General features: G+C 41.6%; 1 protein-coding gene across 2 annotated transcripts; it reads left to right on the top strand.

The window, feature by feature from the left end:
* The first annotated feature begins 25,688 nt into the window (after nt 1–25,688).
* On the top strand, nt 25,689–42,650 carry ZNF217 (zinc finger protein 217). Of its 2 annotated transcripts, none has more exons than XM_075571555.1 (6): nt 25,689–25,855; nt 34,532–36,237; nt 38,384–38,509; nt 38,691–40,184; nt 41,050–41,180; nt 42,133–42,650. In XM_075571555.1, exons 2-5 carry the CDS (start codon nt 34,833–34,835, stop codon nt 41,154–41,156), a joined length of 3,132 nt encoding a protein of 1,043 aa, XP_075427670.1. In that variant the 5' UTR covers nt 25,689–25,855; nt 34,532–34,832; the 3' UTR covers nt 41,157–41,180; nt 42,133–42,650. The 2 variants fall into 2 exon arrangements, with proteins under 2 accessions (XP_075427670.1, XP_075427671.1); XM_075571556.1 differs by lacking the exon at nt 25,689–25,855 and adding an exon at nt 33,740–33,887.
* Nucleotides 42,651–72,089: the final 29,439 nt, after the last annotated feature.

Here is a 72,089-nt window from a genome sequence, read left to right as displayed (position 1 = left end):
TTTGTATTTTAATTTTAAAGGGGAAAAAAAAAGAACTTTGAGTAATAAAGACGCACAAGACATAATGTTTTATATTGAAACGTCCCACTGTAAGTAATGATGGCTTGTGCTATTATTCATGTGCTTCCTTTTAGAATTTTTTTAAAACTAGTTAATGAGACAATTTGATGTAAGCTCTTCGGGGCAGGGAGTCCTTTTCCTAAGTGTCACTTTTATGACTGAAGCACTTCTTCCCATTATGTGTTATTTGTATTATTTGTTATTTAAATGATTGCCACGTGTATCACTGCTGTGACGCGCAATGTATATTAATGGTGCTATATAAATAAAGATATACATACATACTTGGTATTGTATGTCTTTATTTATATAGCGCCATTAATGTACATAGCGCTCCACAGCAGTAGACGTACGATCATATAAATAAAAAGATATAAATAACACAAAGAGAAGAAGCGCTTCAGACTTAAAAGTAACATTTAGGAAAAGGACTCCCTGCCCCGAAGAGCTTACTATATACATACATACATACATACATACATAGGAAAAAAATACCTTGGCACATAAACCTAAAAATCAGCAATGGTGATTATTGAGCAAATTAAGTCCGATATCTCTGAATTCTCGGTGACCTAATTTGCTCAATAATCACCATTGCTGATTTTTAGGTTTATGCACAAGGTATTTATTTTCACTGTATCTTACTTTAGGGAGCTAGAGACCCCCGTCCCCTCGGCTACAGAACAACACTAATATTTTGTTCACATATAAGATTTGATTACCAATACACCTTAATATTAATTATAAATTATAAATATTTCACATTAGAGTCTTAATTTCTTTTCCATACATACTTACAAATGTAGGATGGATGATACCTTTCCCCCCACCCTCGCCCCCAATTAAAATCCAGGCTTGCCTAACCACTTGACACCCTTGTTCAGGCATGTTACCAACAGTTACATGAACACTTCCCACCACCCCTCCCCCAAACTAAAACTAAGACAATGGGGCTGCCAAGGGAATCAAAATGGTGGAATGGATGAGATAAAGAGGAACACTGACTACTGAAACAATAAATACATGTAGCACATTCGGAGGAAAGTTTGCAGGCTTGTAGCCCCACGTGATCCTGTTCCTGCTCCACATTTGCAAGACATATTGCAATTGAAATATCTGGGTTGAATGTTTCAGTTTAACCACCTGTTTTTTTTCCCTGTCTGTTTTCTATGTGTACACATCTGGATTCCCCCCCCCCCTCTACTTTAGTATTGTTTAATGATACTAGTTTATTGCATGCCACTGATGGTGCACACAGCGCTGTGCAAAGAATTGCGCCGGGCACGATAAGTCCCTGTTCCAGAAGATGCTTACCATCTAGTTTTGGTGCCTGAGGCTCAGGGAAATTGCGTGACCTTGCCCAAGGTCACGCTGAGACCTTACACTAGGGTTTGTAACTGTGCACACCCACTTCAAAGGCTGTGATATCAGCACTTAGTGTTAAAGAGGCAATCCAAGTGGGCGATTTGTTTGCAAACATTTTTATTTTTAACAGCCCTGGGGACCCCCTGTTTCCCAGGATCCTTACCTCCATAGGGGGGCGCCGGTAGCTGCTCGGCTAGTACAGTTCACGTAATGGCGGAGTTTAAAAGCTCCCGCGCCCTGCAGGACAATAGGAAGCCGTGAGATCATCAGGTGAGGCTTCCTATTGGCCCATCATGATGCGGTAGCGTTAAAAAGAAGAGATACCGGCACCCCCATTCGGAGGTCTGTATAGAAGCAGGACCCCCCCCCCTCCTACCACCGCTGGAGCAGAAATGAATGGGGTTCAGCTCTTGAAACCCCCTTTCTTCAATCCTGTGTTTAAAAAAAATAATAATAATAATTTGCACACAAAAAAAAATCACCCTCTTGGGATTACTCCGGCTGTGCTCAAATGAAGTATCATATTCTATCCTAGTATGATATTAACATACAAATGATAAATGCCCCAAAATATACATGTTTGTTTAAACTTACAGTGATCTTCAATCCCTTCTGTGGGGCTTTCTGCACCAAAGGAGTTGGTATCCAAAGAATATCTCATTAGAAACCCTTCTGTGTAAATGCTGTTTTTATTTCCTTTTAATGGTTTTATAAACTTGTTGCACTCTTTTCCCCTGTTTCATTGGGAATGGACTATGAACGATTTCTTCTTAGGCGGCCCAATCACTGCAACATTTTGTACTTTAAACTGAAAATAAATAGTGATGGTTTAACATGACAGAGGTAAGCATTTACATAACGGGACAAAAACAAGCATTTAGGCCATAGAAAGGACTCTTTACAGAACAGGCTGCTGAAGTTCTTGTTTTGTATGATCAACAATCTAGACATTTAAAAACAGATGTGTTTGGAACAATGGGAACAAGAAAGCCTGCTTCTCTCTTCCCCGGATACAGAGACTTGATTCAGTTTGGCAAATGCAGAGCCGGTATTAAAGGCAGCGTGTTGGAAGGTGGCCAAAAAGTATGTTCGATCCATTCTGCGCGTTAAAGGGTACAGGTGTAAGATTAGTGGAGGAGGGAAGCAAACCAGGTTGATTTATAAACAGCCATGCTTGTACAGGGGTTTAACGTAATTTAAGCAGAACTGCCTTTTCGTGGGGACACTTTATAGTTTAATCGCAGTGTGTAATAACCTATGAAGAACTCCAAAAAAAAACAGATTAAGAAATTATTTTGTGTTTTATTGATGTACAATTTTGACTCAGGATGGTTTATTTGTACATTAAAGCGGCAATCCATTGATTGGATTGAAGCAGGGGGTCTCTGAACCCATAGTCATTTCAGCTTCGTGGACCCCCTGCTTCCGGAGATACAGACCTCCGTTGGGGTTACAGGTAGTCACTCTGTGCATGCAGGGCTCACATAATGGCGGAGTTTCAGTGCTCCTGCGGGCCAATAGGAATCCGTGACGTCATCAGGTTCGGCTAACTATTGGCCCGCGTGACGCGGGAGCTTTAAACTTTGCCGAAATACCAGCACCCCCTTTGTAGGTCTTTATCTCAGGAACCAGGGGGACCAATGAGTTGAAATTAACGGGCTTCCGCTCAGGAGACCCCCTGCTTCAACGCTATGTTAAAAACAGTAATTAAAAAAAAAAGCATGAATTGCTCCTTTAAGAAATGTGAGGAATGGGTTACTTGGAGTTTTCAGGATACACTGACAGCTTGACATGGTCCTTGTATGCAATCCTGGTTTGTCGTATATATCAGTATGTTCTTTTTCTCACCGATATGTATACCGCCCCAAAAATATATATATTTTTCCTTAGACCAGGAGTAGCCAACTCCAGTCCTCAAAAGCTACCAACAGGCCAGGTTTTCAGGATATCCCGGCTTCAGCATCAGAGACTCAATCAGTGGCTCAGTCTTCAACTGAGCCACCTGTGCAGAAGCAGGGGTATCTTGAAAATCGGACCTGTTGGTAGCTCTTGAGGATTGGAATTGGCCACCCCTGGCTTAGATTAAATGCAACAAATCATCCTTAAAATATACATCATTGCAAGGCCTGTCAATCTTATTCTTTATATTGCCCACACTCCCTGCCCTTCATACTAAAAAAAAAAAAACAGCCAACACCAGAGTCTTGTCCTAGAGGTTACGATTATTGTTTTTTGGACATGCCATTAGGGCCAAGCCGCAGGGAATAGAAATGACTCTGATGATTGAAAGGACAGCATCAACCAGCGCTTGTTTAGAAACTGGTATGGCTTAAACCCAGCCCCTAGTAGAGTTTAACATGCTACAGTGTTTCTCTGAGTTACGTGGTTGCCGATGCTGTGTTTTTAAAAGTAACTCTTGGGCTGCAGGATTTCCCCAATTCCATACAACAGGGGGGCTCAACTCCATTCCGCACGCCCCGTCCCCAAACAGGTTTTCAGGATATCTCAGCTACAGCACAGGTGGCTCAATCAGAGGCTCAGTCAAAGAGTCTTTGACTGAGCCTCTGATTGAGCCACTTGTGCTGAAGCAGGGACTGATTGAGCCACCCGTGCTGAAGCTGGGATATCCTGAAAACCTGACCGGTTGGGGGGGGCGGAGCTTGAGGACTGGTGTTGAGCACCTTTGCATTACAGTACCCTTTGGCTATGCTAGTTTTAACTGTGATCACTGTAGAAAAAAAAAACTTAACAAAGTTCCCCCAGGTCTTCTCATCTTTATCTATTTAATATTAATTTGATGGCAGCAAAAAAAAAAAAAAGATTGATTTATTTGTTTGTCATTAGTATTTTATGTAGTGTTAGTATTTCTTACTATGTTTTCTTACATTTCTTACTACTGATTTTTATGCGGTAGTAGGGTTTGCTGATCAAGGGCTTCGCACCAATTATATTCCTAGAAGCATATTAAATCCTAGAGGGCGTAGCCTCTCCGACCTTGAACACATACTTCAATCTGACTTTTTGAGACTTGAAAACTGGATTTCCCAAAACAAACTGTTTTTAAACACTGACAAGACTGTAACAGTGGTATTTGAGACCAAAGCTACATTTTAAAGCTTCCAATGACTGAGCTCCAGATCAGAACCAACGCCAAAACCACCCTAACACCTGTTACTAGTTTTAAATACTTGGGCATAAGGTTTGACTCCCATTTAACATTCGGGATGCACATTGATACCCTGACATCCAAAACCTATGCCACACTAGGTGTTCTTTACAGGAACAAATCCTCACTAATTCTGCTGATCAGAAAGCGTATCGCACAGCAGATGCTAATGCCAATTATCAACTATGGGGGCATCATAGTATACGGCTCGGCACCCCAAACCCACCTTAGCAAACATGATACCCTCTACAATTCTATATGCTGTTTTGTTCTCCAATGCAACTACAACACACATCACTGTGAAATGCTCAAAGAACAAGATTGGTCATAACTTGAGTCTAGGCACAAAGTTCACCTTTCCTGCCTTGCCTTCAAATACTTTCTGGGCAAGCTACCCGTCTATCTGAACGAGCTCCTCACCCCTACAACATGCAGCAATTATCATCTGAGATCTGACTCCAAAAGACTGTCCATGGTCCCAAGGTTCAGCAAATTATCCGGACTCTCCTCCTTCTCTTACCGTGCACCCCAAAACTGGAACAGTCTACCGGACACTCAACAGCTGCCACCAGTCTAAGTTCTTTCAAAACTAAAGCTGTCTCACATTTTAATCTGGTCTGTAACTGTTACATACGCCCATAATATATATTATCTCTAACTGTGCATGCAATGTCTATAATTATGTAATTGTATTATTCACTTATGTAATTGTATTATTTGTCTTAACTCTATGCCCAGGACATACATGAAAACAAGAGGTAACTCTCAATGTATTACTTTCTGGTAAAACATTTTATAAATAAACCAAGTACCTGGCGATTTGAAACAAAATCAACATCACGATGACGCTATCGAAATTTTCAGGCACCTAAATTATATATGCTCAAATATTGATTTGAAATGAGAAAGGGGGCTGGCATTTTCTAATTAGAGGAAATTGAGCATGTATAGAAACCACAATTAAAATCCCTCTGGATTTCATATTGTTAACGAAATATAAAAAAAAGGTTATTTCAACCTCAATAAAAATTGTTGCCAGACATTTGTCATGTGCTGAGATCTTGGTTTCAAGCCAGATCATTTACACTTTAAAAAAATAAAAAATAAATAACAACCCAAAAAACGTGTTTCAAGTTGGTTACACAAGGAAAGAGAGTGCAGCGGTTGAATATGTGTTGAAGAGACAGTGAAGGGAATTCTTGCTGGGGGGATGGGTCACATGTAATCCCACATGCATATTTACTGATCAAAGAGAATCTGCTGCACAAGTTTCCCCTTTGGTTATTTACAACAAAGAATCCTATTCTTTGTCTACTGCAAAACGTATCTTACCCTGATTTAGGCTGCTCTGTATACTGCATGGGTGTTGTTTTAGTATGCAGTTACAGCGTTACAGAAAGTGCACAAGGCATTTCCTGTTAAAAAAAATTAAATATATATATATATGCCATGTGCTTTCACTGTCTTTAACAGAGAGCAAAGGCCAAAAAGAAAGTCATCTGACATCTAAAGGTTTATTTTTTTAAGCCTATTACAAAAAGAAGATGTTGTAGAACTGTGATGTTATTTTATAGCTGTGTTTTTCAACCAGGGTTCCCTGGGCATCCCTAAAGGCTTCCGTGCAATTGTCAGATCATTTGAAAATTGCATCAAATACAGAAAATTGAATAATGCATATTATCGCAGATGCGCAATTAGAGAGGGTTGGGGTTCCTTACAATTAATCTGATCTCACCTGCGCTTTTAGAGAGAGTTGGGGTTCCTTACAATGCATCTGATCTCAGACACAATACTACAGAGGGTTGGGGTTCCTTACAATGCATCTGATGTCAGACGCGCTATTAGAGAGGGTTGGGGTTCCTAATAATGCATCTGATCTCAGACGCGCTATTAGAGAGGGTTGGGGTTCCTTACAATGCATCTGATCTCAGACGCGCTATTAGAGAGGATTGGGGTTCCTTACAATGCATCTGATCTCAGACACGCTACTAGAGAGGGTTGGCGGTTCCTCAGAATTTCTCTTCGGGTTCCTTAACCAAAAAAAGTTTGGAAACCACTGTTTTATAGTATTAATTAGCTGTTCGACACTTTTGTAACAAACTATATTTATTGAAATATTTCTAGCTTTTTTTTGTTGTAGTTGAAATATTCAAACATAAATTGCAGCTTTAGAACGGCTACGCAAAGACGCGTTTTCTATGAAACGCACAATAATTATAGCCAGATGATTCATTGTTACGTGAACCCAGTGGAGCGAGCCATTGTCCAGCGCAACGTTGAATGGCTCTCGCGCGCTTCAATTCACTAAGGTTCTTTTAGATACGAATAAAGCACATTTACCTCTATTTCATAGGTGCGTGCCAAGGGTATTTAATAACTAACACACGGGAGATTGCAGAGAATTGCCTTGCTCTGGGCCACACACACGTCCTGCCCCACTGAGGCCCTTACGATGTATATGTTGGGGTGACGTATATTTTGTGGTTCTTTGGACGATGCCGGTGTGTACAAATTGGAACTGGCCACGCTTCCTATGTTACAGTAGCAGAACTTTGCTTTGTGATGTTGCCACGTCCTTTGCTTTAGGTCACTGTGGGGGAGGGGTCCCGCACACAGCGAAGCTTAACTTGCCAAGTCTGGGATGACACCATGCCATAATATACTGATAAGAACCTAGGGTTGAAGACTGTTATCACGTACTGTAGAGGTTCTCAACTCCAGTCTTCAAGATCCCCCAACAGGGCAGGTTTTCAGGATATCCCAGCTTCAGCACAGGTGGCTCAGTCTTTAACTGAGCCACCTGTGCTGAAGCTGGGATATCTTTCCAGCCTGACCTGTTGGGGGATCTGGAGGACTGGAGTTGAGAACCTCTGACTTAGGCTGCGGCCCCGCTGGCGAATACCGTGCCGAGCGCGCTTGCCGCTTTTACTTATATAAATCTACATGTGTAAGTACACGCTCACGCGGGGCGTGCGCACTCGGGCACGCACGCTCACTCAAGCTTGGCGCTTGAGTAAAAAAAAAATGTAACTTTGAAGTGCGCTCAACATGCCCGCAACACCCCCACGCGCGCGCTTGCGAAATAGCCAGGACACTCGGCGCTCATGCTTGGAGAGCTGGTAATGTCACTGTTCTCAAGCATGAGCGCGGTCAGCGCCAGCGGGCCGCATCCTCAGTGTGTGTGTGTGTGTGTCTGTCTGTCTGTCTGTCTGTCTGTCTGTCTGTCTGTCTGCCTGTCTGTCTGTCTGTCTGTCTGTCTGTGTGCAGGCACTACAAAGATTGAAAAGAAATACCTTTTAATTTTCCTTCTTTTTTTTGTTCACCCTGATCACAGTATTGTGTCATTTACCCTTTATTTTTTGATTTTCATAAACGTTGGTATACGAACGATACATCTGTGGTCATTCCATGCTGGTTGCAGCATCTTCTGAGTTCCTTCCCCGTGTTGGAAACGATTAACTAGCAAACAACAAAAAAAACAGTCAATATTGTAAAAAAAAAAAAAAAAATGTATAAGGAGATTGTAGACTTTAGAAATTGTGAGACGCTGTGGAGATGCATTCATACTTTCACTTTATTGCAATATGCTTCCAAGATGATACCGACTGTGCCTTACCAAGATAAGGTATATTGTCTCTCCTTAAGCCAGTCCTCAAGAGTCCCAAATAGGTCAGGTTTTCAGGATATCCCTGCTTCAGCAGTGGCTCAATTGATGAACCTTCTTCAGCACAGGTGGCTCAGTCGAAGGCTGATCTACTATTTGAGCCACCTGTGCTGAAGCAGGGATATGCGGGAAACCTAACCTCTTGGGGGGACGTGGGGTTGAGGGCCGGAGTTTAGAACCCCTGCCTTAAGCTTTATTAAATTTGACATGTCCGAATCAAAATTTAAAAAAAACCTAGTCAACGGTAGCGTGACCCGGCGTAAGCATTGAACGCGCTAAACCCAGCGCGGCGCTCGTTTCATAGCAACGACAAAGGAAACGGCAGCTTGTTCTTGTTCTGTAATAACTTATGATAGCAGGCAAAGAAGAACACAGGATCTCTTGTGGGCGGCTGAACCTGAACGCCCTGTGCAGTAGTGAATGTATATATATATATATATATATATATATATATATATATATAACAACAATATCTCGTTTCTAGTTCTTCAATGTAAGGGCCTGCGTGCCATGATTCTCAATACAACAGTATTTGTTTCTTTTAAGTAATCGTTAATTTGACCTGTTATGCCTGGGCATGTCGGCTTGTATTTCTTTAGCCTTTATTGGGTAGGGGGTTGGGGGACGGGGGACGGGGGGGACAGGCAAAGTTTATGTTGTCCCAAAGTCTTTCCCGTGAGATGCAATGGGGAGGCTCTTTTTTGTAATAAAGCATATTATATTGCTTCCTGACGATGCAATCCAAGCAGCACTTCAAAAATATATATATTTTTTTTTATATTCATGCAGCCATTAATTACCTTTTTATTGAAAACTAATTACCTAAACTGCCGCTAAATGAGTTCTCCCGTGGTCAATCAACAAAGATCCTGCTTCTGCGGGGGGTCACTAAATGGCCGCTTTTCTGTTTCAATCAATCCTTCAGTCAGATTAACTCAGCAGCTACAATGTGTCCTTATGTTACCAAGGTAACATTATCTATTGTTACAGTTTGCAGAGCGAACTGCTGGGAACATCGGCAACACATCATCACAAACAAGAAAGTTTTGCAAAGAGCTTGCACTGCTGGGGAGGTGGGCTAAAACCTGCTATAGAAATCAACGGAGGCTCAGTATATTAAAACTCATTAAAAATGGCATTAAGATTTGTATTTAAAACAAAATACAGTACATATCATATAGTATTACAGAACTAATTGTCTTTAAAGAAAAAAAAAAACCTAAAGAAAATACATGTAAGATATTGTATGAACTGCTCCTTTAAGAGGAAGCCCCCAAATGAGTATCAAATATTTTAATATTGTCCTGGTTAACCATGGCTGTCTCAAGCTGTTAATTTGCCTATTCAAGTTCAAATAAATTCTATTGAAGGCTTTTTGTCTAGCCACTCTTTCTCCTAGCGTTCCCATTATAAATAAACAGCATCAAGTCTTGGACCTTGATGTGTGATTAACCAAGGTGTTAGTTGCAGTGAGCATTGACCACGTAACAATACCTTGTTGTGAATATTGTTGCATAACCGTCCCTAAAAAAAACATAAGCCTCTCATACAAGGTCTCAAGGCAGCTGGGATTCAACCAGATTAAGGACACATTTTTTTTATGTTGACATTTTTTAATAAAATATATAAAAGATTGTTCTTATTTTTTAGGACCTGTCCAGAACCAGCTGGTGGCAGATTGATGATAATAATGTTTTTTTTTTTTAAATGGTCTCCGTTTACCTATCCTCTTCCAGAGACATTTCCCTTTTTGAGGATTTTGCTACTAACTAACGTATTGTAAATACAGCAGCAGGCATAAGATTGTAGAGTTCCCTGTTAAAGTGGATACAGAGTGATACAGTGTGTGCTCATTTGCATGTCATTACCCAGAATCCCTGGCTGCAGTGGAAGCACTGTTTCCTAAGCGATAATGGGGAAAGACAGGGTTGCAGAACTGTCTGAGACATGCAAATGTACCACAAGTGAGATTTTTATTTACTGTGCACTGCGTGGAAGAAGATTTTTCTCACTTTTTTACCCGCCATAACTTTTTTAATGGCTGCTAGCTTTAAAAAAAAACTACCTTTTATTCTTCCGGTTTCACTTAGTTTGCCCAATATATTTTTTACATTTCAAGCCTTATTATTGGGGTTGGGGGGGAAAGGGGGTGTCCTGACAACACAGGGTCTGCGAAAATTAATGTACAATAATATTGGTAAGCATCATTCGAGATGGCCTGCTTACTTTCTCACTGATGTTTTGTCTATCCGTGCTCATAGAAATAATTACACAATCCTTTCCTTGCTTGTGACCGTGTATTGCATAAACGCATTTACGATTGCTTGATTAATTGGACGAAATTGTCAAACGTGATAAAAAAAAAAAATATCTGAAATTTTAGAAGAAAATAATAAAGTGTTAACATGACGTTAGAAGCATGAATGTTTTTCATTTATTTGATGTCCAGTTTATCTTGTGGTGTGTCACTTCTGCTTTGTACATATGCTAATCACACTGAGAGTCAGTTAACGGTAATTATTTTTTCCCTGCAAATATCTGAAGGCAGATACTGCTAAAAAATAAAATGGCAATTTGCTGCAGAACCACAACACAATCACCATCCATTAAACATATACAATCTTGGTATGTTTGAACACCTTCCAAGGCTTAGATGTATCAAATTATGAAGAATATAAACCAGTAAAAAAGCTCAAATTATTTGCAGAAGTAAATTACAAGCCTATTCATCTAGGAAGAGCATGGAATCAATATAGTATCAAAGATCCACAAGAGGAAGAAAAAAAGGGATTCCAGTGTCCCAATAATACAATATTTCATCATTCATACACGTTTCATTATCGCAGGGTAAATAAAATGGCTGGTAAAAGAGCACTAACACACTATTTTAAATAAGGTGTTAATTCAGTAACACTCAATCACCCACAAACTACTCCTCTGTATAATCAATATATAGAGAGATCTACAGTAGCTTAAGGGTTTTTGTGTATTAGCGCAAGGGTGCGCAAACTGCGGGGGGCAAGATTTTCTGGGGCGGGGCGACAGTTATAGAGGTCCTGCGCTCCCCCCAAGGCATTTAAATTAAACGCCAGGGGACCGCCCGAGGCCTTTATAACACACTTACCTTACCTTCCAGCGACACGCCATCATGGTAACCCGGCGTCAAATGGTGCCACAGGGTCACGTGACATCCCGTGGGGCTGAGCAAGGGAGTGGGGGTGCACCCCTGTATTAGCTACTGCAAATAGCCAAACATATAAATATATATATATGTGTATAATATAATCCCCCAACCACCATGTGCGTCAAAACTCTGGTCACTGGGTGTTTTTGTACTTTGTGGGATAAGGACTGGTGTCCTCCATTAACAGTACTGTGGAGACTAAGGGGGCTTATTCTGTAAGGGGTGGTCAGCGCAGAGAACGGGCTAACGCATGAAAAGTCCCATTGACTTTAGTGAGGTTTTTCATGCGAGAGCCCGTCGTACACGCTTAACACCCCTTGCAGAATAAGGTTCTCATTCCTCCGAGAGCGGGTCTTGCAATAATTCTTTATTATGTTGAAGAATAGTTGGTGGTTGTGTGATTGAAGTGTTCTAAAGACGCCTTCTGTAAAATTGTATATGTTACAATACCGGACATTAATTTTTACCCTGCAATAATGAATTTTGTATGATTTAATACCAATTGTAAATAATGCGTGCGATTATTGTAATTTCCTGTGTTTTTTTTATTTCTAATGGCTCTTTTTTTTTGTTTTAAATCAAATGATGTACTGGGAAACTATGTCAGTTGTGAAGTATTACTCAACAACATATATATTCTTAGTGGCATATGTGTTTGCATTCGTTAAGCAGTGTCCTTGTAACAAAAGTGATCTTTATTCAATTCAAATCCTCTCCGGTATCGTGGAACTTGGCTATTTATAATGTATTCTGATATGTTGAACAATTAATGTAGTGGACCATATTCTTTCTTGTGTTTAGGAAGGCTGTATGCATGTCTTGCCTAAGGTGCACTGTTTATTTTTGAAGTTGGTTTTAAATATGGAACCTGTACTGTTCTCACTGCTATCAGCACAACTGTGCTTACAACATTGTAGGAATTCGAGTTTAAAGGTTATCTGTTGACAAGCACAGTGTGTGCCCCCAAACATATATATTTATTGTGTTTTCTATGATTCATTTGCTTGTGCTTGTAATGTTTTGCTCAAAAGACTATGGAACATGTTCGAGAAAATAAAATGGAATCAATCTTTTCCAGTTCTCAGCCATAAAAAAAGCAATAATAAAATACAGTGTTTTAACCTGGCTAGATATGCAGTAGTATGTTACTTTAATTGTATTATTGGTGCTGTAAAACCTCAGATGACTTGAATTTAGATAAACCCAAGTACGGTATGTTAATAAAAGACTGTATATTCACACTGCTGTGGTTAAAATGAATTCAAAGAATACAAAAATATACATTAGTAGCCAAAAATGTATTTCATTATATTAAAAATAGTGAGAAATCATATAATTGAAATGAAACAATTTGACATGAAAATTCCCCTTAACACCTATTGTAGCATTTACACCTGTCAGCATTTACACCTATTGTCAGCATTTACTTATTGTAGCATTTACACTTATTGTAGCATTTACACCTATTGTCAGCATTTACACTTATTGTCGGTATTTACACTTATTGTCGGCATTTACACTTATTGTCAGCATTTACACCTATTGTCAGCATTTACACTTATTGTCGGTATTTACACTTATTGTCAGTATTTACACTTATTGTCGGTATTTACACTTATTGTCAGCATTTACACTTATTGTCGGTATTTACACTTATTGTCAGCATTTACACTTATTGTGAGCATTTACACTTATTGTCAGCATTTACACTTATTGTCAGCATTTACACGGTATTTACACTTATTGTCAGCATTTACACTTATTGTCGGTATTTACACTTATTGTCAGCATTTACACTTATTGTCGGTATTTACACTTATTGTCGGTATTTACACTTATTGTCGGTATTTACACTTATTGTCGGTATTTACACTTATTGTCAGCATTTACACTTATTGTCGGTATTTACACTTATTGTCGGTATTTACACTAATTGTCGGCATTTACACTTATTGTCGGTATTTACACTTATTGTCAGCATTTACACTTATTGTCAGCATTTACACTTATTGCCGGTATTTACACTTATTGTCGGTATTTACACTTATTGTCAGCATTTACACTTATTGTCAGCATTTACACTTATTGTCGGTATTTACACTTATTGTCGGCATTTACACTTATTGTCAGCATTTACACTTATTGTCGGTATTTACACTTATTGTCGGTATTTACACTTATTGTCGGCATTTACACTTATTGTCAGCATTTACACTTATTGTCAGCATTTACACTTATTGTCAGCATTTACACTTATTGTCAGCATTTACACTTATTGTCGGTATTTACACTTATTGTCGGTATTTACACTTATTGTCAGCATTTACACTTATTGTCGGTATTTACACTTATTGTCGGCATTTACACTTATTGTCGGTATTTACACTTATTGTCGGTATTTACACTTATTGTCGGTTTTTACACTTATTGTCGGTATTTACACTTATTGTCAGCATTTACACTTATTGTCAGCATTTACACTTATTGTCGGCATTTACACTTATTGTCGGTTTTTACACTTATTGTCAGCATTTACACTTATTGTCGGTATTTACACTTATTGTCGGTATTTACACTTATTGTCGGTATTTACACTTATTGTCAGCATTTACACTTATTGTCAGCATTTACACTTATTGTCAGCATTTACACTTATTGTCAGCATTTACACTTATTGTCGGTATTTACACTTATTGTCGGTATTTACACTTATTGTCAGCATTTACACTTATTGTCAGCATTTACACTTATTGTCGGTATTTACACTTATTGTCGGTATTTACACTTATTGTCAGCATTTACACTTATTGTCGGTATTTACACTTATTGTCAGCATTTACACTTATTGTCAGCATTTACACTTATTGTCAGCATTTACACTTATTGTCAGCATTTACACTTATTGTCAGCATTTACACTTATTGTCGGTATTTCCACTTATTGTCGGTATTTACACTTATTGTCGGTATTTACACTTATTGTCAGCATTTACACTTATTGTCTGTATTTACACTTATTGTCGGTATTTACACTTATTGTCGGTATTTACACTTATTGTCGGTATTTACACTTATTGTCAGCATTTACACTTATTGTCAGCATTTACACTTATTGTCGGTATTTACACTTATTGTCGGTATTTACACTTATTGTCGGTATTTACACTTATTGTCAGCATTTACACTTATTGTCAGCATTTACACTTATTGTCGGTATTTAAACTTATTGTCGGTATTCTGCATTAATGCTTATATGAGAGTTGGGGTGTGCACGATTGGTGCATTTGGGAAAACAAACATTACATTATTATACAATGGCGATAAAATACATTGCTAACTGAGCAATGCGTCTCGTTTCAGTTATTCCCCTTTTGCATGAGAGCAGTGTTTGTCCACATTGATTACTCCTAAGGGTGTGGCTGTGGTGTTGTGACCTGTTATCTTTAGTATCTTTTCTGTGTGTTAGAAGGGCTGCTGTGTAAGAAACAGGACATTTTCGTTTTTCACTTGTTTTTTTGACGTTGTTTGTTTTATGTATTTAAGTGCTAATAAATCCACAAAGAATCCAAGAGACCCGCAACCCAAACAGTTTGCACTGGTGCATATAACCGCATGTGTGCTTTTATTGAGAGACACGTCATGGATATCTGGAAGGACTTTTCACCCACCGCTGCTGAAGATGAATATTCTGCAGTGAATTGAAATAATGAGTGTTTGTAATCAGCTACACTGGATACAATTCTTCCTGATTACAATTTAAAAAAACACATTCTTTTGTTTATGGTGTAAATTAGTTTTCTGTTATGTTTTTTTAACATATATATTCCCCTCCCCCGGGTTACAGTTTTTATTTTAGGACTTTGTTTTTTTGGGGTTTTTTTTTTAAGCCATTCTAAACATTTTCTTCACGTTTTAATGTTTTCTGTTTTTAGGATTCAATGTTTATTGGAAAATTTGGAGATTTCCAAATAATAACATGCACATATAATAGGTGTGTCAATATGTCATACTGTATGTGTGTACACAAGAGAGGGAGAGTTTGTAGACCAGCGGTGGGCAACTTTAGTCCTGAAAAGCGACCAACAGGTCAGGTTTTCAGGATATCCCTGCTTCAGCACAGGTGGATCAATCAGTCCCAGCTTCAGCACAGGTGGCTCAATCAGTCTCAGCTTCAGCACAGGTGGCTCAATCAGTGGCTCAGTCAGAGCCATTGATGGAGCCACCTGTTCTGAAGCAGGGATATCCTGAACACCTGGCCTGTTGGTAGCCCTTGAGAAATGGAGTTGGTTACCCTTGACACAGAAAATACTCCTAATACCCTTCCCCCTTTAAGCTTAATGAAAACCACCTTCCTTTCCTAACCAACCAAGTAACACCCTACGGGGCTGTGTATAATGGGTCATTATCAGTGATTTTGTTTTATAACAGACACAGAGAATAATAGCAAGTTCTCTTTGCGCCAATGTAGAAAACCAACTTGTACGTGTTGTGCAGTGTGTGTCCAATTTTTTTTTTTTTTAACATAGAACAACAATCACGTGAACGGGTGGATTTATTGGCGGAGTTTGGATGTTGACTTGTGGTGAACATATGTAAATAACATGTAATATCCATTTTTTTTACATTTAACTCTTAAAGCTGCAGTCCAAGCTGCCGTTTTTATTTTTATTTATTTTTTTCCCCATTAATATGTGCATCAATACAATCCACACAATGATAAGTAATTAGCTAAGTTGCCGATCGATCCGTTCTCCTTTGATTCGGCTCGGGTGTTCACTAAATGACTATAGAGGAGTATTGACTCAGTATCTGTGACTTTGTTAATGTTTGCTATGGAAACAAAAAAAGGCTTGTTGCTTTATATTACATGAAAAATGTCATTCAGAGTTGTTTAAAAAAAATTGTATTTTCACATAGTAAAGAACTGATTTATTTAAAAAAAAAAAACATGTAGGATATTGCTTGGTCTGCAGCTTTAATGACATTTTTAATGAGTTTTAATAAACTGAGACTCCTTTGATTTCTATAGCATTTTTTAGCCCCCCCCCCCCCCCCCAGCAGTGCAAGATCTTTGCAACACTTTCCTGTTTGTGATCATTTGTTGCCGATGTTCCCGGCAGTTTGATCTGCAACCTGTAACAATAAATAATGTTACATTAGTAATAATATAAGGATAATAATTGTATAAGGATACACTGTAGCTGCTGAGCTACACTGACTGAAGGATTGATTGAAACGGAAAGGCGGCCATTATGTTAGGCACACAATTAGAATTTGTACAGATTGATAACAGGAGTACCAAACGATTGCCGGCTTAGGTAAGAATGTAGAATTAAACATTGTCACACGCTTTACATATATATATATAAAAATAAAACATGGAGGAATGTGGTATGGCTGCTTTAAACATTCACCATAAATGCGTCAAAATTGTACACCAAGTTTTTCTTTGCGTAGAAGCCAAATGCAGGTAGTTGCAAACAATTCTTTTTGCGTTTATATGTATGAATATGACACACTCTGTACAAAGAAAAAAAAACGCGCGCCACACGTAAGAACACGGATAGTGACGCAAACACATCCCGCTAATGATTGTATGTGAGAAATAGATTTTTCTCATTAGTGAGTTTGAAACAATGATAGCACCACTGAAAGACTATAAATTAGAATTCCTAATTAAACAACATCTGTATGAGCTAGTATTTATTACACGGGTAATTGGACACTGCATATAAATTATATTAATTATGAGAACCAAGGCCTTTCCTTATGATCCATAAATTAAGGGTTTAAGGGGTTAGTCCCTCCTAGGACCAAAGTGTACTAATGGCAGTGACTGGCCTGTGAAGCCTGTCCGGGCTTCCTGCCTCTCACCTGCCTCCCCTACAATCTATCCTAAACGCTGCTGCCAGAATCACTCTACTCTTTCAGAAATCTGTCTCACCGTCTCCCATGCTGAAATCCCTCTCCTGGCTTCCGATCAAATCCCGCATCTCACACTCTTCTCACAGTCTTCTCACTGACTGCCCCACACCTCTGGAGTGCCCTTCCCCTCAATACCCGACTAGCACCCTCTCTATCCACATTTAAGACCCACCTCAAAACACACCTGCTTAAGGAAGCATATGAGTAGCTCCATGGCTGATAATTAATACCTCATATATTAACCTTGGCCCCTTGCCGACGCACTTACCAGAATGCCCTCCTACTGTCTCTGTACGTTCTCCCTACCAACCAATTAGAGTGTAAGCTCTTCAGAGCAGGGACTGCTTTTCCTAAATGTTACTTTTATGTCTGAAGCGCTTCGCCCTTTTATGCGTTATTTGTATTATTTGTTATTTATATGATTGTCACGTATATTACTGCTGTGAAGCGCTATGTACATTAATGGCGCTATATAAATAAAGACATACATACATACATGCATGTATAGGACAAATGTTATAAATGCTTCCAAAATGTGGAATTATAGCACTTTAAATGTAACTAAAAAATGACATTACAATAAGCTTGCGGCCATTCTACTTCTAAGTGTTTCATGATGTGAACCTTTTGGAGAACTGGTTGAAGAGTCCTGCTGTATGTTATGAGTTCAATACCATCCACTAGTGCTGACACTTGGTGTTTCTAGCATTAGGACTAAAATCTTCTTCATGGATGAGCCTATGGAGACAAAGTGGCTGCAGGAATGTCTCTGAACTATTATGGTAAACTCTGCTATGGCACTCGAAAGTGTTACTGTATGTACAGGCGGGTCCCACTCACACGGCGGGTTCGGTTCCGAGCCCCCGCCAAAAAGCGGAAAACGCCGAAAAGCGGAACATAGCTTTTTTGTGTGTAGAGCGCACAAATGCTATGTTCTCCGGCGATATCCCGTCCCTCCATCTCTGTCCCAGAATGCAGCATTCTTCGCATGCGCGGAGTCGGGCGGCCCCTTCTGCGCATGCGCGGGGTCGGCGTTCCCTTCTGCGTATGAGCCGAAACATGCCCGAAGTCAGGAAACAGTACCGCCATATTGGCGGAACGCTGAGAAGCGGGCCCCACTATGTAGCTAAAGTATCATATTATTTGATGCATTTGCAGCAGTACCAAATGACTAATGGAGGCCATTTCTCCAGTGTTTCCCAAGTCAACTATTCATGAACTCCACTATTAATGGTGCATCTCGGCTACTGGAGCGTGTAAATAGAGACTCTGTAGAAAAAGAGAAACACTGCCTTAGAACTTTAACCCAAACTCTCTTGACCAGGCTCTACCAATGAATGCACCTGGACCACTTGCTACAGGTTCCATAAACCTCTCAACATAAAACTTGGTGGCTTATTCTGTATCCGCCGAAGTGGCTGTTTTTTTCAGCCACAATTCCCCATTAATGGGAATTTCGTCAGAAAACAACTCGATCAGACGGTTCGGCAGCTATTGGCTTTAGTGCCTTATTTAGTGTGGTCTGGTGAGCAATTGGCCAAAAACTGCCATGAACGACCGTTTTCACACCTTGGACCATATTGAATGAATCCCTGAATGGCGGGATTCCCGAAGGCCCGATAGAGGTCATCACACGGCGATTCCACATGAACTTTCATTGACTTGAATGGCATTTAGTGCAGACTCGCTATGTGATAACATACCCCATATCGGAGGTTTCGCAAATATCTCCTTTTAGCGTTTAAAGTAGACTGTGAGGGTCATTAATTTAACTGCGAAAGTGCTGACCAAGGCACTATTGCACACAAACTCACATTGACTTCAACAGGAGTGTCCAAGATAATAATTATTGCATTTTATTATTATTATCCAAATCTTAATGCCATTTTTAATGAGTTGCAACGCATCCTTTGATTTCTATAGCGGGTTTTAGCCCACCTCCCAAAGCACTGCATGATCTTTGCAACACTTTCCTGCTTGTGATGTTTTGTTGCCATTGTTCCCAGCAGTTTGAGCTGCAAACTGTAACAATAGAAAATGTCCCCTTAGTAATATAAGGATACATTGTTGCTGCCGAGTTACCCTGACTGAAACAGCCATTATGTTAGGCACACAATCAGGATTTTGACGGATTTATAACAGGAGCACCAAACCAGTTTAGGTAAGCATGTACAATTATACATGGTCACATGCTTTAAATATACCGATAAGAAAAAAAGACGACGAAAAAAAAGGGGGGGGTGGGGGAATGTAGTATTACTGCTTTAATATTCAACGCAACGACATTCTAACTTTCAGATGTTTGTCTTTTAACGTTCTGTTGCTAAATTTATGCACGTGTGGTTAAATACACAGAATCAAGTTATTTTGCCTGTTTTGCATGTTCTTCCAAAAGAGTTTCAGTGCTGAGTCATTCATTCCGCACCACAGATCACTTCACTTTGATGGAAAACCTTCAACGTAATGTACAACAAAGATATATATTTTGTATTCTGTGGGGATTGGAAGGAATAGAACTTTAAAAATCGACCGTTTAACTGACCGTTAAAATAAATAAAATAAAAGATACATGAGCTTTTTTTTTAACATACCATGCAGATCACTTCCTTATCACAATCTAAAATGCACAATGAATTATTTCTGTTGCACATAGATTGTGGAATTAAAAGTAAAGGAACAGCTAGTTCAGTTGGTCATCCCAAGCTACCGATGGCAGCGGACCTGGCGTATAATTATCTGTGCCCTCAGAAAGCATTATTTCTTTATTTGTTTTTGGTCTACTGTGGAAAAGGCCCCTTTTTCATTTAATAAAACCGGTTGCTCACATTTTTGTTTGTTGGGGAACTTCCTGTCTCAAAGCAGGGTATAGCTATAAAACATTAACCCAAACCCATGGATTCCTAAGAAGACGAGTCACGGGCAAATCAACAATATTCCTTTTGTAGATCTACTAGAAAACATGGACTCCGCCCATTCCAACACTGTATCTAGAATAACTTTAGGCCTTGGACATAGTGCGCGCTTGACGGACTGCCTGCTGCAGAGGCGATCCCTGGCATGTGGGATCTGGAAGAGGAGACGCGACGGGGAGGCCTGCCGGAAGACGTGGCCTGTGACGTCACGTGAGCGGTTCGCCCTGATTGGCTGAACCGCTCACGTGACCCGGCTGTCGTACGCTAAAATCAAATTATTTTGTCTCGTGGAAAATCGGCCGCGCCGTCGCTCGCGTGCAAGTGCGCTCTATGGCCGTGCTCATTGCCTGCCTGCCTTTTGTTTGTGGCGTGCACGCCATTGTACGCGTCGTCGCGCTGACATTGGACGCGCCCTACTTCTTCAGCTGAGAGTCTTGAATTTTCACTCTTTTTACAAATGCGTGCCCTCATTTTTTTTTTAACTGACTTTTTATTTGAATATCATTATCTTTTGGATCTTAGGCCAGAACAGGCCTCCTTTGTGTATTTTGTTTATTGAGACAAAGGCCTATAATACACATTACTCTCCAGTCACGAAAACACTTCCTATTCATTAATGTATTTTCAGCTAGGCAAGCAAGTGGTCTGGTCTTTAAAAAAGCATGAAAGGGAGAAATTCACATGGAAACGGGTGCAATGGGGTGTCCGATTCAGTAATCAAGATGCTGTTAGGCAATGTTTTTAACTAACGAATTAAGTCATACTAATCTTGTTAGCTTCCCTGCTATCGTCAGCTATGCTAGTGATGTCATTTTGACAGAGGAAGTGAATCACCAATTACAGAAAAGTGCAGAAGATGGGAAAAGAATCATGCAACATTAGAGGGGTTTTGTTTGTATCAGTGAACAGAAATAGAATCACTAGATGTGTTTCTCAACAAGGGTTTCCCCCGGGTATCCCCAAAGTTTTCCCTGCAGTTTTCAGGTGATTTGAAAGTTGTACCAAATACAGAAGAATTTACAATGCATCTGATCTCAGACACGCTATTAGAGAGGGTTGGGGTTCCTTACAATGCATCTGATCTCAGACGCGCTATTAGAGAGGGTTGGGGTTCCTTACAATGCAACTGATCTCAGACGCGCTATTAGAGAGGGTTGGGGTTCCTTACAATGCGTCTGATCACAGACGCGCTATTAGAGAGGGTTGGGGTTTCTTACAATGCATCTGATCTCAGACGCGCTATTAGAGAGGGTTGGGGTTTCTTACAATGCATCTGATCTCAGATGCGCTATTAGAGAGGGTTGGGGTTCCTTACAATGCGTCTGATCTCAGCCGCGCTATTAGAGAGGGTTGGGGTTCCTTACAATGCATCTGATCTCAGACGCGCTATTAGAGAGGGTTGGGGTTCCTTACAATGCATCTGATCACAGACGCGCTATTAGAGAGGGTTGGGGTTCCTTACAATGCAACTGATCTCAGACGCGCTATTAGAGAGGGTTGGGGTTCCTTACAATGCAACTGATCTCAGACGCGCTATTAGAGAGGGTTGCGCAGAATTTCACAATATAATTATAGGGTTCCTTAACCACAAAAAGGTTGAACAGCACTGCATAGATACACACCCATCAGAACTTTATCTACAAGGTTATAAATTGGCTGAACATTTTGTATTTTCCGGCTAACACGGCTGCTTTACTGTCCCAGGGAGATCACTTTAGAATAAAGTGGTAGAAGATTGACTTGAAAACATTGCCTAACAGCATCTTTGAGACTCCTGGACTTCTTATTTTGTCCCTGAACTTGTTTTCTTACATTGCTGAGTTTCCAGCATCTAAAGCTATGCCAGACGTGTTTAGAATGCGGTCTGGTTTTGTACGTTTCTAAGTCTAAATTGTACATATAAACTGATTTGACTACTGAATTGGATACCCCATTACACCAGTTTCCATGTATATTTGCCTTGTATTTCTGCCTTTTCATGCTTATTTACAAACCATATCACTTGCTTGTCTAGTTGAAAATACATCAATGTAAAGGAAGCATTTCTCTCACCGGAAAGTAATGTGTGTTATAATTCTACACTCTTTCCCAAGCTCGCAATCGTTTGGTGCTCCTGTTATAAATCTGTTAAAAAAAAAAAACAGATTGTGTGCCTAACGAAATGGCCGCCTTCTAACTTTGTGCTGCTGTCTATGAAATGCTGCAGCTGATATGTAACATTATATTACTAAGTGTAATACATTGTTACAGCTTTCAGAGTAATAGACAGCCTGCGGTTTGGAACACAGCAAGAGATCTGTTTGTGATACTTTGTTGCTAAAGGGCAGAGCTCAACAAAGTGTGTGTCAGAGCCTGTTTCAAAAGAGGAAGTGGATATGACATTCTAAATGGTTGCTGTAGCAACCAAAGAATGGTCAGTACATTAAAAAAACATCATTAAAAATGGCAGTAGGAGTTAAAAAAAAAATGCAGGCAGTATTATGTAAAACTACAGAACTGATTTACAGAATTAAAGAAAAATAGGATTTTTCACGTTTTGCAGCTTTAAAATGTGTGTGTGTTTACACTGATTTCTTATTTGTACAGTATCTGGTATTTTTTTAATTGGCAAGTACATTATATTCGCAGTGCATCTGAAAGATGTTTATTTACGTAGTGTGACGTGCTTACAGTACACACACAAATATAACTCGGCGTGTTTAAAAACTTCCAAATTGCAACAGAATGGGAAGATTTGGTTACATCTGTAGATTTCCACTTATAGTTTGTGCTTCACTGTTATAAGTGCTAGAGGAAAAAATGGTGAAAAAACCCATAAATGTCCCATGAAAAAGCTCCCTTTTCCTCTGGAACTACAATCTTTTAATTAGTCCTATGAGTAATAATATTCTCCCTCAACCATTTGGAGACTGATGTGCTGACCATCCCAAAGGTCGTAGTTCAGACCAATGTGTGAAGGCCATTGTGATTTGAGACTGGTTTCAATATAATCTGACCACACCATGTGAAGACATGTATTTATATATTATTGCATCACCTGCATTGTATACATGTATAAATCAATTGATGCAATTCATGTTTAATACAGTAGGTTCAACAAATAAATTACATTTTAAGAGTATGAGTGAAAATATTGTCTCCTGTCATTTTATGAGCGAGGTTTTACAATCTTATGTAGAAAATACATTTAATTAAGGGAACAGCAAAAAGCCCTTTTGTATATACCTAGCTATGAAGAACCAAATAATGGAAAATTTAGGGTATCTGACCCATAGTGTAACTGTTATTTGAAATATATCATTTTGATCACAGTAAGCAAGTCTCTTTTAAAATCTATTAAATAAGTGTAATACGATAAAAACTGTGGATTACCCTTCTTTTACCATATGAAATAGGGGACCTGACATGCAAAAATGTTGTCATTGCAAGCGATTGATTGGTTACATTACTGGATTTTAATTATCTATAATCTAATTGGTTGATCACCATAAAGCGTAAGACCATTAAGACGTCAGTACTGTAAATTAATAGTATATTTAAATAAGATGTGCTCCAATATAAGTGTGATGTGGTTATTTTTAACCACATCCTAATATTTAACATATTAATTATTATGGGTTAATCCCATATGGGGTCATTGACTACAGCACTAAAGCTGTATTATTCCACATGTTAAATCCGTCTCCTTGTTAGGATGTCAGCCAGATATTATTGTCCAAGCTCACACTTACAATTAATTGTATTTAAAGGGGATCAACTCCTTCAAATAAAAAATAAATACAAAAATCTCTCTCAGGTGAAGGAGTTAGCAAACTTGACAGACCTTACTCACAAGATCTATTCACTTTTACCAAACCGCACGCCCTAACTTATCATACGCCCACTACGAGATAAAGATATAGTGTATATTTATTTACAGTATTGAGTGTAACTGGAACCTGCACACTGAAAGGAGAAGATAATTTCATTTATGGCACCTTCTATCAAGATAAGAAGCCAAATAAATCTATATAATAACCATCTCTCCATTCTAGTATGTCGGCATCTTTTTCTTTTTGTTATATTTTTCTATCGGATCTTTGCTATATTTCTCTCGCCTGCACACTTTTCACCACCTTAAAAAAAAAAGAAAAAGTGTTCTAACTTTAATTTTATTTTGACATTTTTCTTTTTTGGGTGGAGGGATATTTCTGTACAGTGCATCCCCTTATTTTGAATGTCTGTCATCAATCAAGATTTATATATATATATATATATATATATATATATATATATATATATATATATATTTATATATATATACACAGTGGTTGACAAATCACCAAAAAATCTACTCGCCGAACAAAAAAATCTACTCGCCACCTAGTACCAAACGTGTGCTGCTTAGGCAAATAGGCGCTCGCCACGATGTTAAATCCACTCGCCCGGGGCGTGCAAATGTATAGGTTTGTCGAACACTGTATATAAATATACGTTGATTTTATTTATTTTTCATTTGGGGGGGGGGGGTGTATTTGTGTAAGATGAATTCTGCCTCACATCCCGTCTTTTTATATTTATTTAAATATATATATGTGCTCATTTGCATGTCATTTCCCAGAATCCCTTGCTGCAGTGGCAGTGCTGTGTGCTGGGTGATAATGGGGAAAGGCAGGGTTGCAGACCTGCCTAAGACATGCAGATGAGCATACAGTTGTGTGTGTGTATATATATATATATATATATATATATATATATATATATATATATGTATATGTATATGTATATGTATATGTATATGTATATGTATATGTATATGTATATGTATATATATATATATATATATATATATATATATATATATATATATATATATATATATATATCTCCAATAACGGTGGAGGTTTTCTGTCGCCTTTTTCACCCACCATAACTTAAAATGTAACACACACCTCCCATTCTACCCACCCCTCATGTCGATCTATTTGGCGTTAATAATATTAATATTCGACAACTATCTTTTAATCATTTTTGTGTGTGTCACGAATAAACACACAAATGCGTGTGGGCATACAAGAAAAAGTTGTTGGTCACGTGGCGGTATATACCCATTTCCCGCGCAGAAGAGCAAAAAAAAAAAAAAAAACACACCCCGTGCGCGAGACCAACGGTTTTTCCTCTCTATCCCCCCCCCCCCCCCCTCAGAACATGACTGGGAAATGTGTCACGCGCACGGTCTCGCGCCTTCACTCTCCCTATCTACAACTCTCACGGCACGCGCCGGAGCCTGAAAACGGTTTTTTTTCTGTAGGGCGCGCGCGGGTGGTGCACGCGCGGGAAGGAGGGAGGAGTTAGAGACAGAAAGGAGGCGGGAGGAGGAGAGAAGAAGGTGGCGGTGAGGGGTGGGTGATTGAGGGAGGGGAGGGTGATTGAGGGAGGAGAGGGGAGGGTGCAACAGCTGCGGAGTAACAAACATCTGAACTTGCTTGCTGCTAATGAGAGAGCGGCCCCCCGGCGGAGGGGATGAGGAGAGCGTTATATGAGGGGAAGATACCTCAGGATAATAATAACGATGGTGGCGGAGGAAGGAGAGGCGCTGAGGTGAGTGACCTGGGGTCTCCGGTAACTTTTAATTCCCAAGGCTTATTTCTTATACATGATGGTGATAATATCTGCGGTGTACCGGGTGGGGTGGGGGGGAGAGAGGACATGGTGAGTGTATAAGGGCAGCAGCAGGAGGAAAGGGAGATACAGAACAAACTTCTGTATCTAAATCCGCGACTTTTTATTGTATGAGGGATGGGAATAAGGGGGGGGGGGGGATCATTCCTTGCATCACCCCCAATGCAAGGAATAATTACAAGGAAAGGGAAAAAAAAATATATATATATATATATGTGTGTGTGTGTGTGTGTGTGTGTGTGTGTGTGTGTGTGTGTGTGTGTGTGTGTGTGTGTGTGTATATATATATATATATATATATATATATATATATATATATATATATATATATAAAAAAAAAAAAAAATCTCCAATGTGAAGAAAGGTCCCCACACCTCCATCAACCTATAGAAGAATAGGGAGGGGGGAGGGGTACTTGGGGAGACATTATATGAAATGCCCCCCCCCCCCCCCCCCCCCTTCCCGGCGAGTCTCTTTATTCCCTGAAGTGAGGCAGCAGGTATCCCAGATACTATCATTGGTAGTAATGGTTTATATTGATATATAAATCATTGTGTGTATATATATATATATATATATATATATATATATATATATATTTTCTCTCAAATGAGAGGATATGTTGCAGATACAACATTGTGGTGTTTGTAACTATTTCGGTGCCTTGTTAAGGAGGGGGGGAGGGGAGGTTGGGTCATTCTGCAAGTGGTTGCTTTCTGGTATTGGTGTGCATCTCCTGTAACACACAGTCCGTGTGTGCCCTGTAACACACAGTCTGGGTGTGAATAATAGAAAGCTGCCTGGCAAAGTTACCCCATTACCCTGCTTCTGTTCTGTATCCCAGCTCTTCCTGTTACATAGAGAGAATGTTTTACTCTATGTTGGTGTAGATGTATATATCCGATACCATGCATTCTGTATACAGTGTGTGTAATATATAATCACTAAAGGTACAACATGTCGACGTGTATTTCTTCATGTTGTGGGAACATGTGTGGGTGAGGAGATACCAGGCTGCTGAGCTGCCCATCAGGGGGGTAGTTATCTGTTAGTGGGGGAGGGAGGGGTTTAGTTTCCATGTTTTTTGTTGTTGTTCCTTGGGATACCTTAGAATTAAGGGTGTATATATGTATGGCTTTGTCACTGGGTGAGGGGCTTGTTCCTGTGAGAGACCAGCAGTTCCCCTCTTTATCAGACTCTCAGTGGCGTCTGTAATGAATCGCTGATTTACACCGGTTTGTTATGCAAGTGTGGCAGTCTGGGAGGGGGCACACTGTGTGGCAGAGGGGGCACACTATGTGGCAGCCTGGGAGGGGGCACACTGTGTAACTAGGTTTTTGTGGAACCCCAGCTTTGTGTGATTACAGATGGAATAGTTTATGGGACTACATGTGCCTGGTGAAGGTATACTGAAGGTTTGCTGATATCCAGTGTAAACACATTGGCAGATTTTTGTTTTTGTTATAAAAATGACCTTTAAGTATTTAGTTTCTCATCTACAAGGAAACCAAAAACAGCCAGCGAGAATAGTAATGGGAAGTGCAGACAGTAATGCGTGTAGTATGGGAAGTGGCTGGTCTCCTCTGTAAGGTGGAAGATTGCAGTGTTTTTGGTGGTGCAATTTATATCTATCTCTCTGAAATGTGGGATTCATCTAGGGAGAAACCTACCCAGCAACTTGAGCAGCCAGTAGTGACATGCTGACTAATGCTTCCAGGCTGCTGGGTAGTCAGTTGTTTTGTGTCTGCTAAGGTTTAAAGCTCAGTGACTCAGTAGCTCTCAGATCCTTCTGCATGGCATGTTTTTATTGCACTGCCGAGCATGTTACAGGAGCCTTTTATACAGTATTGCATTGGGTTTGGAGCCACCTGCTGAAAGTTTCAGTAAGCTTAAAGTGTGTTGTCTGTGTGTGTCTGGCAATATGTCTGCCAGGCTTGGTATCTCATACCTCGGCATGTGTAGCATAAACTCCTTTTCTTTTACATCAGTGTGTATGCTTAGTACTAGCTTCTTCAATCACACATTTAAAAAAAAAAATGGTGTTGCTTTTACCATTGCACGAAGTGAATGAGCAGCTATAACGCTTCCTTAATTCGTTTGGGTGATTGTCTGGTTTTCTAGCACTTTCTGTATTTGCAGTTTTTGAATTGTATTGTTTCTATTCTGAAGTGTACAATACTACTTGGAAACGATAGGTCTGGTTACATTTTCGTTTATTCAGTTATGTCTCTCTTTCTTTAAGTTGCTTTAGTGACTTGACGCGAGATTAAGCACAACAAAAGAAAAGTCAGGGAGAGTGCAACAGCTGCTGGCTGAGCAAGAAGGAAGCCATTTATCTCCCTCATAGTGTGTTTGTATTCAGTCTTATCTATTTCTCACTTGGGTGTGCACTTTAACTGTATTACATTTTTTAAAGACATGCTAAATTGTGTCCCAAACAGCCTGTCTTGGATACCTATTTCACGTGGACGTACTGCATATTTTACCCTATTTATATAGTGATGCTTAAACCATATATATATTTTTTTAATGAGCATTTTAAAAATCAATTCTTTGAGAAAGTAGCTTCTTGAAGCTCTTGGTTTCTGTATTTTACCATTTGTGCTTCAATTATTTTAGTAAAGAAGGCATACTTATGAACAGATACTTCCTTTGTTTTTGGCATTAGTAGTTAGATGGCATTGGTCAGGTATGGACTTTTATATTAAGGGTTTTTTTTATCACTGTATTCCATGCAACATTGCAAAAATAAAAACAAAAAACCTTGCATTGTTGAAGTGAATTTCTCACTAGGCTCAAATTGATGAGTTGGCTAAATACATTTGATATAGTGCACTGTATTGGGTGAATGTTTTAAATATTATTCCATACTTATTTTGTGTGCATTTTTAAGTAGATTCAAGGCATGTTATTTGCTACTTTATAAGTGCCCCTTTTGTATGGCACCATAAGTGGTTTTCTAGTTCTGTACAACAAGATCAAAATATATGATGCCTGTTCCCTGCTCTTACTTTCTTAGCAATATCAAATAAAAATTGTAACATTTGAGTTGGTGATATGCTAGCTTACTACCAGATCAGGTTGGACTTTCAAATGTATGGACAGCAAAATTCTTTATAACCGAGCACATGTGTAAACAAGTAAAATGACAATAATATGGATGCAAATTAATCAGTGGATTTTCCACTAGTATATAGTTTCTTTAGAATATCTTCTTATAGATATACTTATTTTTAGCTTTACATTTATATGTAAATTTGTTTAGCCAATAGTTATACTTTTAAAAGCTGTTAAACCATAATAAACTAGAATTTTACTGTACTTGCTAGTTATTTTGAATGTGCTAATTTGTTTCCCTAAAATAAACTGTTCAATTCTACAGTAATATTTTAGCTTTTAGTCAGGGCAACAAAAGGATGACTAAAGCTTGTAACCGGTTATGTGTTATGCAACAAGTGGCCAGTTTCAACTTTATATTTCAGAATAGTTTGAGGTACATTTGCACTCAGTTAAGGAACATCTGCATGTTTAAAGCTTTTTGTGTCAATGCCCTTAATTGTCAAGACTTTTCATGTCAGACCTTTTGTCTGTCAATTGATCAATCTTTTTACTTTAACCACCTTAATGATATGTTTGTGCCACAGTTGCCAAACAGCAGGGATCCCATTACCTTGTATTATAACCTTTAATTTAATTTTGGATACCTAATTGTTTTATCCAGAGGGTTTCCTTCTAGTATATCTCTGCATACTTTTCTCTTGAGGTAGACCCACTTAAAAAAAAAAAAAAAGAGAGAGAGAGAGGTGGCTACACTTTGAAAATATTATTGTGCTTTAAAAATAAAGGTTTTGCAAAACAATTAATCATTGATTTTTTTTTTTAATAAATGGGTTACATGCCCCTTGCATTTCAATTAAATCCTAATACATCTAAATATAATTTCCTATGGCTTCTAGCTTTTGATTTGAAAATGGTTCTTGCTTTGTGCTCAGGATGGTAGTAAGTAGAAGAGTATTGTTGTGATGATTGGCCTGCATTGTTTTTGTTAATGCAAGCATGTATGTTATAGAATTAGAAACTACTGACTATTTACATTTTTTCCTGCTCATGTTCTTTTGTTTGCTCACATTTTCTCTGTTGGTGGTGGCATACTTGATTTCCAACAAACATACTTTAGCTTAGTAATGCACTCCTTTACCTAAGTAGGCAAGATGCAATTTAACAGTTCATACATTATTTGAAAGATTCGGTCTTAAAGTTGATGTTTGCTTTTCTCACAGGAGCATTTAGTAAACTTCCTTTATTTTACATTGATAATGAACCTGTTCTAATGTTTGTATTAATGGTTTATTTGGGCACGTAAAAAAAAAACAGGTGTTTATGTTGAGGTTTTTTTGGTTCTTCAATTTCATATACTTCAACCTGAAGTTGGATTGAGGAAGTCGTGTATGTTTTGTAATTTTTTCACATTGAAGTGTGTAGTAAACTACATGTGTTAAACCTTCACTATTTCCATACCATTCACTTTATGTTTTGCTCTTTGGTTGCAACCTTTAATTTAAAGCAGTGTTGCTCTGCTACAAACACCGTATACAAAGTGGTGATTTTGACCTGTTGTTCTCTTTAATCAATTTGAGTAGAACCATAATTTATTTTAAATGCATTTTTGTTATGGTTATTTCAGCTGTACAGTACGTTTATACAAAGCACTACAATGGACATTTGAGCATTAAGATGTCGCGATTACATAGAAAATAATAGGGAGAAGTTAACCTCCTCACTAGCTTTTTTTTACTGACACTGACTGACGCACGCACACGCACACACTGACTCGCACACACACACTGACGCGCGCACACACACAGACACACACTGACTGACACACTGACTGACACACACTGACTGACACACACTGACTGACACACACTGACTGACACACACTGACTGACACACACTGACTGACACACACTGACTGACACACACTGACTGACACACACTGACTGACACACACTGACTGACACACACTGACTGACACACACTGACTGACACACACTGACTGACACACACTGACTGACACACACTGACTGACACACACTGACTGACACACACTGACTGACACACACTGACTGACACACACTGACTGACACACACTGACTGACACACACTGACTGACACACACTGACTGACACACACTGACTGACACACACTGACTGACACACACTGACTGACACACACTGACTGACACACACTGACTGACACACACTGACTGACACACACTGACTGACACACACTGACTGACACACACTGACTGACACACACTGACTGACACACACTGACTGACACACACTGACTGACAGACACACACACACACTGACGCGCACACATACACGCACACTGACTGACGCACACACACACACTGACGCACACACCACACGCACGCACACACCACACGCACGCACACACCACACGCACGCACACACCACACGCACGCACACACCACACGCACGCACACACCACACGCACGCACACACCACACGCACACACACACACACACGCACACACACACACACAATTCCCAGTTACTATAAATATAGAAGTGCAAATAGCTAAAACACGTGTACTAAGTCAAACTTCTTTGCGTTTTGGCACTGAAATTGTATTTTTTATTAAATATATCATTCTTACAAATACAATTTCTGTGACAAAAGTCAAAGAAGTTTCACTTACTATGCGCGTGCACTCAGCACACACAGCTTTTTTTAATGTGTATTTTATTTATTAAACAATGGGCCCAAAGCCTAACTTGGTGTGGCTGCTAAGCCCCCCTCACTGGTGACAGTATACCTCACCTAAGAAACTTTTTTACAAGTCAATTAAGATGAGACTTCTTTTTTTTTTGTGTGTGGCTAAAATTCTTTGCAGTTTTTTTTTGTAAAAATAACATTTCATCCTATTGTCGGTAGTATCTAATTGTGACCATACACATGTATTGTTGACAGACAATGCTGAGCAAACATTGCAACCTGTGTTGGTGTGCCTTAATTTTTGTCCGTAACTGTAACCTAAATGTACAATTGGAACAAACACAATTGCAAACATCCCTTCAGATCCCATATTGTACAATACATACCTACCAAGTGGGTTTAACCTATTACATATGGTTATTTGCTGTGACTGCACTTTATTAAAGATCAGCAAAAAATATTATTCTGGATATTTACTGGATTCTAGTTACAACTAATGTACTCTTCAGAAGTTATTGTATTGTATGTCTTTATTTATATAGCGCCATTAATGTACATAGCGCTTCACAGTAGTAATACATGTGGTAATCAAATAAATAACAGGTAATATAAATAACAGATCATGGGAAGAAGTGCTTCAGACATTAAAAATAACATTAAGGAAGAGGAGGAGCTTACAGTCCAATTGGTAGGTAGGGAGAACGTACAGAGACCGTAGGAGGAAGTTATAAAGTCTGTTTAATATCCTGAAGTGAGCATTGTAGAGATAATTAAATGATTGGTTGTTCTGTATACTGCCGTTTTTTGTAGTTGACATCTACAGAAAACTGGAATTAGTATTGGGAAAGCGACATAAGAACTTCTGTTATGGTAGCTCTATTGTATTGCAACCTTATCTCTAATGTTCTTTTGAAAGATAACATTAACAGACTTTGCATACATTGGAAGTATGGCAGGAACTCATTACTTTGACAAATTGTCTCATTTTGTGGAGTTGGGGTTATTTGGTTCCTTTAAAGCAAAATACTGCAGTAGAACAAACTAACTTAAATAGAGGACAGCATTCTTATTTATTTATTTCACAACTCTAAGCATTAGCCACTCCTGTATGAGTAGGAAAGAGAAAAATAGGTATTGTGTATTCCGTGACATTTGTAACTGTTAATCACATTTAAGCTTTAGCCTTGATGCTGGTAAGATATCTATCTTAAGATAGTAACTACAGTATTGTGAATTATGCACTGATATAGAAGGCATTTACTGTTGCAACTCCATGTTGCAACGTTTAGTGTGTGTGACCTGTTTTTGCAAATCTACTAGTTAAATATCAGTTATTTAGTCTGTTGTAGCATAAGTTGCCACAGTAGAGCAAATTGTAAAGAGTAGTTTTTATATATAGTAAGACGGTGGTTTTTACATGACATTTACAGATTTTTATTTTTTATTTTTTGTGTGGTCTTTATCCCAACTTCTTTGTAACAATTCTTGTCGTGTGAAGGAACATCAATAAAGCCAAATTTCACTAGACTGCAATATGATGAACATTGATAAGTGCAATTTGTAAAAAGTATTTTGAAAGATTACAACTGCTGCTTTAAGTACCCTATTTCCTCGATTCTAAGACGCACCTTTTTTCTGATTTTCACATGTCTGAAATCGGAGTGCGTCTTTGAATCAATGTATTCATTTTTTTTTTTTTTTTTTTAAGTGTCTACAGTACTAACCATCTCTTCACTTACCATGTTTCAGAAGAGGTCCCATGTCAGCAGAGAACGAAGCGGGTGGCAGGAGAGGTCCCACCTGTGCAGATGGTTGAAGATGGATAGCGGCGGCAGGACCGGTCCCGAGTCTGCAGGTGAATGAAGATAAGACGGCGGGCGTGCTGTGGCAGGAGATCATAATAGCAGGAGAGCTGAGCGGCTTGGAAGGTGCACACTAACACCAGAAGTTGACCGGTCTCTGACTTTCGGTTACAGTGTGCACCTCCCAAGATGTTCCCCAACGCAGCGCCTGCTCAGCTCTCCTGCTATTATGATCTCCTGCCACCGCACGCCTGCCCACTGTCTTCTCTTCATTCACCTGCAGACTTGGGACCTTTCCTGCCGCCGCACTCCCGCTGTCAGGCTTCAACCATCTGCAGACGTGGGACCTCCTACTTCCGCTGCCCGCTTCATCGTTCGCTGACATGGGACCTCTCCAGAAACATGGTAAGTGAAAAAGTAATTTTCCTCTATTTTTGTAAGGGCCAAATCGATGGTGCTTCTTACAATCGAGGAAATATGGTAGTTAATTTATACACCCTATTATACGACCAATTAGCCAGCGTCTCTAGAAAACTGTGATACGCTATTTTTTTTTTTTTAATCCTTTTATTAGAAACAGTCATATTCTTACACTTTTTCTTTAGTTTCACAGCACCATAGTAAAGTCTCTTTCTGACAATACTTGTGTAGTATTAAATAATATACTGCTATTGGGAATGTTTCGATAAGTAGGTTAGGAGTTTGGTAAATGCAATTACAATATTGTCTGGTATTTGGATTTACTGTCTACTGCTTTATTTCTTTTGAGTAGAGAGAATAATTGGGGAGATGGGGGAGTATTTTAACGTTGGTGTTATTGATATATATTTTCGTTTATTTTCTGACACCTCCGTTTTGGGGGTGGGGAGAGAGAATAAACCTTAACCCCTTCGCTGCTTCATTTTTATTGCATGTTCTATAAGAGGATGTTTGTGTAATTAGTAATTTTGTATTTTACGAATGAAGCTCCCAACTTTATGGGCTAGGTAACATAAACAGGCTTAAATAAGACCATGTACTAACAAAATTTTTTTTTTTTTATTCTCTAGGTGTGGATATCATACTTTCTCTATGAAAACATACAAATGATTTAAAGTCAAACGTTTGCATCAACAAAAGAGTCTTATGCCTTTCCTTACCATAAAGAAAAAAAAATACCAGTGTATGCCTAGCATTCAGAAAGTGAGACATAATGAAAATACACTTGTGAAAGAAGACTGCTTTTATAGTGAAACTTGAGGCCTATTGCAACATCTCTGCATGCATGTGGTTGCAATATCTTGTCCCCCAACTGTGACCATAAAGGTTTCTGTAAACGAAAATTGAACCTTTGCATAAGATTCTGCAAAAATGCCAACTCAACCCCTTTTGGCATTAATGGATGGTCCTGATGGTATAGGTAGTACTGTTGGCTCACAGATGGAGATCTCCGATTCCTCACTATCAATTAAAGGTACAAACACCATTTCACACACCACTTTGCAAGAAAAATGTTTAATGCAGGGAGAGGGAGACATGCCTGTTGACTGTATGTTTTGTGATAAAATTTTCAAGCATCATGAAGAACTTGGGAAACATGTTTTATCCCAACATAGACCAACACTCTGTGAGCCAGCCGTCCTCCGTGTTGAAGCAGAGTATCTGAGCCCTCTAGATAAGCGCAAAAAAAATGCAGTGACTTCAATAAAGGAGGACGTTGAAGATGAAGATTTCGACTGTGAAGTTTGTGGTCAGACATTTGATGAATCCATTGATCTTGACACCCACATGAAGAAGCATAAAGATTCTTTTACATACTGGTGTAATGTATGTGGGCGAAGATTTAAAGAACCTTGGTTTCTCAAAAATCATATGCGAACACATACTGGGAAATCGGGAGGGAAACACAAGCTGCAGCCGGGGTCTGAAATGCCTGGTACCATAAATGAGGTAGCACAAGAACTGGTCAAAAATGTAACCTCTCCATATAAAATGTGTATGGTTTGTGGCTTTCTGTTTTCCAATAAAGAAAGTTTAATGGAGCACAGTAAAATACATACGAAGGATTCAACTGCATCTGGTGATAATGTGAAGGTCATGGAAGTAGCAGAGCCCCCAAGAGAAAACTTTATGCATTTTTTAAACCTAAAACCCTGTCCACCAACAATTAAAAAAACTGAAATATCTGGCAAATGGATTGGAGAACTAGATCCATTCAACACTTATCAGGCATGGCAACTAGCTACAAAAGGCAAAGTTGCTGTTGGTTATGGTCAGGTAAAAGAATATTGGCATGAAGTAAGTACAGATAATGACGATTCTTGTTCTGACAAGGAAGAACTTGCGGAGATCTGGAATACAGAAAAAATCAGTCTCGTTTGCAACACAGACCAGATTGGGAAATCCAAATCTTCTTCTAAAAACGAGAATTGTGTAGAAATAAGTCTTTCACAGGACAAGGAAAATATTAAACACACCAGCCTTGAAGTGCCTTATTTAGATCTAGAACAAAACGTATCAAATGGTAAAGACAAGCCAACACTGTGTAATGACTGTGGAAAAACCTTCAAAACTTACCACCAGCTTGTCTTGCATTCGCGAGTGCATAAAAAAGACAGGGATGAGTCAGAATCTCCCACAATGAGTGGTAGTGAGGGGAGACAATCTACATCAGTCTCTCCTGATATAACCGCTCATTTGGAAGATCGTGGATTTACTGACAAAGCAGAAGACGGTTCTGAAGATGGGGGTGCTGGAGGGGATGCTGCTCAGACTGGTAAGAAATTAGTTGTACTTTTTTATTTATTTTTTTATTTTAAAAGCTCATTGCGATTGTTTCCCAGACGTGTGGAAAGATTTAAAAAAAAAAAAAAAAATGATTTGACTTCAAACTCTAGAATGTCTTTAATATGGGGAAAAAATAGTTTTTTAAAGCAATTTTTTTATTTTTATTTTCCAGCATTGTAGCTTCATAAAATTATCGCGTGTATAAATGGTTTTTTGTCTTGCCAGTTTTGGAAGTAAATTGGATTAGATGGTTTTCTGTCGGATTATTCACATTGAATTAGGTCCAATAATATGTATGTCGTGATTCAGATGAAAACGGAAGCAAAATATTTTACTATATTTGATGAATCTGAATTGACTGAAAACTGATACTGGAGTGTTCTATAAAACTTGGCAAATGTAGCCTTTTTGTTTCCTTTTTAAATCTCTTCAGATGTAATATTATATTGGGTCTACTACCCTCTAGTGGTGGAACATTTTCTTAAAATGCTGATTCCTGTTTTAGTTTCATGTGTTTTGTTTAACTCGCCCAATATAGATGGCAAAATACTGCAGTGCTGTTTTTGAGGTGTGATAATGTTTTATTTCCCTCTACAGCTTTAGGGCTTCAGTTATTTTCAGTTTGACATCTATAAGTTTAACTTGTTTCTCTTGTGCAATCTATTGTGATTCATTTGTTATTGCTCTTTATTGGACAGAATTTGGTTGGTGCCAACATTTATAAGCTTTTTCAAGTGGTTGCCATTTTTTGTTATGGAGGTTTCAACTCTTCCTGGTGACATTTAGATATGAGACTGCTTACTCTTCTAAATAGCTAGGGTTAGCCTGGTGATTTATAACTTCTGCTTTCATCAGAAGGGAAATTGTTGCAGGCCTTGAGGTAAGGGTTGACTGGATACAGGAAGCGTTGAGACCACATTTATTCTCTGGTGCTTCATTTGTAGTATTTGGACAAACAAATATTTCTGTAACTACAAAAGACAACAGCTATTCGGGTTTTTTCCTTTGCAGAATATTCTGAATGATGGTAACATTTTTATGGGATGTACAGTTAAGGGAATTAAAACTGGACAGTGATATAAAAATTAAATATATTCCTTTAAAAGCATTCTATTACCATTTTTTCTTGATTGTTTCTTCTCTCTTGTGCTGTGTTCAGCATGTGATATCTCCAAACTAATGTCATTCTATACTTATTAGGATGTTGAAAGAAATTAAGGTTGGTATTTGGCTTTTGCAAATTGTGTGTGCTTTTACGTAAGGAGAATACCGAGGCCAAAAACTCCTCTTCTGTGAGTAACCTAACTAATTCTCCAAATGAAAAGATACAAGATCTTGAATAATTGGGGACCGAAACTTCAATCTGGCTAATCGCCAATATTTTTTTTTAATGTATATTTATATAGGTTTATAAATCTATATATCCAAAAATAGAGAAAAGAACTTAAGCAGTGTACTCCGGTATACAAAATCAATTTATTATACAGTCCCTAAATTACATAAACCATATCCACCAATCCATCAGACACAAGTCTAATAAGACCATGAAATAAATAACACTCCGAAACACAGCCTTCCTCAGAGAATAACCTCTAAGAAAAATAATTACTATGACTAGCCTGTTGGGAAACTGTATACACATATAATCTGTATTCTCTATACATCCTAACAGAAGTGTATGCAGGCATAGCCCGGTTTAAGGACACTCGCTTTAAGTACACTCGCGAGTAAAGATATATCGCCCAATAGGCAAACGGTAGCTCGCCCATGTACCTGTCGGCACGTCCTGAACTGCAATACCGGCTCCCTACCTGTACCGGAGCTGTGCACAAGTGGGGAGACTATAGAGAATGTTACAAATGCGTTATTTACATCAGTTATGCACGTAATATGATGATTGCCGTACAGTACATGCATCGATAAGTGGGGAAAAAGGGTAGTGTTTCACTTTAAGTACATTTTCGCTTTACATACATGCTCCTGGGTCCATTGCGTACGTTAATGCGGTGGATGGTGGAAAGCAGATAATACCACAACCATAAAACCAAGTTACTTAGAACTGAAACAAAATAGTTCCAAGTAATCCAGAAAAGATTCTCATGCTTATTCCTTTTTTTTTTCTTCCCCTATCCTAGATAAAAATGATGATGGCCAAGAAAGAATGAAAGTAAAAGGCCTTACTTCCTCCCGAGAGTGTAGCTACTGTGGAAAGTCTTTTCGCTCAAATTATTACCTCAACATTCATCTCAGGACACACACAGGTAAACAGTTTTAACATGTATGGAAGAGTTAATCTCCACCAGTTAAGTGGGGGGGTTTTTTTTGTTTGTTTTTTTTTTTTAAACGGGCTAATTCCTTATTTTGATTAAATTGGGTTAGAAGAATATTGTAAGCTCTCCTAATTGTGATTTAAAAAAAAAAAAAAAAAAAATTATGTTGCAGGTGAAAAACCATACAAATGTGAATTTTGTGAATATGCAGCAGCCCAGAAAACTTCTTTGAGGTACCATTTGGAAAGACATCATAAGGATAAGCCGTGTGATTCCAATGCTCCAGTGAAAAATAGCAAACGTTTACTTGTTCAGAGGTCTGGCAATCGTTCACCAGCAATTAATGACCATGTTAAAGAAACCAAATCTTCCAAGAGACTTATGAACAATACCAAAGATGACGACTGTCCGCCAATAAAGCAGCAAAAAGGAGTTTCTTCCTTCCGTGACATATTGGGAAATACAAAGCATTCTTTATTAAACAAGGAAGCAAAAAAGATTAGACGTGAAAAAGATAAAAACATTCTTAATGAAATTGAAGAGCAAGTGATGACTCCATTCAAACCGTTGCTTAAAGAGGATGCTTATCTAGACTTTGAAGAAAATGTTGACCAAGGAACGAATACTTTTACAGACGTGAGCTGTGTGGATGAAGATGATGGCCTGATCCTCTGCAAACCAGAATCCAATGTGCACATTGAGGGGATGCCATTAAACTTGTCTTTAAAAGCTGCTATGGATTATTCGGCGACCCCAATTACCAGTGTCTTGTTTGCAACTAGTACCTGTCCCTTTTGTACTTATAAAACATTTTACCCAGAAGTGTTAATAATGCACCAGAAGTTGGTGCACAAATACAATCCTGATCTTTCTCAAAAAAATGGTTGCAGAATAAAAACTGGTGTGAGCACAGCTAAAACCAGGCGCACTGGCTGCCCCCCTTCTCTTCTTGGGAAGGATGTGACTCCAATGTTTTCAAACTGTATTAAATCCAAAGTTGCTACATCAACTCAGTCCAAAACACTTTACACTGAAAAGGCTAAGCAGGCGCCTGTTTTGCCAAACAAAAGTTTTCCTTCAGGATCAGACTCTAAAAGCTTAGACCAAGGTAATATAAAATTGCACAGAAGACAGAATGGTGCAGCACAAATGGGCAGCTATAGACACCTGCAACCAGATTTGCAAGGCATGTCTCATTTGCTTGATAGAATGCCAAAACCTGAACAAAAAGTAAAATCTCTAAATGGACCATCTACCAGCAGCAACTTCAGTACTCATGGCAACATCGAGTATCCATATCAAAGCTTGCCGCCTTGGCCCAGTGAGCATTCATTTAATAGAACTGTGAACAATATGAATCTAGATTTTGGGGAACAATCTTCTCAGAGCATTATGCACAACATGATGAGTTTGGATACAGCCAATTACTTGGCAAGGGCTGATGTGGCAAGAATTCATCTTCCACGTAGGAATGCTAGCATGCTTCCCCAGGAAATTTCTCCCTCAAAATCTGGAACCTCTCTTTTGCCTAATAACGGGCTTAATCCACATGAAGTAGATCCTCGTTGGAATGTACTGATTAAGTCATACGAACATCATGCTGCTGAACCACTTTACAAAGTCTATGGCTCTAGCAGCAATCGGGGATACAGTTCTAGTATGGAAGGTAAAGTACCACCTTTTTTAACGCATTGGTTTAATAAGCTTTGTTGCCTAGTCACTTAACTGATTTGCGTCAGTGGAAGATTTTGTGGAATAGTGCCCTGATCGACACTATTGCAGTTTAATGAATAGACCTTTTAGAAATACAAATTGAGTGCTGTTTTACATTATTGCGAGCAGACTGATTTAACCTTTCTAGTGAGTGCCTGGTGGGACTAGAGTGCTGCCAGCACTTGGGGTCCACAACCAGACACCGAGGGTGGCGGAAATGGAAGTAGAAGGGGCTCTGTCAGGTCAGCCCGTGGAAAATGAGCAAATGCCTATAATGTACCTAGTTTACTCTAAGGGTTAAGTGAAAATACAAAATAAATTGCATTGTGGAAAATTATCTAAATGTTTTCTAAGACAGCCCTTCAACTGACAGATGCGTGTCACAGAACTTTTAAGTATTTACCCCCCCTCCCCCCTTAAATAAAATGGCATGTAGCTTGAGGTTAATCACTTTTACCAGGGGTTCACAAGGATCATAATTTAAAATTGCATAAACTCCTATCTTGGTTAATTCTAGATAACCTCATAGCTGGCCGAGGAAGATGAAAGTAGTGGCTTTAATCAGGATAAATTTGTTCTGTCCATTCTGGGGACTAGGAGTGCTGCTCCTCACATTCTGTGTACAAGTTTATCTTCAAATCCATAATAACAAATATGGCTTTTGTCATGTAAGTAATTGGTACTATACTGGAAAAGATGCCGTACTGATGGTAATTTCTAATGAGAATGAAGTATGTTAAAACATTTATTCATCCCACCCTATCATTACTGGGAGTATTTTTTATTTTTTTTTAAACTATTTCTACTTTTGCTTACAGTGAGAAGGCCTTCTTCATATCGACATTTATCAAATGGCCTCTTGTCAAAGCGAGGTTATGAAAGTCTTGTGGGCAATGTAAATTATGGGCCAAATGACAGAGCTTGAATATTTCCAAACATGCACAAAAGGGTAAGTTGCAAAAATGGAGATGGATTTCTGTTTTCATCTTGATTTGCATGTATTCCTATTCTCTGAATTTTGACACAAATTATCTTTATTTATTTTTTTACCAATCAAATCAGACTTGGGATATTTCTTTTTGTAAAGAATCTTTTAATAATATAACCAGCTGGGTTTTTTTTGGGGGGGTTTTTTTTTTTTTTTCCTCGAGCCAATCAGTGAAAAATTTATTTTGAAATTGTTTTTTTGTGCTGGTTTTGACACACAACTAGAATTGTGGCCTTGGATTCACCAATAGAAAGTTGCTGTCATCTCCTGATGACACTACAACTTTCTATTTGCAGCCAGAGCACGGCCATTTTGTCTTGCCTCATGGAAAGACTTGATCGTGAAACGGATAGACTGGTTCTGGTGTAAGCAACAAAAAAAAAACTAAAAATGCAAATAGTGTAAGCTGGGTCACCTGTTTGTTTTTTATATATTAATTACATTTTTTTTTTTAATATATAAATCAATTGCTTAATTCAGGAGATATGGTCTGGTGAAATATTAAGTGCCCACCAGTATAAAATGGGGTACTCCCCAGAGCTCATTGCAGCCTGAGCTTACTAACTTAACCTCGGACCTAGATACTGTATTAAGAAAATAATGATTTTTTTTAACTGTAAAATAAAAGCAAATTTTTTTTTATTTAAAAAAAAAAAAGGAAGATTATGTACTTATTAGTGAGTAAGGTATGAGTTAAATTCATACATGCTTGGGGGGTGGAAGGGGGGAGAAAAAAAGTAAGGTTGCAGCTTTTAAAAAGTTTAATTCCAAGGAACTAGTTTGCAGTTCATTTAATTCTTTTTCTGTGACTATGCATTTAAGTGTGTGGTGTGTGTATTTTGTTAACATTCAGGACCTATCAGCCAATGTAACTCCGTTTTTTTTTTGTTTTTTTTTAACTCTCTTATTCCAGATCTTGTAGAGGATACTGAAGCATACTGTTGGAAATCACTGGCTGTGCGTTATATCGGTCTAGAAATGTACTCCTGAAAGCTACTGAAACTGTGATTGTACTTGCAGAGAACACTAAACATTTTATTTTTGTTTTGAAATTTGTACCAGATAACAAATATATACTGTAGTCTAAACTGTTGATGTAAAATGCGTTATGTATATATCTATTTTGGCAGTAATTTTTTTTTTTTTAACAATAATTGACCAAATCTTTGAGACAATATAATTTTTGTATACTTGAGTACCCTAGGCATTTTCTGAAAGTGTGTGTGTGTGTGTGTGTGTGTGTGTGTATGTATATATATTTACCTCAGGTATATTCTGTAAATTTTGATGGTTGACCCCTGCTGGTTCTTAGTTTTGTAACTGGTTGAAAAATCTGACTTTAATGAACCATTAACGCCACTTTAGTTTTCTGTGAAAAGATGCTGCTTTTGCAATGTCAAAACTGTCTTTATTAAATATTATGCCACGTCTCGGTCATTGTTCTGTTTATTAATGTAAATGGGACCAAATGTGGTTATGCAGAAGTCTTTAATGCACATACTGCAAATCCAAAAATGCTTTGAACTGTGTTCAACTAAAGATAAAGCTGCTATGCTTGGGTTTGAGGAAAAACCATCAACTTGTAAAAATGCTTTTGCTGATTTATTTTTATTTTTAATTTTTTTATTTTATTTTGACGTCTAAGACTCCCCCCCCCTCCACCTTTCAAAACATAAAAATAAGGAGAACAGATCATATTGTAATCTATTACTTACGTGAGTGATTTAGTATTCCTGTTTTGAATTTTTTTCCCCTCTCCTCAGGCCATGCCAGTTGCACCTTCTTTTCCCAAGTGACCTATCAAAATGTAGAACTTATAACCTTGTTTTACTACCAGCTCGATGACTTTTAAGATCCTTTATTTAAATATTTGTTAGGATATTGCTTTTCATTCATCCTTTTCCTTCATCTATGGGACTCCGGTATCTCATCTGCAAATGTTAACACACTATATAGAAGTTAAGATTAGCAATATTACAGGAGACGATGAGGCATTACACCTTTTTTGTATTAACCGAAGAGTTCCAGATTAGTTCAGTTGTTACAACACCAGCTAATGGCATACAAGTTGCTATTTGCTAGTGTACACACCCAGAGCTCTTTTCTTCAATGCACAGCACTGAGCTGGTGGTTAAACTGGAATAGTGTTTATCGTTCCCCAATCGTACTAAAACTCCCATTGAAGTCAATCAGCATTTCTGTGCAATCGTGCCTCAATCTGCTCCATTACAGTTTAATGAATAACCCCTTGTGTGCTTTTTTTTTTTTTCTTCAGAAATGGTTGAAAGTTTGCTCTTATCTGTAGAAGAAAGTGTAAATTGTTGCAAATCCTAAACCTTGTTGTTTTTCTATTATGCAACCTTAACATTTAAAATGTACATCCAAGTTTCGCTGTTTAAAATGGTTTTAAATGTTGGTACACTAACGTGCTGTTTGAGGAAATTGTACATCATTTAGTTTTTTTTTTCTCTCCCTGTATGTAAGTTGAGCCATATGTACAGATTCAATTTTGTTTTTTGTTTTTTTTGCGCTTTTATATTCTGTTTTTGCTTTATTTCCATTTTTTGGGAAGGTCATTAGATTGGTGTAATTTTTAACGAAGACTTAAAGGACTGCTGAAACTTTAATTTATGCATTCTGGAGGGAAGTGTTAACTTCAGCAGCATCTATAGTGCTGCAATCTGTTACTATAATTACCTAGTACAATATCCACACAATGTTTAAAATATTATTTAAAAAGCTAATTTCATTCTGTTCATTATTGGGATACTACTGTTCATATTTTTCCCCCTTTTCTGTTAATATATAGATTCATATGTACCTTTTTACATGTCCTTAATTTGGCTTTTTGTATTTATTTCATTCCGTATTGTTCATTGCAGTTGTTTAACACTCGTTCTAATGCAACCAATACATTCTGCATTTAATTTATGTTTTTTCTTATGGTGTGTATTGTATATTGATCTGTAAATATAGATTTGGTGTTTTGCAGTTCCTTGTAATTCTCTTCCCAATTTATTTTTTTAAGTAATGTATGCCATGGTAGACAACGTCTTTTTAACACCATTTATATTTAAGGGATCCGTCACCAAGCAAAACAAAGGCAGTGAAATAAAATGAGGTTTATTTGATAAGACCTCAAACGCGCAGATACAGAGACTATACACACTTACTTTGGGTCTGGGGTAAAACTGGGCTTTCCTCGGTGCAAGGCGCCTGCTTCAGCAAAGGCTTACCTTGTTCATTCCACGTCCCTGGAATAAGCCTGGAACAGTAACCTTACTCCTCAGAACCAGTCTTCAGCTTTGGCTAGAAATTCTCTGGCACAGCAATGCTCCTGGGAGCTTTGGACACTTCATTGGACCAGTCCCAATATTACCTATAAATCTGAAAAGACACAGACTGACCCACACTGAGTGCGGTAGCTCTCTTTATAAACTACTGTCTCCATGTTTTAACATGTACTCGTAGCGTGGGAATATTTCCCACTAGCCAATCAGAGCAGGGCTCACCTGGCTGATGTCAGGGAAAGGGGCATGGTTATCTGTGGGGGAAGGCTCCGCAGAGTCTGAGAGAACGAAAATGGCTGTTGGGGGGGGGGGGCCTTATCCTCTGCCCCTTCTTGCTACCAAATGGCCTGACACCTCTGACCTTTGAGGCCTGATGGCTAGGCAGACATCCTGGCTCCTATGCAAATGCTTAGGCTGACTGCATGGATTTTTATACATACCGAATAACACCCTATAAACCATACTTTAATAAAGTGTGAACATTGGGGAACCTTATATACATCTGGGATATTAGTTGGGGATATCTGGGATTGAAAACTAGGAGTCTGGGGGACACGGTGCAGCCCCAATGTAATTCACCCCACGTACCCACAAATACTGCCTATATGCCAGGGAGAATTGGATAACCATCAGTAGCTGGGCCCCCCAACTCCTGCAAACAAAAGGAATACATTTTTGCCCAAATATCCCACCTAAAACTTACTCTCCCAAAATCTGGAGTTTCTACGACAGAGAACCCCAAAAGCCCCTAAACAGGTCCAGGTTTTTCTATACAGGGGACTTCCATAGCCCACGAACCCACTATAGGTTCTGGGAAACCTTGGCCCTAAGTTGGGTATCCCCCTTTACCTAGCGATTCCCTCAGCTACAGGGATACCTGTTCCCTGTGCCTTATTCACCTTTCTGAGCTATGCTGAAGCAGGGTACTCTAGTGGTGAGTCGCGGTTACTTTAAGGAGAGGTATTGCCAGGACAATGCTTATATGTATCTGAGAATCAGGCATGATTCCCAGGTACATTTTATAGGGGATCCGACAACCTCGGACCCCAGTCTACTAGGCACATTCTGACAATTCCTCTGCAAAAAAAAAAACCCCTTGAAACCCATCTTTAGCAATCCCTGCTTTATTGCATGCCCGGAAAGGTACAAAAAACAAAAAATGTATTACAGGCAACACATGGTAAAGCTACAATGTTACCGGGCCCAAGAGCTAACTCTCTTGGACCATTATACATGGATCAGGGGTAACCAAAACCGAGCCTAACCTTTGTGAGCCAGGTTACCCCTTACCGTCACAATATATATTTACATTCTTTGCATATATTTTCTGTACATTTCCCATCTATTCCTTCTTTTACAGCTTTAAAGATTCATAATGTAGTCCAGTAAAAAATGTTAAAGCAATGCAACTCTCCCCCGTCCCCCCCAGTGAAATGATTAAACAGAACACAATCGATTCCAACCTCCATAGACATCACACAAACGCCAGTCTGCCATTGATGAAGGTTGTGTTTTATCCGCTCCTTTGAAGCCATCAAACATATTAATGTCCAATACATCCTAATACTTATAATATACCGAATATATTTCTACATATCATTTGGATTCATGTTTTTATGTTGTGGACAATTTATTTGCAGAATATCAAATAACGCCAACGTCTCTTCCTGCAGTATGTTTCAGGAAACATAAGGATTTAAGTACCCATCTGCCTAAAAGAACGCAGTCTAATAATGCTGTATTGTGGTGTGGCTGTATCTTAAAAAACAAGTGCCTAGAAGTTTGAGATCACGTCGCAATACGGACATGTGTATTGTTGTGGTTCACTTCAATTGTGTTAGCATACCTTGCAGTTTAAACATCAATTGTGGTCTTCTAATTACCGTCCTAATGAGATTCACACAACACTGCATTGTAACAGAGGTAATGCACAACAATGTATCAATTACAGCAAGTCTGAAGGATAAGTTGTTGGAAAAATCTTCACCATCAAATCATTTTTTTTGCTGCTTGCATTTCAGTTCAACCACTTACAGTACTGTTTGCTCCATTTGTCTCCTAGCTTTCACATTTCCCCCTAGTTGAACACATGGAACTCCCAGCTGCAGATGCTAGGTCACTGCATTTAGGCTCGTGGTTGGGGACTAGGAGGTGACATTATCTTTAATGATGGCTGCACAGTGGTGGAATGTTTCAGATTCATCATCTGAAGTGTCGCCACTTTTTTAAAAATCCAATCTCTCTGTTTCTCCTCCCCAATAAAGTATTTATTAATTAAAAAGAAAAAAAATATATATATAATTTTGAACAGCGATTTCCCTGAAGTTGAATCATGGGTCTTTGACCTCTTCCCTCCCAAACCACCCCCCCCCCCCCCAAATCTTTTTGCAGATATTTGTATTTCATTTTTCTCTGTACTTGCAAGAAAAGTACACACTCTGGGATCTCGCTAGATTTCCCTCTGTCAGTAAAAGTCAAAGCAGTAGCTGTCCCCTACTTGGTGAGTTTTATGTGGGAGTTATGGGATTGCTGTGAAATGGAACATGTTCAGAACAGACTTTACGGCTTTGATGGTTTATTACTTTTGTTAGGATAATTTGTAACGTTAGCATAAGTTATGTCCACAAGATGGCAGTGTAAGACCGAGCAAGGCAAGGAACCAAGATAAAAAAAACAAAACAAGATGCCTGTTGATCCAATGATCTTATCTTCTAGGTGGAGAGACTTAACTTGACCCATTGTAGTGGAATTTGCTGCAATTTATTCTACAGAGAAATATGAACTTTAAGAAGTGGACTAGGTTTAACATAGTGAAGTTGGATTTTGTTGGTAACCTGAGTTGTAGGTGTGCTGTAACAAATATATATATATATCTTATACTATATTAGTGAAAGCACTGTATGCCTGCCCTGTGCCTTATTCACCTTTCTGAGCTATGCTGAAGCAGGGTACTCTAGTGGTGAGTCGCGGTTACTTTAAGGAGAGGTATTGCCAGGACAATGCTTATATGTATCTGAGAATCAGGCATGATTCCCAGGTACATTTTATAGGGGATCCGACAACCTCGGACCCCAGTCTACTAGGCACATTCTGACAATTCCTCTGCAAAAAAAAAAACCCCTTGAAACCCATCTTTAGCAATCCCTGCTTTATTGCATGCCCGGAAAGGTACAAAAAACAAAAAATGTATTACAGGCAACACATGGTAAAGCTACAATGTTACCGGGCCCAAGAGCTAACTCTCTTGGACCATTATACATGGATCAGGGGTAACCAAAACCGAGCCTAACCTTTGTGAGCCAGGTTACCCCTTACCGTCACAATATATATTTACATTCTTTGCATATATTTTCTGTACATTTCCCATCTATTCCTTCTTTTACAGCTTTAAAGATTCATAATGTAGTCCAGTAAAAAATGTTAAAGCAATGCAACTCTCCCCCGTCCCCCCCAGTGAAATGATTAAACAGAACACAATCGATTCCAACCTCCATAGACATCACACAAACGCCAGTCTGCCATTGATGAAGGTTGTGTTTTATCCGCTCCTTTGAAGCCATCAAACATATTAATGTCCAATACATCCTAATACTTATAATATACCGAATATATTTCTACATATCATTTGGATTCATGTTTTTATGTTGTGGACAATTTATTTGCAGAATATCAAATAACGCCAACGTCTCTTCCTGCAGTATGTTTCAGGAAACATAAGGATTTAAGTACCCATCTGCCTAAAAGAACGCAGTCTAATAATGCTGTATTGTGGTGTGGCTGTATCTTAAAAAACAAGTGCCTAGAAGTTTGAGATCACGTCGCAATACGGACATGTGTATTGTTGTGGTTCACTTCAATTGTGTTAGCATACCTTGCAGTTTAAACATCAATTGTGGTCTTCTAATTACCGTCCTAATGAGATTCACACAACACTGCATTGTAACAGAGGTAATGCACAACAATGTATCAATTACAGCAAGTCTGAAGGATAAGTTGTTGGAAAAATCTTCACCATCAAATCATTTTTTTTGCTGCTTGCATTTCAGTTCAACCACTTACAGTACTGTTTGCTCCATTTGTCTCCTAGCTTTCACATTTCCCCCTAGTTGAACACATGGAACTCCCAGCTGCAGATGCTAGGTCACTGCATTTAGGCTCGTGGTTGGGGACTAGGAGGTGACATTATCTTTAATGATGGCTGCACAGTGGTGGAATGTTTCAGATTCATCATCTGAAGTGTCGCCACTTTTTTAAAAATCCAATCTCTCTGTTTCTCCTCCCCAATAAAGTATTTATTAATTAAAAAGAAAAAAAATATATATATAATTTTGAACAGCGATTTCCCTGAAGTTGAATCATGGGTCTTTGACCTCTTCCCTCCCAAACCACCCCCCCCCCCCCCAAATCTTTTTGCAGATATTTGTATTTCATTTTTCTCTGTACTTGCAAGAAAAGTACACACTCTGGGATCTCGCTAGATTTCCCTCTGTCAGTAAAAGTCAAAGCAGTAGCTGTCCCCTACTTGGTGAGTTTTATGTGGGAGTTATGGGATTGCTGTGAAATGGAACATGTTCAGAACAGACTTTACGGCTTTGATGGTTTATTACTTTTGTTAGGATAATTTGTAACGTTAGCATAAGTTATGTCCACAAGATGGCAGTGTAAGACCGAGCAAGGCAAGGAACCAAGATAAAAAAAACAAAACAAGATGCCTGTTGATCCAATGATCTTATCTTCTAGGTGGAGAGACTTAACTTGACCCATTGTAGTGGAATTTGCTGCAATTTATTCTACAGAGAAATATGAACTTTAAGAAGTGGACTAGGTTTAACATAGTGAAGTTGGATTTTGTTGGTAACCTGAGTTGTAGGTGTGCTGTAACAAATATATATATATATCTTATACTATATTAGTGAAAGCACTGTATGCCTGCCTGCCTGCCTGCATGCATGCATGGCAGCCTGCCTGCCTGCTGGATGTCCGGTGTCCCTAGGGGAAATCTCATTGGTCCCTTGGGCCGCCCCCGCACACCTCTCATTGGCCTGAGGCGGAGTGACGGCCCAAAGGACACACAGGGACACAAACACACACACACAGGGACACAAACACACACAGGGACACACACAGGGACACACACACACACACGGACACACGGACACACGGACACACACACACACAGGGACACACACACACACACACACAGTAGGGGGGGGGGTGTACATTAGCAGCATTGTATAACCGGGGGGGGGGCTCACATACCCGCCTCCGCCTCTTCCGCCCCGAAATCAGCCTCCACACCCGCGCGCACGTCCTCCTCTCCCCGTGTCTCCCGCGCTTTCAAACACCCCCCCCCCCCCCCCCCCGGCGCCGCTACAGTGAGCGGAGGAGCGAGTGCCCGGGACACAGCGGGGGAGCGGCCACAACAAGCTGCCTCCCGCCTCAGTTCCACATGGGAGCGGCCGGACGGGTGAGTGAGCGGCCTTCACCCACCCCTCACCCCCCTTCAAATCACCTCCCCTCTACCCCCCCCCCCCCGGCGCCGCTACAGTCAGCGGAGCGAGCGAGCGCCCGGGACACAGCGGGGGAGCGGCCACAACAAGCTGCCTCCCGCCTCAGATCCACGTGGGAGCGGCCGGACGGGTGAGGGAGCTGCCGGACGGGTGAGTGAGCGGCCGGACGGGTGAGGGAGCGGCCTTCACCTCCCCTCACCCCCCTTCACCTCCCCTCACCCCCCTTCACCTCACCTCACCCCCCTTCACCTCACCTCCCCTCACCCACCCCTCACTCCACTTCCCTTCCACCTCCCTCCACCCCCCCTTCACCTCCCCTCCACCCCCCCTTCACCTCCCCTTCACCCCCCCCCCACCTCCCCTTCACCCCCCACCTCCCCTTCACCCCCCACCTCCCCTTCACCCCCCCCACCCCCCCTTCACCTCTCCTCCACCTCCCCTCCACTCCCCCCCTCACCTCCCCTTCACCCCCCCCCTTCACCTCCCCTCCACCCCCCCCCCTTCACCTCCCCTCCACCCCCACCTTCACCCCCCCTTCACCTTCCCTTCACTCCCCCCTTACAACCTCCCACCACCTCCACCCCCCTTCCCACCTCCCCCACCCCCCTTCCCACCTCCCCCACCCCCCCCTTCCCACCACCTCCCACCCCCTCCCCTTCCCCCCCACCTCCCCTTCCCCCCCCACCCCCCTCCTTCCCACCACCTCCCCCCCACCCCCCCCCCCCCTTCCCTGAGGCGGAGTCACGGGCCAAAGGACACACAGGGACACAGACACACACACACACACACACGTAGACACACACACACACACGTAGACACACACACACAGACGTAGACACACACACACGTATACACACACACACACGTATACACAAACACACACGTAGACACAAACACACACACGTAGACACACACACACACATAGACACACACGTACACACACACACACACGTACACACACACACACGTACACACACGCACGTAGACACACACACACGTACACGTAGACACACACACATGTACACGTAGACACACACACACATGTACACGTAGACACGTACACACACACACACACACGTACACGTACACGTACACACACACACACATGTACACGTAGACACGTACACACACACACACATGTACACGTATACTCACACACATGTACACGTACACACACACATGGAGACATACACACACATGGAGACATACACACACACACATGGAGACATACACACACACACATGTACACATACACACACACGTATACACTCACACACGTATACACACAGGTATACATACACATAATGTATACACACACACACATGTATACACACACATGTATACACACACATGTATACACACACACACATGTATACACACACACACATGTATACACACACACACATGTATACACACACACACATGTATACACACACACGTGTATACACACACACACGTGTATACACACACACACGTGTATACACACACACACGTGTATACACACACACACGTGTATACACACACACACGTGTATACACACACACACACACGTGTATACACACACACACACGTGTATACACACACACACACATGTGTACACACACACACATGTGTATACACACATGTATATACACACACATGTATATACACACACATGTATATACACACACATGTATATACACACACATGTATACACACATACACATGTATACACACACACACACATGTATACACACACACACACACACACTTATACACACACACACATACAATGTATACACACAAACATGTATACACACACACACAAACATGTATACACGTGTATACACACACATGTGTATACACACACACGTATACACACACACAATATATACATACACACAATGTATACACACACATGTGTATACACACACGTGTATACACACACACACATGTGTATACACACACACACACGTGTATACACACACGTGTATACACACACACACACACACACACACTTATACACACACACACATACAATGTATACACACAAACATGTATACACACACACAAACATGTATACACGTGTATACACACACGTGTATACACACACACACGTATACACACACACAATATATACATACACACAATGTATACACACACACGTGTATACACACACACGTGTATACACACACACGTGTATACACACACACGTGTATACACACACACGTGTATACACACACACGTGTATACACACACACGTGTATACACACACACACACGTGTATACACACACACACACGTGTATACACACACACACACACACACACGTATACACACACACACACACACACACGTATACACACACACACACACACACATATACACACACACACACACGTGTATACACACACACACACACACACGTGTATACACACACACACACACGTGTATACACACACATACGTGTATACACACACACACGTACACATACACACACACACACATGTATACACACACACACATACAATGTATACACACACACACATACAATGTATACACACACACACACATACAATGTATACACACACACACATACAATGTATACACACACACACATACAATGTATACACACACACACATACAATGTATACACACACACACCCCAGCACCACCACATCAGCACACCGGTATGCCCCCCCAGCACACTGGCATTCTCGCCTCCCCACCATTCCCAGCCCCCATCAACACCATCAGCACCCACACATCGCCACCTTTGCACCTCCCCCATCGGCACACCCACATCCGCACCCCCACATCAGCACCAAACCCTCCCAAATCAGCACACCAATACAATCACCATCAGTACAGCCACAGCAGCACTACCACCGCACATGGGCCGCGTGGACCACTCCCCACCCAAATGCCACACCCACACCACAAACATCCCGGGCAACGCCGGGGCTCTCAGCTAGTATATATATATATATATCTCAGAAGCTTTTTTTAGAACACACATGCAATGTCTCAGGATTATAAATTCTTATAGCTTCTTGTAGCTTGAAAGAAATAGAAGCAAACGGTTCACCGAGCATCTGAATGCTAAGAATATATTATTTCAACAAAACAATTATGTACATGATACAAAATGAAACCAACAATCTAATAAGTGTATTAAACTTACAATACTGTAAAGAATAGGGTGAATGCAGCACGGGGAACATGGGATAAATGTCTGACAGGCTGCCAATGTTAATTATTGATATTTATTACAAATGGTTTTTAAAGTTGATTCTTAATTAGTAAGCATTTCATTTTTGTTCATATAGTTCTTGGACAAGTTGATCATATAGATATATCAACAATCGCTACATTATAATGGTTCTTTATAAAGACAAAAAGGCCTAGTGCTAAATCTAACTTGGCAATATTGTAGTTAAATACTTATCTGTATATCTTCTCATTTAGTTCAATTCTTTGGACAAAGTATTTTAAGCCTACAATCACTTCGTGGTATGGGGGGGGGGGGGTCCCTAACATTTCCCCCTAAAATCCGTTTTGCAGTGTAAAATCCGCAAATGGATTAATCAAAAACCGCCATTGGTTATAATCTGTGCACGGATCTGTAGAGTCTTTGCGGATTTTGTTCTTAAAAAGCCACCAATTGATTGCTGAATCCGCAAAGCGTACAGATACAGCCAGTTGTATCTCCAACCTGCCCTGCATGTGCTGGGGAACCTCAGACCAAACGTGGAGCGTTCACAACCAATACAGAACAAGGTAATGTCCCACCAGGATTAACACAGCGGGGTTCCCTGTTTCTGAATGGGACTCCCGCTTTTTTTTATTCCTTCCGGGCTGCATCAGTTTGGAATGTGAGAGTAGATAGATGTGCGCAGAGACTGATTCTAACAGGTGATCGTGCTGCTTTTATTTTAACATGGGATTGAAGCAAAGGATCGCCGGAGCTGAACAGCATTTATTTTGGCCCCGGGGATCCCCTGCTTCCAAAGTTACAGGCTACTCACCCCACCACCGGCATGGGGTGCGGGTATTGACGCAAAGTTTAAAGGTCCTAGTCACGTGACGCGGGGGGATTAAACCTGCAGGGAGATTTTGGCACCCCATACGGGGGCCTGTATCTCGCAGAGCAGGGGGTCCCCAGGACTGAAATTAATGTGGTTCAGCTCCGGACACCACCTGCTTCAATATTATGTTAATAAAATTAAAATAAAAGCAGCTTCATTACCTTATCAAAGACAAGGAAGAACCAGGGGAGCGTTGATACCTTAAAAAGAAATAAAATACATAGTGCAATACTAGCAATATGAATCAAATGGAGCTCCCAAAAGAGCACCTCTACTTTTAAAATATAACAGACTAGAGGGCCACGGATGGAGGCTATATGGAGGAGGTGTAATCTCAAAGAAGAGAGACACACACGGAGCCCAGGTAAAATCTCACAATTTATCCAAACACAATAAAAAGTGGAGGCTTACAAGATCCCAATGGGATAACAGCATAGGACGTTGGTGATCGCAATATCACATAACAGCGTCTCTGCTTCAAACCGCCAAGGTGCATCACAGCCTGGAGCCGACACGTCACTTCCGGTCTTGGAGCCGATACGTCACTTCCGGTGTCGCCGCCGGTTGGAAAATGACTTCGGGATTCCAGGCAATCTCTCCCTCTCAATCGTAGGGTCACGCTCTACGCGTTTCGCCGTTCTGAATGACGGCTTCGTCAGGAGTTGCAGTGACCTGTTACGGGTGTCCTTATAAGAGACAACATAAGATCAAATTTCAAAGTCCTCATGTATAAACACACATGACAATGGACCATATTCTTAAAAAGCTCTTGGCCATATCTATGAAACCAGTATGTAAACAATAATATTCTATCAGACACAGGCCGGATCACAAAAATGGATTCAAGTCAAAGTAAAAATACCCAAAAACATGAAAAGTAACAAATGCATAGTCCCATAAAAAATCATATAGACATTAATATGCAAACAATTATAGAAAAACATATATAAAAGTCATTAAAGAAAAACACCTAACTCAAAATCCACGTTCAGGCCTTGAGGCACTAAGGTTTTTAAAGAAAAAATCCAAAAACTCTCTTTTTCAGTGCGACATTCCTGTCCCCACCTCTCCAGTGGGGCAGTACGTGTTCCAGCACTGTGAACCTAAGGCCTGAAGTGTCACCCTGATGTTTTGAAATGAAATGGTATGATAAAAAGTGCGTTATGACACCTCTTCTCACATTACCAATGTGTTCCAGAACACATACAATAGTACCTGGTTTATTAGGGTAAAAGGGTGGGTGAAGGGGGTAGTTGACCCAGGGTGGGTGCTTAGGCCTACAGGGAGGGGTTAACCCTTTCATTACCTTAGTGGTTACTACCACTAAGGTAATGAAGGGTTAACTCCTCCCACTATCCACCCAAGAGGCCTGTCCACCCACCTCGGGGCAACTACCTCCTTCACCCGCCCCTTCTACCCACAATAATCCCCCCCCCCCCAACACATACAGTACAGATTAAAAATAAAACATTACCCAGCCAGCATATAGTACATAAAGGTTGTCCTTACCCCTGAGAGGATGAAGGCCGCTTTCATACTCCTCTTCATCCTCCGCGTCTTCATTGGGCACCGACAATAAAATAAACTACGTGCATGTAACCCCTTAATCATTTTAGCGGTTATTAAACATAATGGTAATAAATGGGTTTTATACCCCCAACCCCCCTCCCCCTTTCCTGTTACCCACCCAGGAGGCCTAACCACCCTCCCCGGGGCAACTAGCCCCATCCCCTCTACCCCGATCACCAGACACAAATGGGCAAAAGCACTAGTAGCCAAATGCGGCCACTATCGCTTTTGCCCATTTGTTTAAAAAAATCACAATAAAATTAAATTGACATTACAGTACTGTACAACACAACACACAGCCAAGAAACCCATTGATTGTCATTGTGGTAAAACTATGCCCACAATGGGGCCAAGGATTACCACAATGGCAATGGATGGGCCATAAAAATAAAAACATCCAAAAAATAAAATAACAATAGCATGTTCTTGTATAGCGCTGCTAGTTTTACGTAGTGCTTTACAGAGACATTTTGCAGGCACATGTCCCTGCCCCGTAGAGCTTACAATCTATGTTTTTGGTGCCTGAGGCACAGGGAGATAAAGTGACCTGCCCACGGTCACAAGGAGCTGACACCAGGAATTGAACCAGGTTCGCCTGCTTCAAACTCAGTACCAGAGTCAGTGTCGTTACTCACTGAGCCGCTCCTTAATGCGGTTCAGCTTTGGAGAAACCCTTTTTCAATAATGTTAAAAGCGGCAAGATCGCCTGTTAGAGGTGCGCATCTCTCCCAGACTGATGCAGACCGGTAGGACTAACACAGCGGGAGTCCCATTCAGAAGCAAGGACCCCCCGCTTTGTTAATCCTGATAAACCAGCTGACTCCATCTGTATTGGCCTTAATAATTAAAAAAATCCGGGAAAATGCGAGTGATCCGCTGAAATCAACAGACCAAAGTAACCGGACGTTCCGCTGCAGATCCAAATCCGGCCAAAAAATTCACCCTTCTCTAGTCACAATCCTAGCAGCACTCTTTGACGCAATATATAATCTGGTGGATTTGGGTTCTGATCTTATAGGGGCTGTGTGCGTTTATTTACCATTCATTCAGTCACTTTGTCACCAGCTGTTGCATCAGCTCTGTCACTTTCAACCAAATGTTTAGCTTGGTGAATACTTGGAGATTCATCTGCATACATTTTGTACAACGTTTTTGATTGGGTAAAAGGGGCTATTTTACCTATGACAGCAACCGCTAAACGTGGAACCCCTGATGAAGTACGCAAGTGGGAAACGTGTAGAGGTGGCGTAACGCCCCTATACCTACCAGAGGGATCGTAAGCCGGGTTGATTTTGTGACAGTTCTACAATAGCCGGCGGTGATAGTGTTCTGGACTGCACTTACCCCGACGGCCATCTACCCCATGTTCCCTATGCTGCGTTCACCCCATTCTTTACATTATAATGTAAGTTTAATACATTTAAACTATTGATTGTTGTTTTGATTGTTTTTATTGTGTATCCTGTTCATTATTGTTTTATTGTTGAAATAATATATTCTTAACAGACTGATCCTCAGTGCGCTGTTTGTGTCCGGCACATGTATGTGTCCGGTATTATCTCCCTGGTCATAGTGACCTGACGCACCTTTCACCATTGAGTCCAGTATTTTTGAAGAAGACACCTGGGAACCCTACACACGCTAAGGTGCAGTTTGGGGCCATAATACGCGTGCAGTCCTCACACGTGCTCAGGAACCCGCTATACTGCCTAGGAGCCTCCATTATGGGTTTTTTTGTTTTTTAGAGGCGAACCTCTTTGAGACGCCTCACACACACCCTGTTGGGAATCACTTGGATAGATGTATGCCTTCATAGACATGTTTTTTCAATCTGGTAAAATAATTGAAAATAAATGTTTTCAATTAGGTTGGGATAATGTACTGTTTTCTGTAAAAGCGTGCTAATAGAAAATAGTGTATATTATTCCAGGCTTTCCTTTGAATGTTGCCTTGCAGATAACATCAAGGAGTTACACCTAAGGCCATTTTAGGGCAAGGCAGCAATTAGTGTGATGCTTAGCTGCTAAATGAAGTGATTTGCACTATTTGGAGATTAAGAATGATAAATTGGAGGGAGGTTCTGGATTATGAACTTGTCTCCTGTGAGGACACAACCGCTAAATGTGTGTTTATCACACAAGTTCTGCCATTAACACCTTCACTGCCATGACATGCCTTCAACATGAGGTACGTTGTTCATAAAACCATGTATGAAGCCATTTAGGCATTTTTACTATATTTTCCCATTATATCTGTTTCTGTAAACCTAGCTGTCCAAATTTGTAAATAAAAAATGCATTTGAAAAAGGAAAGGCATTCGTATTACAATTATATACCTATTTAAGTATAAAATAGCAATGAAAGACAATATTGAGCCGTTACATAGTTACCCAGTTACATAGTTACATAGTAGGTGAGGTTGAAAAAAGATGTACGTCCATCAAGTTCAACCTATGCTAAATTTAGACGGCAGATACTTTATCCTATATTTATATTTACAGTATATTGATCCAGAGGAAGGGAAGCAAAAAACCCAGTGACGTATCATCCAATGATATCTCATAAGGGGAAAAATAAATTCCTTCCTGACTATTGTCAATCAGATTACTCCCTGGATCAACATCCTTTCCATTCTTAATTATTTGGTATATCCCTGTATACCTTTCCTTTCTAAAAATATGTCCAACCTTTTTTTTTTTGAAGATATCTATTGTATCTGCCATCACAGTCTCCATGGTAATGAATTCCACATTTTAACTGCCCTTACTCTAAGGCTGCGCTTATTGTCCCGACGACGTGAGATTTGTGAAAACATTAGGCCATACTTAGCAACTATAGAATTCCCCAGCAAGTGGTGCTGCTGCTTCAAATTTACTGGTTTGCAATAAAATGGTAAGATTCATAACAAATCGTATGTCACATTTATCCGATACAATATAACAGGGCCTGAACTTTTATGCTAGTATAAAAGAGTAGGATGCCTGGTTTATGTGAACATTAAAAGAAAGTTTTCACTAACAGTTTATTTTACATAATACGTTTGTTACAGCAGCAATACGGGTTTCATTTTTTTATTACAGGATTGAAGCAGGGGGTCTCTGGGGCTGAACTGTGTTAATTTCAGCTCTGGGGACACCGTGCTTCCTGAGATACCTAGCTCCGTAGGGGGTGCCGGTATCTTTTCTTTTTTAAATGTCCCTGTCATGTTGGCCAATAGAAAGCCGCACCGGGATATTTAAATGCCGCCATTATGTTAGGCACGCAGTTTCTCTGACTGCCGAGATACCGATGGTACCCACTACGCAGGTGTCTCTGGAAACAGGGGGTCCCTGGAGCTGAAATAAACAGAGCTCAGGTCCGGAGACCCCCTGCTTCAAACCTGTAATTAAAAATAAAAATGGAACACGTATTGTTGCTTTAAGCCAGCAAAGCAAATATAGGGTTAAAATAATTGTTGCTGTTTGCAAACCTTTTCAAGATTTTAAGTGTGCAATGCATTACGTACCAAATTCACACATACTGTACCTGTTTTAGCGTGCGCAAAATAATTCAGGGAAAGTAAATTAGTGCAACTCGTTTTGGCCCATCAGTGAATTAAGGCCTTTGTGTCAGTAAGCCTAAAATTATTTGTAGAATTTGTCCAGAAGTTTTCTAAACTTATGGCATAAGTGATTTTAAGTTTGTAGTATTAACTACATCTTTACTGCTTGATGTATCACAGTAATTATCAAACCAAATCGTTGCAGCTTAGATGGAACACATGATTTGTACCATGTCGCGTTTCGTAACCTTGTCTGGTTCACAACTTTCTCAACCTTTTAATGTGTGTGATAGCAATCCTGTATTATCCTGTATTACAACATCATAAATAACACAGGTGTGAACTGGTCCTCCTTCCAGAGGAGAAACAAACTTTTTTCTTAGGTAATAGTTAGAACTTAAGTTGTTTGGCAGAAGGTAAAATAAACCCCAGGTTGAAAACAGCAACACCTGTTTGAGACCCTGTCAACACGCGAGAAGAAGAACTTATAGGCATACCCCGCATTAACGTACGCAATGGGACCGGAGCAAGTATGTAAAGTGAAAATGTACTTAAAGTGAAGCACTACCTTTTCCCCACTTATCGATGCATGTACTGTACTGCAATCATCATATACGTGCATAACTGATGTAAATAACACATGTGTAACAAGCTCTATAGTCTCCCCGCTTGCGCACAGCTTCGGTACAGGTAGGGAGACAGTATTGCTGTTCAGGACATGCTGACAGGCGCATGCGCGAGCTGCCGTTTGCCTATTGAGCAAGATGTACTTACTCGCGAGTGTACTTAAAGTAAAAGTCCTTAAACCGGGATATGCCTGTATTAAAGTATGAGACACTATTGAGAGGAGAGACACAGTTCAAACATCTAATCTGCTACTTAGAGAGAGGAAAGACATGATTGGAAATCCATATGTAACCGTTTTACTTTTAGCTCTAAAACTTTCAACTATCGCGGAGGCTGAGACTCTGTTACTTACAGGGCCACACTTGGTCTGTGGTCAGATGGCAAGAATAACACAAACACAGCTTGGGTAATTCATGTAGTTTACTATACACTTATTAAAGTCATCCACCTTGTGATCCTCAGTAGAGGATCACTACACACTGTACACACTTTCAACACAATCCCCAAATTGCGCTTCCGCGGGTGTGAGTCAGTGTCAGTGGTGTAGTAGCCACCCAATCATGGGTATGTTGGCTTATGATGGTGCCGGCACACTGTGGGAGCACGTGTTGTACTGAACCTGTTGCAGACCTGGTCTTCAAAAAGGTGCTTTGGTATCACTGTGTCTTAAGGGTCCCCTCTAGCAGGCACGTGATCTCTTGTCCACTTGGAAACGGTAGCTCTCAACGCCTGTCACCACGTGCAGATGGGCACTCTCAGCAGAACTCGAACGAACCTTGTAGCATTCAGGTCCGAGCTGATCTGTCCTAACATGGCCCCTTCTTAAAGGCTCCTCTCCCTCGTAGTCCTTCCTCTTCCACAGCCATTATTTCTGGCTGCTCTCATGTCCATTACAGTCACATTGGAGAGAAACCTGCCAGGGGGCAGTGCGACAGTGTGTGAGCTCATACACAGGGGGATACACATAAGACATTTTCTTCTTATACAGCTGATGACAATATACTGTATGCAGGACTGTACATTAAATTTTCCAGACACAAGAAGAGCCAATACCGAGGTGTATACCACAGTTCATCCACTTCAAATGCAGTATTGTAACCGTTACACTACTGGTGTCCCCCACTTTTCGAGCCCTAATGCCTTTCAATCCCCTCAAAACTGTTAGACACAAACCACTGCTGTAAAAAAAAGGTCTTTTATTTTGGATTTCCCAGTGGGTTATTGGGGAGAGGAGGAAGATCCGTACAGTCAAAAATACAAAGCAACTTTGTTACATTTTCTACAAGGAGAAGTACAGCAAATAAAAATATCACTTGCTTGTCTCAGACATGTCTGCACCCCTGCCTTACCCTATTATCGCTGAGCAAACAGTGTTCCACTGCAGCTAGGGATTCTGGGTAATGACATGCAAATGAGCATTGTATCACTCTTTACTTATCTTTTTTTTTAAACAAAGCTTATGCCTACCACATTACACAGCTTTTCCCCACAGCCTGGGTTGAAGAAGTGCACAGCCAGTAAACCTAGTCACAGACAGCTGTTTCGACCTTCAGTGCGAGGTTGGATGCTGGCTATGCTTGGACAACTCATTCTGTGGATATGCTAGTATATAGAGGTAGATACGCTTGCTCTACAGTATGTACATGTTTAATGGTTGCTCTTAATATGTAAAATGCTGATTTAGATGATACAGTATAAATTGTATCATTTGTGTTCCATTTCACTTCTGATGGGATTTATCCTTTTTAATCAGAAACAGAAATACATCCAGAATGTGTCAATTCACATTAAGTGGTCTTGTATTTATTGAACCAATTTTGGACCGAAACTAGAACAACCAAAGCCGTTTTCATCTTGGTGTCAATGTATAAATGCACTTTGCTCTAGTATTTTCTCAGTGGTACTACTGTAGTTACTCAACACATTTATTAAAGTGAGACCTATTGAATTCTGCAATATAGTTGTTTGTTAATTATTTATTCAGGTTGCAAATTTCAGATATTCACAAACTTTGGCGGCTATGCCATCAAGAGATATATCGCAAAATAAGATTACATACATCTACCACAATATGATGCCATTAACTTAAATAGAAACCGGTCCGAAAAAGAAAAATCCCTCATAATAACGTAATTAACAAGTGTGTGCAGTTTCATTTCACACATCTGTCATTGTTCTACTCCCCCCTCCATATAGATGTATGATATATGATGCCCTAAGTTTCAAGAAGACTGTCTCAAATAGAGAGGTTTTCACCTAATAATCAGGTTGTTGCAGCTACGGGACTTGGCATGATGCAATCATTGTCTATATTGCCATCTCTCAGCCTCCTAAAACCCATAACTCATCCTGGAAATACTCAAAGGGTCTTAATTTTATCAATGAATATCAGATCGGTAAATTTCACAATACCTGCTGCTTCCAGTTACCAAGGCTTTGGTTTTGCATTTGTGGTGGGGAAGCTAGGTTCTCGTCATTGGGGGAAAGCGGCGAGGGGCATGTGGTTCTTGCCACTTATTTCGTCCCATGATTTGGGGTGGTCATATACAGTAGATATTTGGGCCTACGATTTTTCCTTAGTAAAGCTGCTGCACCTGTTACTAATGCCATGAAGAAGGCTTTCTCAATTACCACCCATTGCTTCCTCTGGCAGCAGTAACACCACTTGAATAGGGAGTTGACCCGAGTGGATAGACAACCCAGCCCACCCTGTGCTTTGTGTCTGTACAGTGTACTCAAGTTGGCTCTAGGTTGTTTTATGTTCCCAGATGAATCTGCTGATCCTGCGCTGGAGCGAGAGGAGGACACCTTAATGGGGACCGTTTGACAGACATGTAACACGGGGTAGGACATTCATTTTGACCCTGTTGATTCTCCCTATTCAGGATATAATTTGATTATTCCAAAACCTTACGTCCTTTATGTATGGCGTTTTCCAGAGGGTGCAGTTTGCTTGGAACATTTTATTAACTACAGTGGGAGATGGATGCCCAGGTATTTAATGGACCTCACCTTCCATTCTAAAGGGAAGCTGTCTTTCAGATGACTAACCATTGGCTCGGGTAGGCTAATATTGTGATGTGAGCAAATTAAATTTGCCTGTAGTTTTTATCAACTCTAAAAGTGTCGCTTTATCAGCTGTGCATTTATGTTTTATCTCTAGTTCCTGGATTTGCTTGCTTAGATCCAGCATTTATTTCTCTTATTATCTTTTTAAGGGATGTCTGCTTGATCAGAACCGCCTCAGGCCTGTCCCTATGTTATGTGCCACTCTTAGGCAAGCACTAATAAGGATGCACCCCCCACAAAAAAAAAATCCACCAATTTTTTTTCCTCGGTAGGAAGCAGCTGGTCTCCGGAGCTGAACCGTGTTCATTTCGTCCCCGGGAATCCCCTCCTTCCCAAAATACTTATCTCCTTAGAGGGCAACGGTATCATGACTCCAACCTCAAGGGCCACCAACAGGTCAGGTTTTCAGGATATCCCTGCTTCAGCACAGGTGGCGCAATCACTGTCTCAGTCTTTGACTGAGCCACAGATTGAGTCACTTGTGCTGAAGCAGGGATATCCTGAAAACCTGCCCGGTTGGTGACCTTTCAGGATTGGAGTTGGCTACCTCTGGTGCAGTCCTTGCCAGAGGGGTTCATAACTCTCCATGTGTCTCTTAATGTCATTTGTTTCAGGGCTGTATTTACACATCTGAGTTGCCTGTTGCTAAATGTAGTATGTCCCCTCGAAGTGCCCCTCCCTGAAGTTAGCGCCATATGAAAAAGGCCGTCCAAGTCGCACTTTAAAATAAAAAAAAAACAACTTTTTTTTGTTTTTGTTTTAATATATGCAGCTTTTAATTACCTTTATGGAAAACGAATCACAGAAGCTGCCGATCAATTAGTTCTCTCGTTATCGTTCCCGAAAGATCCTGCTTCCCAGGGTTCACTAAATGGCTGCATGTCAGCTTCAATCCTCCAGTCAGTTTAACTCAGCAGCTACAATGTATTCTTATATTTTACTAAGGTAACATTATCCATTGTTACCGTTTGCAGCTCACGTTTATCTTCTCTAGCACATTTTCCATAAAGTGCACCTGCCCAGTGTCTGGCGCATGAATGTTGGTCACGGTCATGTTTTGTTCCCACTCATGTTTTCTTCCCACTCATGTTTTCTTCCCACTCCATTTTTCTAGATCCTAAAGGAGTCCAAGTAAGCTTCGTTGTGATGTATTTCTAACATTTTGGGTTCCTAGCCCTTTTTTTTTTTAATGCCTCCTGTATAAACATAACCTCACCCTCGAGTTTCTTTAAATTCCACCGGGGCTTTCTTAGCGGAAGCGTTTAACCCCTTTAAGTTCAATGATACTATTGTAAGCGGCATGTTTAATGCAGATAATGGGACACTCACACGCTGATGTATCATATGAGTCCCTAGCCCCTGGAGTCAGGAATTCACTGCTCTTATACAATACTCTCTCATATGTATGTAAGGTTGCTTTTGAACTTGCAACAAAAACAACATAAAGACATTTCAAACAATTGCACATATTAAAACAATAAATATATATATTGAGGTTTGTGGTGCGATCCTCCATGTCTGTGAGATAGTGATTATCCTTGTAGAATGGTTTGCACCTGTTGCTTAACAAATAGCAACATGTTGTGGTCCCATTTGGCCACACTCAGTAGCACTCCCTTTGAAACATCTTCTATTATATATTAGTGAAAGCACTGTATGCCTGTCTGCATCTTCCTGTGTCCCTAGGGGAAATCTCATTGGTCCCTTGGCCCGCCCGCCCCCGCACATCTCTCATTGGCCTGAGGCGGAGTGACGACACACACACACACACACACCTCCCGCTCTCTTACCTGCTGGTCCCGGAGGCTCATCTCCCGCTCCCTTATCCTCCGGCCCCAACACACCTCACCTGCAGCCTTCACCTCTCTGTCCTCTCCCCCCCATCACACTCACCTCCCTCCCCCATCACACTCACCTCCCTCACCCCACCGGCACTCCACTCACCTCCCTCCACTCACCTCCCCCCCCTCCCCGGTGTGCTCCACTCACCTCCCCCCCTCCCCGGTGTGCTCCACTCACCTCCCCCCCTCCCCGGTGTGCTCCACTCACCTCCCCCCCTCCCCGGTGTGCTCCACTCACCTCCCCCGTGCTCCACTCACCTCCCCCGTGCGCTCCACTCACCTCCCCCCTCCCTGGTGTGCTCCACTCACCCCCCCCCTCCCTGGTGTGCTCCACTCACCTCCCCCCTCCCCGGTGTGCTCCACTCACCTCCCCCCCTCCCCGGTGTGCTTCACTCACCTCCCCCCTCCCTGGTGTGCTCCACTCACCTCTCCCCCTCCCTGGTGTGCTCCACTCACCTCCCCCGTGCTCCACTCACCTCCCCCGTGCTCCACTCACCTCCCCCCCCCTCCCCGGTGTGCTCCACTCACCTCCCCCCCTTCCCCGGTGTGCTCCACTCACCTCCCCCCCCCTCCCCGGTGTGCTCCACTCACCTCCCCCCTTCCCCGGTGTGCTCCACTCACCTCCCCCCCTCCCCGGTGTGCTCCACTCACCTCCCCCGTGCTCCACTTACCTCCCTCCCCGGCGCGGGGACAGGCTGTGGGCTGAGCAGCCTGAGCTGCCACGCGGCACCTAAGATGGCGGTGGCCGGAAGGACTCCCTTCCTCCCTCGCGGAGTAACTAAGATGGCGGTGGCCGGAAGGAGAGGTGACGTGTGTGTGTGTGTGTCACTGTGTGTCACTGTGTGTGTGTGTCACTGTGTGTGTGTGTGTGTGTGTGTTTCACTGTGTGTGTGTGACACTGTGTGTGTGGGACACTGTGTGTGTGTGTGTGTGTCACTGTGTGTGTGTCAGACACTGTAGGGTGGGGACCGGAGCTACGCATGGGGGGGGGGCCGGAGCGGAGAGAGAGGGGGAGCGGAGAAACATACAGGGGGAGTGGAGAGGAGGGACCCACAAATTTTAAGCAACCCACCCCCCTCCTGTCCACTGCCCCCCCTCCTGTCCACTGTCCCCCCCTCCTGTCCACTGTCCCCCCCTCCTGTCCACTGTCACCCCCCCTCCTGTCCACTATCACCCCCCCTCCTGTCCACTGTCACCCCCCCTCCTGTCCACTGTCACCCCCCCTCCTGTCCACTGTCACCTGCCCTCCTGTCCACTGTCATCCCCCCCTCCTGTCCACTGTCACCCCCCCTCCTGTCCACTGTCACCCCCCTCCTGTCCACTGTCACCCCCCCTCCTGTCCACTGTCCCTTCCCCCTCCTGTCCACTGTCCCGTCCCCCTCCTGTCCACTGTCCCGTCCCCCTCCTGTCCACTGTCCCGTCCCCCTCCTGTCCACTGTCCCGTCCCCCTCCTGTCCACTGTCACCCCCCCTCCTGTCCACTGTCACCCCCCCTCCTGTAAACTGTCAACCCCCCTCCTGTCCACTGTCACCCCCCCTCCTGTCCACTGTCCCTTCCCCCTCCTGTCCACTGTCCCGTCCCCCTCCTGTCCACTGTCCCGTCCCCCTCCTGTCCACTGTCCCATCCCCCTCCTGTCCACTGTCCCGTCCCCCTCCTGTCCACTGTCACCCCCCCTCCTGTCCACTGTCACCCCCCCTCCTGTAAACTGTCAACCCCCCTCCTGTCCACTGTCACCCCCCCCTCCTGACCACTGTCACCCCCCCTCCTGTCCACTGTCCCGTCCCCCTCCTGTCCACTGTCCCGTCCCCCTCCTGTCCACTGTCCCGTCACCCTCCTGTCCACTGTCCCGTCACCCTCCTGTCCACTGCCCCCCCCATCCACTGCCCCCCCCGTCCACTGTCCCCCCCGTCCACTGTCCCCCCGTCCACTGTCCCCCCCGTCCACTGTCCCCCCGTCCACTGTCCCCCCTGTCCACTGTCCCCCCCATCCACTGTCCCCCCCTGTCCACTGTCCCCCCCGTCCACTGTCCCCCCCTCCTGTCCACTGTCCCCCCCCTCCTCCTGTCCACTGTCCCCCCCCTCCCCTCCCCCTTTTCCCCCCCTCTCCCTCCCCCTTTCCCCCCCCCCTTTTCCCCCCTCTCCCCCCCCTTTCCCCCCCCTCTCCCCCCCGCTTTCCTAGCGGGAAATTTAACTCACGGGCAATGCTGGGTCTCTCAGCTAGTATATATATATAATGTGATGGGTTCTGGGGTTAGAGCTTGCTGGGTTTGTGTTTATTAATTTTAATTTTCAACTGGTATCAGTTGTTTGGAGGTTAGTGACCCCTCCTCCCAGGGTTTAAGCTCGCCCCTCCCCACTTTTTAAGTAGCAGGTTTTTTCATGTTCCTGTGCAGGACAGGCCCACTGAGACCACTCTCCCTCCTCTGCAGAGCTAAATGAGAAGTGTCACAGGTAGCGTTAGGACCTGCATACTGGTCATGCCGTGCCGTGGCTGCATACTGGTCGTGCCGTGACGTGGCTGCATACTGGTCATGCCGTGACGTGGCTGCATACTGGTCATGCTGTGACGTGGCTGCATACTGGTCATGCCGTGACGTGGCTGCATACTGGTCGTGCCGTGCCTGCATACTGGTCATGCCGTGACGTGGCTGCATACTGGTCATGCCGTGACGTGGCTGCATACTGGTCATGCCGTGACGTGGCTGCATACTGGTCATGCCGTGACGTGGCTGCATACTGGTAATGCCGTGACGTGGCTGCATACTGGTCGTGCCGTGACGTGGCTGCATACTGGTCATGCCGTGCTGTGGCTGCATACTGGTCGTGCTGTGACGTGGCTGCATACTGGTCACGCCGTGACGTGGCTGCGTACTGGTCATGTCGTGACGTGGCTGCATACTGGTCATGCCGTGACGTGGCTGCATACTGGTCGTGCTGTGACGTGGCTGCATACTGGTCACGCCGTGACGTGGCTGCATACTGGTCGTGCCGTGACGTGGCTGCATACTGGTCATGCCGTGACGTGGCTGCATACTGGTAATGCCGTGACGTGGCTGCATACTGGTAATGCCGTGACGTGGCTGCATACTGGTCATGTCGTGACGTGGCTGCATACTGGTCATGCCGTGACGTGGCTGCATACTGGTCGTGCTGTGACGTGGCTGCATACTGGTCACGCAGTGACGTGGCTGCATACTGGTCGTGCCGTGACGTGGCTGCATACTGGTCATGCCGTGACGTGGCTGCATACTGGTCATGCCGTGACGTGGCTGCATACTGGTCGTGCCGTGACGTGGCTGCATACTGGTCATGCCGTGACGTGGCTGCATACTGGTCGTGCCGTGCCGTGGCTGCATACTGGTCATGCCGTGACGTGGCTGCATACTGGTCATGTCGTGACGTGGCTGCATACTGGTCACGCCGTGACGTGGCTGCAGGCTTATAACGCTTTGGCCAATGGGTTTAACTAAATGACCCTTACTCATGAGAATAGTAACATTGAAGTATTTAACTCTGTATTTTGTCCCATTGGGTGTAGCATTGGGTATTTTTGTCTTTTGTTGTATACTCGTAACTGTAGATGCTTTTAATACTCATCTGTGGATGCAACTTTTTCTTTTGTTAGAAGGGAAAAGAATAGGGGAGGAGACGCGCACTCCGACCGTTCCCCCTCCGCACATTGACCTTACAAATCCATTATAACAGGCAATAATAAACAACATATCTCCCACGGTTTTTTGTATACTACACATGTTTACATCAATAATTGTGTAGACGGTTGTGAGGCTCAGTCGCAGTTACTTTAGTCATAAGTCTCTGCATGACTGCACACGTTTGTCTGTATACTCCGGCGCAGAATCAGCGCCTGCAGTTCCCCGCGGCCTCTCTTTCCCCAGGTCCAGGGAGTTCCCTTCATTATGCTTCGTCTTCTTCGTCACCGCTGACCACTGAGCACTCAGTTGGGTTTAAGGACCTCCAGCACCGCTCAGTGATTCCTCTGTTGCTTTTAGGTTAAGTTTACCGAAGGAATCAGTATAGTCCTGTCCCCGGCTTAAGAGTCAAAGCTTTCCCTTGCTGGATTACTATTAAATTTGTAGGGAAGCTCCATTTCTATTTTATTCCTTCCTTTTTGCCGGAGCGTGGTAATCTCCTTCGCTTCCTGACGGCGATGCAATGTTATACAAGAGAGATCATTAAAGAGTAACATTGCAGCCCCTTCAAATTCGATTGAGCTGAGGTTTCTGGCGTTGAGCATAATGGCGTCTGTAACATGGGAGTAATCCCTGTTCAAGTAATGTGCCTTTAATCTAGCAGTGTGGTGGTTAACTGCTGGTAGTCAATTAATAAACACCACCTGCCTGATTTAGATTGCTTACAAAAGCCTTTCTGTTGAGACAGGAAGTGACTCCTTAGCTCTGACTGAGAGCTGAACTTTGGAGACAGAGCAGTGGTTCTTGAGTCTCCCAGGAGAGACTGACCAAGAGAACACAGATCTCTGGAGCTGACAAATAAGACTTCTAAACATGGATGCTGATATTTTCTGTGCACGCACGGGTGTGGTTCCAGGAGAGCAGAGAAGCTTACTCTACAGCAGCTAACAGATAAGACTTTCATTCTTAAGAGACTGCTTATATCTGCTTATTTCATGCTATATGTTTGGGGCTGGGAGAAATGCTTACTAAGGGAGATGTGAATTAATTGCATAGGACTTCCCATGTGAATAGAAGCTTTGTCCCCCCTCCCCCCTGTGTTTGGATGATTTCCTGATGAAAAAGGAAAAGGCACAATAAAGCCTTATTATAATTTCACCTTATAAAAGTCTCCAATTTTGTACCTCTGTGAACGTCCGTCTACAGCGTCTTTATCTTTAACATGTTTAAGTTTTACTATGATGTCCCTAGAGGAGTCTGTGTTCACTGGGTTCGGCCTGAACGCACTGTGGTCCCTGTCCATTTTCCATATGAAGTTAGCTGCTTTGCCTGTAATATGTGCAACGTTGCAGGTAGTTTTTCGCGTCCTTCCGCTCAGTTGTCTCTGGGACACCATTGATGCGGATATTCGATTGCCGAACTCTATTGCCAGTGTCCTCAATTTGATGTAACATATCTTGCGCATCAGAGACCAGCGCAGTTACAATCTCAAATTCCTGTACCCTGTCTTGTAGTAGGGAAATGTATTTTTTAATCTCCGAGTAGAGATGGGCGAATTTCTTTGGCGTATTTGGATCCGCAGCGGATCGGCCGGTTCCTTTGGTCCACGGATTTCCGCGGATCAATCACCAAAAGGGCGATTTGCGTTCTGTGGAATTTTTTTAAATTTTTATTGCCCGTTGACGGATTTGTAGGATCCAATCCGCGGATTCAGCAATCTGTTGGCTGATTCTTAAAAAATCCGCCAACGGATTGTAACCAGTGGCGGTTTCTGATGAAGCCGCGCGGATTAAAACCGACCAAATCCGTCCGCGGATTTGACGCATGGTAACTCACCTGGTGTCCTGTCACCTGGTACCCCACAATAAGCAGCCACCTTCCCTTCTTGTTTCCACATTGTCTCTCATTCCCTTCAGACGGGAAGCTCTCAGTAGCAGGGCCCTCACTAGCTCTCTGTATCTGTTTGCGTATGTTTATCCTCACCTGTATGTAACTGTTTATGTAATATACATCTCTCTGTACCCCCATTGTACCGCGCTGCGGCAAACGTTGGCGTTTCACAAACAAACAATAATAATAATGCCGGCACTTACCGAGGCCCGGGGCTCTCCCCCCAGCCCAACTCCGGTAATCACGGTTTAAAAGTTGTGGTATGGAAATTGAGCCGGTGAAGACCGCGGGGCCTCTGTAAGTGCGGGGCCAGCTGCCTTCGCACCAATGGCATCGCCATCAAGCTACCCCTGTCCTGAACGGCTGTTACTGGAGGGGATATGCGCTGTCAGCGGGAACGCCACTTTTGCATATCATTAACAATAACGGAAAAAAATGTAGCCATACGTCAGGAAGCGGATTTGAGCGGATTCGACCGTCTCTGAGATCTCAAACGTAATAGTATGTTTTATGTCTGCCACAGAGGTGCTCAGGCCCTCTTTAGTCCCATGTGGCATACTCACTCTGCTCCTCCAACATCTCACGTATTCCTTCTCTCATAGGCAAACCGCATGGTGAACAAGATGGCACCTCTGGTCCCGCTGGGACCATTTCCAGCATGCTCGGATCGTCCGAGAAAGTGAGTCAGCTCACTGTTCTTCTTTCCCAGTGGCCTCTCGGGTGCTGGGCCGGAGCTGGGGAGCCTGTTAGATGTTTTTTGTTAATATTGTACAGTTGTTTAGTAGCTCACGATTCACCCGTTGGGAGCATAGCTCAGCGTTCAAGCGGCCATCTTGTCGGTTGCCCGCCACGCCGCTCCCCATCCCCTCAAACAACTAGCATTTTTGAAAAAGAAACTTCAATAAATAACCCCCTTTTGGTGCCTATTTTCATATTCACTCCCAAAGACTTGTTATCTCCCAATATGACGGGGAGTATAATCACTTGGGTACCGTATCCAACTTGACTACTAATGGAAATATATACCCTGCCTTGGCCTTTTATCTTTGTAAGGATACAGAATGGACTGTGGGTCATATTAACTAAGTGGTGCTATGCCGTAAAACACCTTCCCTCTCTTGAAGCTTACTTATATCCCACTCAAGTGAACGGGACACGTAGTGTCTTGTGGCAGAGTGCCATTTAGTGAATTTGGGCGTGTGCGTCTGACTTTTTGCCAATAAAAAGAATGTGCCGTAATGTTCTAATTATACCAGGGGTGCGCAAATTGGGGGCGGATTTTTTTTTGGAGGGGGGAGGGGGTGGGCTGTTGCAGAGGTAAATTAAATGGTGTGGGATCGCGCGAGGCCTCTGTAACCTACTCACCAGGATTCAGAAGCTTTGTTGTGCCGTGTCGCCATGGCAAAGCGGCGTCAAATGACGCAGCGGGGGGGGGGGGGCCATGTGACATGACGTCACATGACCCTGCGGCGTCATTTAATGCCCGTCGCCATGGCAACGGGGTCATGTGACGTCACCCACGGTGTCATTTGACACGGGAAAAAAAGGAAGGAGGGCGCGAGCACCTGGGGAGCAGGCAGTGGGGCGCAGCTCCAAAAGTTTGCGCTCCCCTGAATTATACCGTTCTCATAGCCATATCAATCCCACAGAGAAACTAAGTATTTGTAGGCTTTTATTGGGCCAATATAATAGTATTATTTTTTATTACATAGGATTGAAGCAGGGGGTCTCTGGAGCTGAACCCCATTCATTTCATCTATAGGGGACCCCATGCTTTAAGAGATTCTTACCTCCGTAGGCGGTGCTGGTATCTCCTAC

The sequence above is a fragment of the Ascaphus truei genome, chromosome 15 (genome assembly GCF_040206685.1).
Source record: "Ascaphus truei isolate aAscTru1 chromosome 15, aAscTru1.hap1, whole genome shotgun sequence".
Lineage (NCBI taxonomy): Eukaryota > Metazoa > Chordata > Amphibia > Anura > Ascaphidae > Ascaphus > Ascaphus truei.
The sequence above is the reverse complement of the archived record's forward strand: the minus strand, read 5'-3'. Positions and strand labels throughout refer to the sequence as shown.

Coding starts and splice junctions, on each gene's coding strand:
- ZNF217 (XM_075571555.1), top strand. CDS start 34,833: ATGCCAACTCAACCCCTTTTGGCATTAATGGATGGTCCTGATGGTATA. Junction 38,510..38,690: donor TCATCTCAGGACACACACAG/GTAAACAGTTTT, acceptor ATTATGTTGCAG/GTGAAAAACCATACAAATGT. Junction 40,185..41,049: donor ATACAGTTCTAGTATGGAAG/GTAAAGTACCAC, acceptor TTTTGCTTACAG/TGAGAAGGCCTTCTTCATAT.